Source organism: Halyomorpha halys, unplaced genomic scaffold (genome assembly GCF_000696795.3).
Source record: "Halyomorpha halys isolate HHAL.00 unplaced genomic scaffold, Hhal_1.1 Scaffold1856.1, whole genome shotgun sequence".
Classification (NCBI taxonomy): Eukaryota; Metazoa; Arthropoda; class Insecta; order Hemiptera; family Pentatomidae; genus Halyomorpha; species Halyomorpha halys.
The window spans coordinates 1-54,959 of NW_027113812.1; the positions used below are offsets into that span (position 1 = coordinate 1).

The 54,959-nt window shown below is 30.5% G+C and overlaps 1 protein-coding gene across 1 annotated transcript; it reads left to right on the plus strand.

The window, feature by feature from the left end:
• Window positions 1-2,973: 2,973 nt before the first annotated feature.
• On the plus strand, window positions 2,974-45,855 carry LOC106690746 (uncharacterized; the record flags this gene model as incomplete). The annotated part of the gene is given in 40 exon segments (XM_014436277.3): window positions 2,974-3,093; window positions 12,509-12,639; window positions 12,740-12,866; window positions 13,054-13,182; window positions 13,275-13,418; window positions 13,578-13,666; window positions 14,744-14,945; window positions 15,089-15,249; window positions 15,358-15,463; window positions 18,065-18,187; window positions 22,287-22,498; window positions 24,473-24,572; window positions 26,062-26,247; window positions 27,373-27,521; window positions 27,618-27,722; window positions 28,047-28,182; window positions 28,266-28,403; window positions 28,489-28,668; window positions 28,751-28,922; window positions 29,028-29,123; window positions 30,231-30,412; window positions 30,570-30,770; window positions 31,190-31,370; window positions 31,563-31,771; window positions 33,043-33,228; window positions 33,317-33,465; window positions 33,580-33,718; window positions 35,240-35,419; window positions 35,501-35,634; window positions 37,832-37,991; window positions 38,075-38,256; window positions 40,569-40,834; window positions 41,388-41,608; window positions 41,697-41,873; window positions 41,957-42,193; window positions 42,729-42,896; window positions 43,278-43,391; window positions 43,495-43,651; window positions 43,757-43,901; window positions 45,182-45,855. Coding segments are annotated over 40 exon segments (6,192 nt in total). The 3' UTR covers window positions 45,186-45,855.
• Window positions 45,856-54,959: the final 9,104 nt, after the last annotated feature.

Sequence of the window (54,959 nt, forward strand, 5' to 3'; positions counted from 1 at the left end):
ATTTAAGTTGAAATATACATTTTTAAAACATATTTAGCACAAGCTTCCACCAATCCTGGGCACACATAATTTTTGGGCTTGCGAGTCCTAGAGCTGTTACTAGCCGATGATGGATCAAGGTCCGATGACCGGTTTTTTAATTATCCTAAGAAGATACCAGCCTTCATCCATCATAGGCTAGCTAGAGCAGCCTATATAATCATCTAGTGTGCCCTATATATAGCTCCTTATTAGCTCTCTGCTTTTCTCGAGTGATGTATAGCTTCCGATGTCAGCCTGTTAACGAATAGTCTTTGTTATAACATTGTGTTTTCGTTCTATTCATATCCAATAAACAGGTTATTTATTTTCCAATGTTGGGTATTTCGAATCCAAGAAATCTATAAATTTGATATAAAAATTTGGTTTTTCTCTTTAATATAAGTTTAAAAAAAGATAGACTATTTTCTAGTTTTCATTCAAAGTTTGGCAATCCAGCTGCACACTTATGAGTGTTTAACGATCAGGGTTTCTGATTCCAATTCTTATTTTAAGATTTGAGATTCCATCCGTATAGCTTTTGAGATAATTTGGAGAAAAAAAAATATGGAGTTATGTAATATTGTAGCAAAATTTGAATTGTAGGGTAGATACAAAATTTCTCATAGTGTTCTCTTTTATGTGATACATGTAATCACTCAAAAGTCCATTTTGCTATAATTTAGGAAAAACAATTTAAATATATAATACAATAAAAAAATATTAAAATTTATTTGTTTGAAATTTAAACAAAGTAATGAGAATTTTTGCTATTGTTTTTTACGCAAATACAAGGCAGAAGTATTGCCTTGCTTTTCCTTCGGAAGTTTAATAAAAAAGATATTTACAACATGAAGACTAAACATTTTCTACAAATCTGTAAATTATAAATGAAATTATTTTAGAAGTTTTGAGGTTTATCTCCTTGTCCAAAAGGATTAATTCTAAAGGCATTGTCGATCTCTTTGCTTGGTGTGAGGTTGATGAAAATGTTATTTTAGTCAAACATTCTATAAATGTTATGTGTGTTCTCTCTACTAAAACAATAAACACTTTTTTTTTTTTTTTAAGAAAAAGAACGGGCTATAAACTGTCCATCAGGGAGTGTCGTTATTTACAGCTATTTTTGTTCTTGGGTTGATCCGATGTGTCTCGGTTCTCTTAGGGTCTATTTTCTTAGAGTGGTATCGAATTACAAATATTTCGGCGAGACCTTCTTAAATTACAAAAGGATCGGGACATGTTACAATTATATCCAGTGTTCAACAAAACAGTGCCGATTTTTTTTACAGATTTTATTGTATAATAAATTTATAACAAAATTATGTATTAGTATTTTTCTAAAGTTTAATATATTTAATACTATAACTAATCCTTACTGGTAGAGAGAAAAAATATATATAAACAAATTTTGACAATTTTAGGAATGATGAACGAAATAAAAATAGATTATATAATTTTAGCTATCAACTAAATATTCTGTTTTAAGTAAAAAAAAAAAATAATACTATAATGATAAAATCACATTCTGAAATTTTAACTTAACATTTACTATTATGAAAATATTTCAATTTCATTTTCGGATCAATACTAGAATGATAGTTGAAGCCTAATCAGTGTTCGAAGTTCGGTTTTATTAGCCATAATAAATGTGCTGAGATTTTCTACAATTAGAGAAGTTGGATATTTCTTCTCTCTCAAATTAATTGAATTCGTTGTAATTTATACCAACTTGTTTGAGTGGTTGATAGTGAAAATAAAAAAAAAAATGATTTTGTAATAATCCACTTTTATGGAAATTACTTTAAACGCTGATGACGTATCATATTTGAATATTAAAATGTTATGAATTCAGCTCTTAATAAAAATGAATAATGTTAACTACTATGAAAAAAAATATTTGGTTTAGAAATGTAAACAGTCATTGTGTAAATATTATTTAATGAAGGAAAACATAAGGTAAAAAGAGGAATTTTTTATTTACGTTTTAAATTTGTTTTGAAATTGAAATTCTTTTACTGATACTTCCCTGGTAATTGAGTTAACTTCTACAATGTTCAAAATATTATTTATTCTATCAAGTTAATTCATAAGCTGCAAGGCGTAGGAAGTATGAACGTGGTTATTAAGTGAGGTCCTAGTGTCGTAGGGGTAGAATATTAGATCCTGTTGGAGGGTGCCTGCAATGTCTCTCCTTAGAGGGGGCCCATAATAATAACTTGGACAAGGCAGTGTCGGGAGGGGGAGGTTCACTCAAATTAAATTATGATGAGAAAAGATATTACTAACAGTTATTCTCAAAATCCTCCTTATCACTTAAATAGAAATACAAAATAAAATCCCCCTTCATAAGCAGAAAAAACGGCTTTCATTTTGTGGTTTAACTCCTTCGGTTAATTCAGTAGTAAACAGGCAGTAAAAACTAAATGGCTCTAATTGTATATTGCCTTTTTATATTTAGGAAATAGAATTTTTTTTAAACCAGTTTAATGATACAGTGAAAATAAATAACTTTTACTTGAATTAGAAATTAGACTAACTTTTGTCGGTTAAATTAGCTGTTGCTAAAAATCCTTGCACCCAAACTGCAGTGCTTTAGGAGCTGAACAAAAACTTGGTCATGATGCGATTACCGTTTCGATAGTCTAACCAGTCCCCTCTTCCCATCCCAGTCCTGTTGGGTGTATTGCCCAAGCTGCCTTTGTAGATCTGCCAGGATCAAGGCGTTTCGTTTACTTGTCTTATATATTCAGTAATGGTGGTTGTATTGATTTTCAATTATGTGACACCTCTGAACACAATACTCTCCTATCGGCTTGGGCGTTATCAGATTCAAATTGTAGACTGTAGGGAATAAACTGTCTCCTATGTACAATTTATTATAATTATTGAATATTTATGCAATTAATATGCTCATAATGTTGTCGTTTATTTATTATAATGCTTATGTTACAGAGCTAGATGAATCCCGAGTGGGGTCTCCCCGAGAAGGATGGCCTCTACGACCCCGCGCTGGAGCGAGAGGCTTGTGGCGTCGGGTTCATTGTCGCCATTGACGGGCGTCGATCTCATAAGGTGAGAATTAAATTGACAATGTATGTTAATAAAATTAATTAGATTACTTAATAACTATGAATTTTTAATTTATAAAATTTAATAATACATAACGTTAGAAGTGATATAGTATGTTATTGTGGAGATAATGTTATTCAAATTGCCTATAGAATGTTTTCTCTCGCTTTTTTATTAGTTATCGTTTGTAGAAGTGGCGTAAAACTTCTTATATTGCCACCAATATACTTTGGAAAAGCCTTTTATAACTTTTATTGTACTGCAAATCTGCAGGTATAAGTAGATAGCTCTATACTACAAAAATTTCTATTAATAAAAAAAAAAAGTTTTGGAAATTGAGTTTAGATATAATTCTTTCTTACAATACATATACATTGAGTGTGGTGGAAGGTTAAATGATTGGAGCTCGACTCTCAAAATAAAACATACGATGTTAGGAGAAAATTTTAAATGTAGAACTAACAAACTCTTTAATCATTAAAAAATTACTACATGTTGACAATAAATTAAAATATTATAAATTGCAATAATTCGATTTAAAACATTTACTTTATAACGATTAGAACAGTCTCTGAAAAAATAGTTATGTTGAGCTGAATTTAAACCCTAGCCAGAACTAGGAGTCGCTTTGGGACCGCCCTTTGAGGTGGCCTTTTTGATCTCACCTTTAAAACATTTATTTATGTCGTGTTTTTGGTCGATATTTGTTACGTCCTTATGGAGATCATAAAATCCAGAATAATCCGAGCGAGTCTTACCTCCCTGCTCTGCCCTCGCTCAATTTCCTATGATAGAACTTCGTCTTGTATTACTTTCAAAACAAAACAAGACGGTAAGATTCGCCATATCTAGATGCACCGTTTCCAATTCCGTTATGTTGTACTACGAAGTCAAGTAGAAGTGCTCCTAACCAGCAGAATACTTAGAAACCAAAGTCGGAAGTTTTAGTGTGTTACTGGAAAAGTGAAAATATTGAACTACCTCCTTATTGCTGTTGACTCCTCAATTACATATTTAAGAATGATTTTTTTCTTTGTATGTTAATTAGTTTTGTTACTATGTTATTCATCAGTGTAGGTTTCCAAAGTAACAAAGATAACATTAAGTTCACGTCTTTAAAATGGTGGGCTGGAGATTGAATAGTAATATTTTTAGTCTGTTTCAAAAACTTCCTTTGTACGAGCCCTTATAGGGAGGCGGATAAATGCATAATCTAATTTGGTTTGAAAATACCTCTTGGTATGATAAACGTATCTTAGCCCTCTGAAGTTTTTTAAAATTTCTGGAAAAAAATATTATTTTTCTTAAACAGTATCTGGTAGGGAACTAGTTGGACAAGTGGGCCTCCTGGTTCTTTTTTCCAACTCCTGGCGGTTGCCACAGTTGTTGCCGCATACTAAGTTAGGAGTGTCAAGCCCGCACTGCCATCACGTGCCATTTTTGAACCGTATTTTTTATTCTTTTTGATTTCTTGCAAATATTGACATTGTGGATCTTACTATTTATATCTTTAATACAGTAGTTCATTAACCGATGTTTTTTCAAATAACCCTTGATTTATCAACATTTTGTAAATTTACCTTGGCAAATATCATTGAAACTATTAATCCTATAAAGATTTCATTACAATATACTTTGTAGTGTATATAACTAGCTTCTTTGTTCTCTTCTGTATGTGTGTACTAATAGATTTTTCTTTTGCGTAGATAACAAAAAAAAAGTATTGATTGTATTAAATTAATTCATGTGTATAATAAATTAAAAAACCAAAAGTTGCTTCCAGTAAATTAGGCAAAAAAAAAACAAACAAACAAAAAAAAAATATATTTAGGAAAAATTAGGTCTGATGCGTTTGAGCGTCTTTTGAGACTCTTAAATACGAATTTTCATATAAATAAAAATAAAACGTAAAATAACTTAGTATAATCAACAATCTGCATCACAGATTCCATTGTATATATGTAATTAAAAAATATATAATTTGTTTACTGAAATTTTAAAAATCTGTGGATTCCTGGGTAATTATAGCACTATTTATTAATATTCCATTTGGTATCTTCCTACCAGAACCACCTCTCTAGTGAAAATTCATATCACTACAACTCATTAACAGGTTCAATACTTTTTAAGGAAGTATTATTTTCTGAACGATTGTACTAGGAGGTAATTATTGGAGAAGTTTGTCGGGGGGTATCGGGGGGTGCGGTCAGCAAAGAACAACATAAATAAACAAAACAATATTTATTTATTTTATGCCTAACAATATTTATTTATTTTATGTTTTGTTTATTTATGTTGTTCTTTGCTGACCGCACCCCCCGACAAACTTCTCCAATCATTAATCTACGGTCAACTATCTACACCTCAGTACTAGGAGGTAATTTGTTCAAGATCTCGCTCAACCGCCAGATTTTCTCTCCAATTAGGAGTATCCACTTTATTGAGGTTGGGTGGGCCCCAGGAGGGCGCCCCAACCCACAGGCTTGACTTACGGCTACAGAAACTAAACAAATAATTATCAGCCACAGCCTCAAACTATTTTATAACTATTTAAATACATTATATAAAGAAAAGCAAGGTGTGCAAATACTTTCTTCGGTCACTGTTCGTTTCCATACTAATAAATGAATTCTACGTTATAGGTAAATATATTTATTTCATAATAAGAAATTTAAAAACTCCTTACCTACTATAAATAGAATTCTAATTATATTATTTCAATTTCTTGAGACAAGGTAATTATTTATTAAATAAATCAAAAATTTGTATCCATTTTTGTCTCAACACTTTTATTTTTCACCAGTCCAACGTTTCGGCCATTTTAGCCATCCTCAAGGACATCTTCAATGTAATTTCTTCCTCACATTAATTTAAAGTTATTTTTGCAGGCTATTCTGCCCAGGTCATTTTCTTTATTATATGTTAAAAGCCAATTTTTTAAAAATTTAAAATCATTAATATTTAATTTTTCTTTTATAAGATTGTGTATTGAATGTAGATAATCTTATATAAGAAAAATTAAATATTAATGATTTTAAATAATTGGCTTTTAACTTAAATTTTAAATTAATGTGAGGAAGAAATTATATTGAAGATGTTCTTGAGGATAGCTAAAATGGCCGAAACGTTGGACTGGTGAAAAATAAAAGTGTTGAGACAAAAATGGATACAAATTTTTGATTAATTTAATAAATAAAATTCTAATTTAATATTGAAAACTTTCCATTTTGCGCGTTTTTTTGTTTACCAAGTCTATCCAGACTAGTTTTAATGGGAACGTCTGGTCGAACAAGAGAAATTGTAAAATGAAACATGTGTTGAAAACAGGTTTGAAGCCCTCAGTGCAGGCTGAGTGATCTTTGGCCAAGTTAAAACTTCGGGTTATGACTGACTACTCTCTCCCTATCTCAGGTTGCAGTTAAAATTTGAAATTTGTATCAAAATTTAAAAATCATAAAAATTAATAATAATGATAGTTTTTTTACCAAATGATATGTTTCGCTTAATGTTATTTTATTATTTTTTTTTTATAAATATCTGAGGAATGAATGAGAGCTTTTAATAGTGAACCATAGATTGATAAGAACTTCCTGCGCAATGCTTTTATTGGTGAAAGATTTCACTAAATATGATAACGTATATATCAGACGCTGGCTTCAATCAATGCGGATTATTAAATAAATTTAGCTAATTTTATAAATCTAAAGAAAAACTCTATTGTTTCCTATCATTTATTGTGAGTGTTAAAGTGGAAATCAATGCCATTCCTAGACTAATTGAAAGATATACCGCTCCAGCTCCAAATCCTCTTGTCAATAAAAACAGGAAAGTCTCTTCAAGAACCAATTTCCTACTCTTAAAAACTATCTCTCGTTGAATAAACTTTAGTTAAACAAAATTAATAGTGGTCCCAAACACTACAACTACAAAAAGAAAATACAAATCAATAAAAAAAAAATACAAAACTCCTTAAAATGTAGGCCACTACAGAAGAAGGAAACAGTGCAGAACCAGAATAAATATTCATGCTAAAAACCATAAATGAAATTCAGAAATAGGGGTTATGAACAAAAAAAAATACATTAATTTCATCTCGTGGGAAAATGTTTATGGTGAGTACACAAATGCTCACCAACCTCCTTGTAACCTTGTCCTGATGTTAGGAAAGGTCAGTTCACTCTAAAGGCTTTTACAGACTATTCTCGGAATCAACAATACTGAGGAATTAAGTGAATTTTTGTCTTTATTAGATATGATGTAGATTAATTTTGTCTTATTTCGGTAACTATATATTTTTTTTTTAACTTGTAATAAATATATCGTTTTTGTCCTAAGGTGACTTCCTATGTTCCAATTATTTATTACTTCAAAATAAATTTGGTGCTTGTGTTCAGAAAAATTTAATTTTGTGTTTTTATTGTTCTTAGAATGGTATAACAAACAGCCAATTGGCGGATTATGACAGTGCTTTTGACAAATTATGACTTTTCTAATTGCTAATAACAAACTATTCCTATTACTTGAAATAGATTATATTTAAATTGAAAACATAGCTGTCAGGTTTATAGTTCGTGTTGATTTATATCTGAAAATATTCTGAATAAATGCATGATAATTTTCGTGCTGTGATTTCGTGACAGAACGTTAACTACACAGTATCGGATAGATATCCACTTTAAGAATGCAAGATAACTGTTAAAGAATCATTTGCTTAATGATACGGGCAAAGAACTGTGAGATGCTATGAAGACCGACCTACCTTGCACTGGAACAGATACATATAGTACTTTATCAGTGAAATCATTTTTCTCTTCTTTTAATTTCTTTCATGAGCATGAGCCTCTGTCAAAGCAACATGACTAAAAATCTCCATTTAATCAATGCCAGTTTGATTTGATTTAACAATAGACCTTTCATACATTTTAAAAGAGAATTGTCATCTCGCTCTAATTTATTTAATGGGCCAAGAAACTCAAGCCTCTGTATCTATTTCATATTCAATTCGTATATTTTTCATTCATTTATTCCAAATTTCTTTGTATTCATTTTATCTTTATCTTTTTATGTCGTTCCCTATGTAACCGATCTAGCCCGAATCAGAATAGATAGATAGATAAATAGATAAATAGACTAACTCCTTCCTTATAAACTCCCTAACCACTCAAACCCCCTAGTTTCTGACCTTGCGTCCTCTTCCATCCCTGACAATCCTCCGAGGTGCCTGAAAAGAAGATGCCCACGAGACCAGCTAATGTCATTAGAGTACTACCAATGGGTACTCTACACTCCTGTACACTCCATTTTAACTAAGATCATATTTACTAAATTTATTATGTAATATACTTAATATTACATTATATTTATACATAATAAATTATTATTATGTAAATTTCAATAAAGATATTTAAAAAAAAAATTATGTACCTATTCATTATATTCTTTCTTTTGTCATATAAATAACAAATATAGTTAATCCTTATTACAACATTCCATTCATTCCACCTAACTTGTTTTAAGCTAGTCAACTCTAATGCACTTAAAGGATCTCAGATTAATATTTATTTTCATACAAAGTTATCGAGATCATTAAACGATTACTAAAAATAACATATGCAAATTGCAATTTAATAATAGTTAAACCTTGAGGAAAATTAATTCCAATCAGTTTGCTCATTGTTACTCGTTAATGTATTCAGCTGCTTTTGCGATCCTTTGCAAGAGTAGAAATATCAGTTCAGTATCCACTATCTCTTTTTTTTTCAATTGATAATAAGTGCTGAGAAGACAAATATAGCACTCAATGAGGAACAATTGTGAAAATAGTTAATAGCTGAGGGATATCGAAGGCCGAGGCCAATTGCTTGCCAATCTTCTCATTGCTTCCACTTGCGTATTTCTGCAAACATTATCGAACTCTGTCCTCTTGACCTCCAGGGGCCATGAACCATATATTCTGGCCGATATGTCACTGTCCTTTAACCCGAGTGTTTCAACGTGCGTCGCTTAGTAGGGCCAAATTTATGAAACTTATTGTTCTTATATTTTGTGAGATGGTAAGTCGGGAATAAATATTTTTTTAAAAATTCACGAACAAGTTTTAAGTAATTATTTCTGTAATTCGTAGAATGGTTCGAATCTTTTGGCCAACAATCTGTACAGTACCACTGTGGTAATGGAATATTGTTGATTAAGAAAAATAAAAAAAATATATTCTAAGTAAAATTATTTTGAGTAACTTTATTAGAAACATTAACCTTATTGATGGAGTAACATTCTTTCAATAATACATTGTTTACTGAGTAGTAAAAAGTACTCATTACACAATAAAAAGTACTCATTATAGCCGAATGAACTATTTGAACAATCACTTTCAGCTTTCTTATGAAATATTTGGCTGCTCTAATACATCCAGAACTTACAGAGAAATTATTTCATGTTTTTTGAGAGGTTCATTCTACAAATATTTTCGAATAATTCTCGCCGGATGAAGAGAATCTGTCAGGGACCAAAACAGGGCCTATGGAATTGAAAATTCGACATTAGAACCAGAAATGCAAAAGTTTCAATTTTTTTAAACTATTCATTTGAAACAAAAACAATTTTTTTTTTAAACAAAAATTTTAAAAAAATATTTTTGAAAGGAAATACATTTGAGCGTTTAAGGATCAAAATTTTATTTCACTTATCTTGAGGTTATTGATCCATGTATAACTTAGTTTAACTAATAAGCAGGTAACTGGCATCAATGATATTCGATAAAATTGAATGACTTAATTGCTAATAAAATAAATAAACAGATAATGATAAAAGGCAGCATACAACATTAAAACAATAAATGAACAGAGTTTCACGCAGGGGAGTGTCGGGTTCCTGTTATTTCTGGTTCAAAACAAACGTGTTTTGATTCATATTTAGTTATATATTATTTAGTTAGTATGCAGCCGCTACACATTGGAAAACATGAATTGGAAGCAACGTGGGGTTGGGCGTTCATTGCAGGCCATCTATCATGTTGCAAGAAAATGAAGATCTGTAAGAATACCAGATCTTATAGTCTAAGGTCTTCATATACAGCAGTGCCTACCGCAAAAAAAAAAAAATGCCGAAGAAGTCCGAGCATAGTTTTGGGAAAAATCTCTGGTCTGAATTGACTGGCTGTCGTAGAAAAGACAGTAAGCACCAAAAATAATTTTATATGGAAGGCAATAAATGAATGTTCGAAAATCGCACCATCCATGATTTTATTTTTTAATAACAAACAAAAAAATCGTGACTTTTGAAGTTACTATCATATCGATTATCTTAATTCAGCAGTTTTTTACACATACATTCCTGTATTTTTGATTTATAAATATTTATGACTATTTCCAAAATTGTTTGAATTTCAAGGAATACTCCCTACACCTCTGGTAAGTTGAGGTATACAGTCCAAATTAATACCCCCCTCCCACTCAGTAAATTGTTGCAGCAACTATAGGGATAGCTGTTGCTCTATTTCTGTTTTTACCGTTGGTACTCTTCTATTTTCCATCAAGTACCATTATTTTTTGTTTTGGGGTCCTAACGGTAAACAATAACCCACCTTGAATGATGTGTTGTAATTTATTGTCTTTGGTTGCCCTAGCATAGATCTGGGTGATTCATTCTCCATCATTTTGGTGGTTCACGCCTCCGCTGAATGGGGTTGCCTCAACCTGTTTACCAAAACTCATTCAACCAAACCGATCGATATCTTACCGTTATATCATCCCGAAAAATAGGCAATGCAAACATTTCCTTATCTGTCTGTTTCATCATTCGATTTTTAAAAGTATTATCAGTTATCAATATGAGAAGTATACGCATATATATATCATTGAGATAATTATTAAGATAGAGTTATGTTTATTTTAATAACATGAATATTGAATTAAGTGGCTACCCATTCAATTATATAATATTTCAAATAAACATTTGCTCTATCTCTCTTTCTTATAAACAGACCTATTGCTCCAATTTAAAGAAGCAAGAGCTTAGAGCTTTATAACCGTTGCCGCTCTGCCTGTTGACTTATTGCTTAGGGTCATTCTCATTTACGATGCATCATTTTTTACTTCACATTAGTATATCATAAATGTAGTTATTAATTAATTCACATGAGGCCGCTGTTGCGGATATGGCGTGTAACGATTTTGTACCTCCTCGAGGTTCGAAAATTCTGGTAAAACGCCGCTCAGAGAGGTCATTATACTCAAAATTACTTATAAACTGTACTATTAGAGATCAATTTTCCAAAAAATGTTTAGGAATATGGCAAATTTTGGAGAATACACCCCTGATTTTACCCTGTACCTCCTGTAAATTTGGAAAATGACATTTTTTTTTTAATGAGACAGGAACCTTATTGCTTTTATTAAATCAACGCCAGCCGGAATAGCTCCTCCCTATTCCTAGTACGCTCACGGCAGACTCATGCCATCATTGACGACACCGCCTTCAGCAGACCCGGCAGCTTATCTTATAATGCCACACTGGCAATCCAAGATATCTATTTTCTGTATATATACTTTTCCTTCTGTTTGTATATATTTATTGATTTTAATAATTTTCTAGGAGGTCAGGAAAAAAAAAAAAAAAAAAAAAAAAATTGTTTTTATTAAACATTATTATTTTACATATACATAAAGTGAAAGGTAACATATAAAAAATTAATCAAGAGAGCATGCAATTAACGAAAATGACCTTATTGATAATGAAGGGTTATTTGGGTTGTTTCTTGATTCTGTGCCAATTATCCATACAATCAATGTAGGAAACTGTCTATGGTCCCCACACCTCCTAGGGTCTCTGAATAACATTTACCATGAGTTTGAGTCCAGAAAAATCTAAAAGGGCTAAATTATTCGATTGGTTTCCTGCACAATGTTGGACTTAATGATCATAGTAAAACCATGTGTTTCTCAAAATTAAGATTAATGCACTTGCACCACTCATACTTCAATACCCTCAACCAATGAATCTTTTTAAAATATTTTTTTTTAAAAATATTTCCAGCCATAAAGCTTAATGTCTAAAAATGTCTTAGATTGAAATATTAAAAATCATTCGAAAAATGACAGTTAGTCTTAGTGAATTAGTGAAATATTACCGTCGATGAGTTGTAAGCCTGAAAAGGAGTTTTTAAGCCAGTGTTAAATGTGTGTGGTTTGTTGGTGTGTCGTGGTGCAAGTATGAACCCCCTGTTCTTAATTCCATATATTTTACATTAAAAGATATTATAAGTACAATGGTAGCAATTTATTATGATAATCTAGTTTCAGTACCATACGCAATCGTAAAATGTTATCATTTACAGTGTTAGCCACTGTTTATTTGCTTTGGTAGCTGGTAGCTATCATAACATAAATATTTTTAGTTCTGAATTTGGTTTTTTATTTAGATCGTGCGAGATGCTGAAAAGTTGGCTAAGCGTATGAACCACAGAGGTGCTTGTGCTTGCGACAATGACACTGGCGATGGAGCAGGAGTCCTCACGGCTATTTCACATTCCTTTTATGCTCATGAACTCAGGTGAAAATCAATGATTATTTATTTTTTAATGGCAATTGAGTAAGTAATGAGCTATGATAGTCATTTATACTTATATTTAATGTTGTAACTGAACTCATAGGGAACAGCAAAGTGTTGAGCTTCCCCCACTTGGCCAATATGCAACTGGTATTGTTTTTATGGATAAAGTTCATCATGCTGAAAGTGAGGAGAAATTTGCCAAAGTTGCAGAAAATTACAAACTTAAGGCAAGTAAATTTTAAATAAATTATGAAATATCTTAAGCAGTCTCCCAGAACTATTCAGAAATTTAAAAAAAAACTTTATTTATCAATTTATTTGATGTTTGATGTGTATAAGCTAAATATGAGTAGATAAAATTTTCTTAGTTACATATTACTTCAGAAGTATAAGTGAGAATGTTGTCTTGTATAGATACTTTGTTGGAGGACAGTACCAACCTTTAGTGGTGGTATTGGAGAAGTTGCCAGGAACAGTGAGCCTTTTATGAGACAGGTGTTCATCACAGGTGAAACCGATGATGAAGATTCATTTAAAAGGAGTGTAAGTATCCACTAAACTGGAAATGACCAATAGTTGTTTAGTTTAAAAAAATATTTGTTTACTTAAACTATCTTTTTGATTTATTTATCCAGGTTTGGATGCTACGAAAGAAAGCTACACATACCATTCCTAAACCAGGAATCAGATTTTACATTTGTTCCTTGTCTAATTCAGTTATTGTGTACAAGGGGCAGTTCACTTCTGACCAGCTATGGGAATATTTTCTTGATTTAAAAGTAAGTGTTTTATTTGAGTCATCTACTTACAAGTACCTATTTTCTGATGAAAATATAATTAATATTTTGTCGTTATTATATTATTAATACGGTTTCTTTATTTAATAATTAATGTTTTTCTTTACTTTTTAACTAATTTTCTTTTCTTTTTGATTTCAGTCTCCTGACTTTGAGACGTATTTAGCTCTTGTTCATACGCGTTTCTCAACAAATACATTTCCAAGCTGGGAGAGAGCACATCCACTTAGGTAATGCTGCAATAAGAAAAATTATAATTGATTTTTGTTTGTATTAATTATAGCAACATATTTGCTATTTGTTTCTAGAATTTCCGATTGATCTGTAATGTATGAAAAAACTCTTACTTCTAATGTTGATGAATGAAAATGGTTGTCATTAGAGAAAGAAATTAGTTAAGATATTGTTTTATTTGGGATCAGTCAAGACGATATAACGAAATAAACATATCTAGGGAGAGTGAAAAAGTCAGAGAATATCTGAAATATAATGTGTTCTATACTATTGAACATTAGAAAATTTCTTACTACAATATTTTTACTGCTTACCAGTTCTTTTAATCTACTCTGAAAAACCAATATTTTGGTGGAAGAACCATATCTACTTCAAAACGTTCTTCTGCTTGTAAAATACATACCTACTCCAGCCATTTTCTGACTTATACTACTTTGTCTTCTATCCCTAAATGTAATGAAATAAAATAAAAATAGTGTGATAAAATCTTATATTATTATTATAATTATCAATATGTTGACTGCCAACTACAAAATAACTTTAGGATATTGTCTAGGACGTCAAGTAAGAGTTATCTCATAAACTAGGTGGAAAAGCCTGCTACTAGTTATCTCATATTGGTAGTCAATGTGTTTTATGCTCAAGTTTCATTTTTGTTTATAATCTTGAATGTGGTATTTTGTTATCTTAACTTTATTAAAATTTAGCATAGCACATACCCTTTAGAAACAAAAAAAAAGTTTAGATCTTTCATACATTGCTTTGATTTATGTTGCCAATTTTCTACTTCATATTTTTGTATAAGAGGTAGGATTTAAATTATTACCTCTTCAAGTTTTTAAATTATCGGTTCAATAGGTTGTTAGCTTACCATTGATAGTTTCAAAACTATTGGCAGCCCTGCTTGTTTGTTTTTAAATAACTTATTCCAGGTGTTGTTTTTCTTTCAGTTGCTATCAAATTTTACTCTCAGATTTCATCTTGAGCATAATAATTAAATTTGTTTAAAATATTTAGTAGTGAAGGAACACTAAGGTCAAAAAAATAATAGTTTTCTACTTATTTCCCCCTAGGTGCTTAGCCCACAATGGAGAAATCAACACTCTCAGAGGAAACGTTAACTTTATGAAGGCTAGGGAAGGTGTCATGAAGAGTCCTTACATTGACAATCTCAAAGAGCTATATCCTATCGTAGAACCAAATCTTTCAGATTCTGGAAGTCTTGACTGTGTCCTCGAATTCCTTGTTAATGCTGGAGGACGTACATTGCCAGAGGTTTGTCTTTTTCTATTGTTTAACAATTATTCCCAAAAATTAATAAATTTTATCATTATTACTGTATTATTATTGGCATTCTATTATTTTTCTGAAATACAAAAGTTATGCTGCAATATTATCATTAATATGTTATTTCATAGGCTGTGATGACGATGGTACCTGAAGCTTGGCAGAATGATGCAACAATGCCCAAAGACAAAAGAGATTTCTATCAATGGGCTGCATGTGTGATGGAACCATGGGATGGTCCTGCTCTGCTTACATTCACTGATGGCAGATATATTGGAGCTATCTTAGACAGGTATTATTTTAATTTTCATGATTGTACTAAACTATATATCTCTTTCACATTTTAATGTGTGGTGATAAAATATTAAACATTCAACTTTGTATTTATTAATGCTTTTAGGAATGGACTTCGCCCATCTAGGTTTTGGTTAACCAAGGACAACATACTGGTGATGGCATCTGAAGTTGGTGTTTATGATACTGACCCAGCAAATATCAAATTAAAAGTATGTTTATAAACATTAATATTGTCTGATTCCAGATGATTTGGATGATATAGTGTTTAGTCTGTAACATATGCATAATTAAAGAGCTCCCTCTAAAAAGGTTATAACTGCAAAATTCAGCAAAACCATTTTTCACCATAATAAGCTTTCTGCCTTGACTTAACTAGTATTGGACATTATGATAGTAATGCACCAGGTCTTAATAATTACAAACAGAGGCTCTGTGCCAAAACTGATAAAAAAGTTAATTTGGTCAAAGCTAAGACTTTTGTTTCTTGTCCTTGAAGAGTTTCGTGAAATATCAGTTATATTATTTTTAGAGTTAGCCCTTCAATTTACTTGTTAATAAATAAATAATATTGTGTCATACAACTTAAACTATGTAACAGAATTGGATATTATTTCAAATACAACACAAAATACATATTTTTTATCTTGTATTATTATAGGGTACAAAATTCTCCTTCCTAGGCACTAATAACTACTAGTGAGTCATAGCAACTAAAATCAGCCTCTGCCAGTTGCCTCTGTTCTGTATTGTTGCCTCCCACTTCCGTACACCCATCATTATCCTGACATTATGGACCACTTCATTTTTCCATCATACTTTTGTGCTTTCAGACCTCCTTGCCCTATATATTTCTTCTTAAGAAATCTTTGGGATATCTAGGTCAGACATTCTTGAAACATGCCCTACCCACCAGAGCCAATGGGTATGCATAACAAACCAGCAAGTATATGGTACCAACCATGTATTTGCTGGTTTGTTTATCTCCAGTTGCCCTCAACACAAAATCCTTCTTTTAAATATCAATAAAATTTATGGGTCTTTCATGATTTATATTCATATTTCTGAGGACTAGTCTGTCCAGTTTTATAGAGCAAGGGCTTAGTTATTCTGGGCAGGATGTTACCTCTCAATTAGTAATGCAACCTAGAAAAGCAGCAGTTTGCTAACAATGTTCTGTTTTTTGTTTCATTGTATTCACAATGCAGCCAAGGTATTTGAAATTTTCCACTTTTTAAAATCCATGTACTCCAAATTTAACTAGGTCTCCTGTTCAATCAGGCTGTCCTTAATCCTATATTTTGTTCTTGGATAAAATTTTTGGTGAGTTCAAATTTCTTTGCAGCACATTTTTAAGCAAAAAATACTTCCTCTACTTTCCTCTGGGATCTTCCAGTTATCTTCGAGGTCATCAGTATGTACAAGTATTTGATGGTTCTATTTAGGAGTGCGTCAGAAGGCTCTGTTTTGGAGTCTCAGACAGCTATTTCTTGTCCTAGATTAAATAATTCTTTTAAGTGTGTCTCCCTGCTGTGCTCCACCTTCAGATTTAAATTCTTGTAAATTGCAATTTTTTTTCCTTACTAGAACCAGAGTGCTTGGTTCAGAACGTTGTAGGTTCGTTTTCCACCTGGACCAGTTAATATTTATATCTTGGTGGTCCCAAAAAATGAATCTTGACACTCCCACCTTTGTTACTACGTGGTGGGAAACTTTAAGGTAGGAGCCATGGGGTTGGCAAAAAGGTCCACTACACCATTTTGCCCGACTAGTCCTCCCCCCACCAGTTACTAATACCAATACCAAATCGTATGATTTTTTAAAATCTACGAATTGATGGTGGGTTGTAAATTGATATTCTCAATCTTTTTTGATGATCTGTTGGAGGCTGAACAATTAATTAGTTGTAGATTTTCATGATTTTTATTTTTATTGACCTAAAATTTGCATGTGTAGAGAAGCATTGTTTGATATTAAATATTAGTTAGTACTTAATATTTCTGAGAAAGAAGGGATATTCCTCCTCTATAATTTAAAAATTTCAGTTGATCTCACTTTTTATGAATGGGGCATAAAATGGATTTATCCCATTCATGAGGGATCTTTTCTTCCTGCAAATTGCTTATTATTAAATTTTGTAATTGCTGCTGTCGACTTAATTAATTCATATGCAAAATTTTGTATTTTACCAAGAGCGTCTTCATATTGCGAATTTCTTGAAGAAGCCATGTCTCCAGTACCACACCACATCTGTTCTAAGCTTCATTAGAAAGGGGACAAAATTCTTACTACAAAAAATATTTTGCATTGTTACAAACAAAACATAATTTTTTTTCTAATTTGGATCTTCTATTGCAAATATTTTGGTAACATATCACTCAAGGTTATTTCAATTGAAAAAAGAAAAGTTGAAGAAGATAATGGGTGTGATTTATATTTGAAGTACTTTTCTTTCAAAATACTTGATAGTGGTTTGTAATTGAAATAATTGTCTTTCAAAATACTGAATATATTTTCTATTTGAAATACTTATTTTAAAAAGTATGTTCGGCCCATCTTTGCTATATAGTACTTTATGAAATTATATATCACATATAGTTATCCTTTAAGTGAAGTTATACTGTATTTGTTTCACTTTAATGTTTTCAAAATTTATTTAGATACAAATTTTTTGTTAGAATTAAGTTAAGAAAATATTCAGTAAGTAAAGACAATATTCATTACTAACTGGGAATGTAATAGATCATATAATCAGACAGTAACTTTATTAGGTGTGTTATCTATCAATTAGATATTTTACTGTTTTGTTTCAGAGCCGTTTGAAGCCAGGCAGAATGTTGTTGGTTGATACTAAAGAAAAGAAGATGATTCAAGATGTTGAAGTTAAAAAAAAAATTGCCAATTGTAGGGATCATTCTCAATGGTTGAAGGAACAGGTATAGACTTTCAACAAAGTTATAATATTTAATTTACAAATCTATGCCATTAATAGTGGTTTAAAAATTGGCATTTAGTTTTTATAAATTAAAAAAATGTCAATTTTTTTTAAATTGTGGGAGCATCTCTTGTGGTCAAGTCAAAATATTAATTTTGTAATTATTTAATTTTATTTTTGAATTCTTTAGCCATAGTTATTAGCGCTATGAAACCAATATGGTTTCTAGAGTTTTATTATTTATTACTTTTTTTATTACATTTATTCTAAGCTTTTTCAAATATGTTTTTACTTTTACAAAAATATTTAAACTTTTAAACTAAACATTTAAAAAAGCAGGCCAAGATTAAGATGGTTGAATAGTGTGGCTGGAAAATAGATAGCAACCACAGCCAGTAACATAAACAGCTTGTGATTAGCATTGGAGGAAGCTCGGACTTGCTTGCTATCTTAAAGGCTACAATAATAATGATAATATCAACTTACCAACTACGACTGTCATGATGTTGGGTAAGCAGCCTGAAGAGAAATCTGAAACCTGATAGGGTAATTAAAAAAAAAAAAGTCCTCCATAGACAATGAAGCAAGTGTTCTCCAGAGAGAACTGGCTGGTCAAGTTGGTAAAAGATTGGTTAAAATAGAATAAAATATATATAAGTATTAAATACATGAGGAAAAAGTTAAATATATTCTGGAAAAGTTTAGATATATGTAATAGAACTATAGAAAGCTAATATTCTGTTGTCAGTGTTTATTTCTTGCAATATTTATAATATTTAGTTTGACTCAGAACACATCTTTTTGTATCATGTTTTTAATTACATCTTGGAATGTTGACTATCAAAATACGAGATATCTTTTAGTGTGCATTTTTTTTTTTTATTGCATTATTATAAGTTGTCTCGTAGTTTGCAGTTCAATGTGTTAAATTCCTAGCACTTGAAATAATTCATAACTAAGTATAAATAATGGTTAAGAAAAAAACATTCTGTACGAAAGTTTTTGTTCTCCAGTTTACTTGGGATTTTCTTAAATTTTGATATTATTATTAGCAATATTATATTATTTATGTACAAAGTGATCTGTATTACTTTTATCACTTTCAGATTTATGAGATATGATTTATTACATTTTTTTAAGGTTTAAAATTGTCTAATTGTGCTTGTCTGTTTTCGTTCCTTATGTGTTTCTGCGTACGTGAATGGACTTCAATAATTATCTCTTCATAGATGGTGAGTTTTCTATTTTTGTGTTGAACACCAGTGCACCCAGTAGATTCTCAATCTGTAGGTTTTTAAATATGTGTATATTTAGATATGAGTGGTTTTCCTAATTTTCCGTTTTCTTATTTCTTATCTTTTTTCTTTCTTTTATTTTCCCTTTATGCTTGCACTTGATATTTACTGGTTTTAAATGTTTTAGATGTTTATTTATATATATTTGATTAATTTGTGTGTTTTTGTGTGTTATAATTGTTTTCTTCTTATTTGTAGAAACCTGTTTCCTTCTCAGTTATTGCACAATATCTGCTTCTTATGTAGCATAGTATTTATTTGTTTAAGGAAAAATTAGAAAATTAGTTCACTTTATAAATAAATAATGTCTTATTTATTTTAATGCCCTTATTGCCACTTTAGTTCCTCACTCCATATTTATTCGTCCAGCTTTCTCAGTTTTGAGTTTATGCATGCAAATTAAAATTTTTGTTTAGTATTAAAATAGTTTTTTGTTTGGACAATAGAATTTTTAATAAAAACTAAATCAGTGGACTAATGGGTGCTGAAGTAAATCACACATAAGTTATTTATTTATTTTTTTTTTTTATCTTGAATAATTACTATTTGTTGCTAAAATCCTAACTTTTTTTACAAAAGCTTAAAATTTTGTTTTAAAAGCCTTTTTATTATATTCATATTTTTCATTAACATTAAACATTTATATGCTGGACCAAAACATTTCTGCTACAGCGAGGTTTTTTAAGTTTTGACAATTTTTAAATATATTTTTTTGCAGAGTTATTAAATAATTAGTCAGATTTTTTATTCTTTCAATAGATTTTTTTATTTTGAATACTTCTAGGGTCATACACTTTTTAATCAGATTTCATGAACACCTTAGCTAAGAGTCTCTTATTAAAATTTTATAATAATAATATATATCTAATTATAATGGAATATACATATGTATGTCTTGGATCCTTATCTTATTAAAAGACGTATTCATTCATTCTCACCCTGATTTTTGTTTACTGTTGCCTAAGTTTTCTCTTAATATATTAATTTGCAAGTCCTCCTACATTTGCCTTAGTTATTTGCTGCTAATATTATCCTTTAGCAATCTTACTGTCCACCTTAATATTTTCATATCTGAATTTGACTGTACACTTGAAATTTTTCATTCCCATTGTTTCATTATTATGTGTGACATTTTTTACTAAAATTTTAATTCAGTCAAACATAGGATTGTATTCCAGAAAGCATAAGTCTTTTGTGAAATCTAGCTTATGATTTATGCAACTAATAAAGAATGGCATAATAATTAAATCCATGCAACATATTTCAAACAGTTATGATGTTACTCTCATTAGTGTTTTGATATACTTTGACTGATTCTTTGTTGTTTCACTCACTTGTTGTTCGTTTGCAAACAGTTCCAAGAATCTGCCATCTTTAAATCAGGTATATCAGTTTACCCATTTGGCTTTGTACAACGGGATCTATTAGACCCAAATCCATATCATAGCTGAGCCTAAATGCAGTTTGTAGAAATAGTTATTTTCCAATTAAGATCGGAATCATCACCAGGAAAATAGTTGCTTTTATGTTTAAATACTCTGAACTTTATCTGTTAAAGCATTTTTGGTTATGTTGGTTTGAGTAAATTTGTCCCGATGATTACGGAAAGGCTTATCGATGAATTTGACTCACTACTAATGTATATTAGATATTCTTCTTTGCTGTCTTTTTTTTCTTTTATTTCTTTCTTGAAAATTTAAAATTAAGAGTTATAATTAATTAGTTGAATGTATCGAATTGAAGGATAAGATTGTCCAGGTGGTAATCAGAGAGGAACTCAAAATAGTTAAGAACTATTTGTTGAAAGCCTACATTTCAACCCACATCGCAGGTCTCCATCAGGGCTTATGTCTGGAGTGCTGGCAGCCAACAACCTGATTTACAACTTTTTAAACAAATAGTTTTTGTTTACTGTTTTGAGTTCTGTTCTGACTGCCTCAAGAAACATCTTATTCTGTAAAATTTGTGTAATGTGGCTGTAAACAGTCTATTATTTTCACCAATAATTTCTAAATTCAAACTTATACAGGTAAAATATATTAAGTATTTTATTTTTGTGCTTGTGATGTTGTAAATTGCTTGTTTATATTTTATATATAAGTATACATACCTTGATTTTCTTATTTGGGTTGCTTTTCTGTATAAACGAGTATACATATATTTGTATAGAATCATTTGCATGCTGGTTTTCTTCAGTAATTTATTTGTAAAGTTGAATTTATTTAGGTTGTAATACTTGTATATGTATGTACCCCATAGTTTTAAGTCTTTTAATATTATCACTTATATTTGATAAATAGAATGGAAGGTTACTTAATTTTCAATCAGTCAGGTTCAGTTTTGTTTTGTTCTCTACGAAAAAATAATAATATATATACAACTGTTTTAAGTAGTAGTTTCAAGCAGTTATGAGATCCTATCACTAAAAAGTTTCTCTTATTCGAGGCATTCTTTTTCTTCATATATATGTTTATGATTTCAAAATTATTTTAAACTTCACTAATTGATATGAAATAATTTTATCCTGTTTGTAATATTGACATTAATTGTTTAATAATGACTTAAGTTTATAAACAATTTATTAAAATTGATTCTATGATAAAAATTCATTCAGCATATTACATGATCTTTTCAGTTATGCTAAATTTATATGATACATCCAAAAAAATTGTTTACTTGTTTAAATGAAGTTATTAAATTGAGCTATGGAACTCATAATTGCTGTGTGTATACTATAATCATTATTTTTGTTATTTTATTGAATCATATATTTTTTTATTATTTCCTCTTTGCTTGATTGTTTAGATTACTATGAGTGATTTGCGCCAGGCAGCTAAAGATATCAAAGTAACCCCTGATGAAGGCTTTCTTCCAAATGGATGTATCACAACCAACTGCTTCTCTGAAATTTCTGACCAAGACATCAGTAATATCTGGGGAGGGGATAGGAGGCTTTCTCTGTTTAGTTACACGATTGAAACAATCACAATGCTCATTCTTCCTATGTTAAAAACAAAGTAAGTTATCATGGTTTATTTTAAATATTGCTTGTTATTCTATGCCTGGATTTTTTGTTTGATTATTATTACATTATGATTAAGTTTTTGTTTGTCATTCAGTTTACAAGGGCTTGGAACATTCCTTAAGTTCATTTTGTATTTAATTTTAAAGTTATAAGTTTTCCTCATTTTTTTGTTATATTTTACCATTATTTATGATCATTGCTAGATTTTTCTTTGTTAGGCTCATTCATAATATTGTTTAACTAATGTTTTAGTTACTGCTCTCCCTTTTAAGCCAAGTTAATTTGGTTCAATTTATTTTCTGGTTGCTTTTTTTTTTTTTTTTTTCAGTATTAATGATTTGATATAACATATTTTATTATGAAAGGAATATGGTCCGGGTGCGGTAAAAAAAAAACTCAAATAGTAGAAATATACTATTTTAATGAGCCAACGTGGGGCGAAACGTTGGCTCATTAAAATAGTATATTTCTACTATTTGAGTTTTTTTTTTACCGCACCCGGACCATATTCCTTTCATCTTTACACACGGTCAACCAATAATCTTCCAATATTTTATTATGTCTGTATTTTTAATTTCTTTTATTTTGTTAACTATTGAAATGAATATTTTTGCCAACATAATAATGTTCATATTATTTTGTATGACCCAAATTGGGGTCTTGATATCATTTCTTTCTTAGTTGGAAATGGATGTAAATGTTGTTTTATCTAGAATTTTTAAAAATTTGTATTAATCATTTACTCTCTGCTAGTAGTTCATTAGGTTTAGAAACTGAAATTCCATCAGAGAATAGGAACGTTCTTTCTTGAACAAGGTGTTAAACAATAACAAGTTTTGTTTAAAAATTTATCATCATATTATCTATTAAGTTGTATTTGAAAATATTTTATAATTTTGAAAATCATGTTTCATCCCAATATTTGATCAATTAAGTGAAGTAACCAGAAATATTTATATAACAGAATACCTGCAGTTTTAGATAATGGTTTTTTAATAAAGTGTTATTATCCAGTATCTATCATCACTTCATTTATTTAGTTTGTTTGGTAATAAAATTATTTCGAAATTTATTTATTTGTTTATGATTTGTGAAAATAGGAGTAATAGGAGTTAATTGAGTTTTGCTTCTGATACTTCTCTAGCTTTTCGAAACAAATAAAGTGTTTTTGTCTTGGTTAATTTTTAAAATTGAATTAAAAGAACAAATTTCACAATTAACTAGTTTTTCTAATTATTAAAAAAAAATATGTTTTTAGGTGTAATTAATTTTGACCTTCTTAATCCTCTAGTTATTTAATTGCTTAGCAATATAAGAGGGAGAGCAGATGGTTTCAAGAAGGATTTCAATTACAAAATCCAGCCCTCTTTTGATTTGAATGCATGCATTAGTCTTTTGTTTATATTTGTATGATTTCTTACTGTTTATTTGTATATGTATTTCTTTATATGTAAATGTTGTTTACGATCTTGTGTACAGTTTGTTCATTTCATTTCTGTTGTATCAACTCATCATTTAATTTTAGACACCCCCAAAAATATGTGAAATATCTTCGGGAATAAGTGCAAAACCCGAGCCAGCGGGACCACAGTTGGGCTTGGGACCGCTGTGCTACCGTGGCAGGCTAAGTAATTATATATAATATTAACAGTAATTAAATTCTTCTTTCTTATTTTATATTTCATTTTAATACTTTCTTTTTTAAAATTCTTTCTTCTTTGGTAACTTAAATTTTAAATTATTTTATTATTCCAAAGTAAGCTCCAGTTAATTTTTTTTTAAGATCTAAATTTATTTATAAAGTTTAGTTCCTTATGTAATGAAGCTAATAACTTATCAAGAAACAAGATTAGAGCAGTTTTTAACATATCTTTAGAATTTAACTAACACACTTGTGATTGTTTTTATTATCTAATTTTCTTAAATTTAATTTTCAACATTAATTAATGTTTGTATTCATACTTAGCAAAGAAGCCCTTGGTTCGATGGGAAATGATGCCCCATTTGCTTGTCTCTCTCAGTTTGAACCTCTTTTATATGATTATTTCAAGCAGTTATTTGCACAGGTATTTTTTCTATTTATTTTCTTATAGTTTTTTATACTTTTATACCTCTTTTTCAATTACATTAAAGTTGTTACTTAAATACTACTATTTAGTCTAAATTTGCTTCCGCTAATTTTCATTTTTATATTCCATCTTATATGTATTATATTATTTTGGATAATGATTTGGATGAAGTTTCCTCTGTTTCTAATTCAAACTTCCATTATTCATGTTGTTACGTAAGATGTATGTTTAAATAAAACCCTATTTACAATATGAATGTCATCACCAGCTGTTCCAGTTACAATCTACCCCTTTGTTTCTAATGGATAATGCTTGATCCAACTTAGAAGTGTGAATTCTAAGAGACACAGTCTGGATGGAAAGAGAAGGTATAGAATCTAATATTAAATTTATTAGATGACCATATTGCAAAGAAAATGATAGCTTCGAAAAAAAGGAAATACCTCCATGAAAAAGAGATCAGTGGTTAAAAAAGAAAGGTTTATGAGATCAATATTTAGAGCTTCTCTTGAAAAGTTGAAGTTGAATTCACTGTGAAAAAGCTTCCAATCATTAGCCAATCTGTTTGAAAATAAGTACAATGTAGAATAAAAAAAAACATTAACTTAAAAAATGTTTACTCAAAATACCTTTAGATATTTTATATGATGATTTAATTGAAGAATTTTATCCATTTACCTAAGAAAGAGATAAGTTAGTATTCAATATTTGCTCCATAAAATTATAGTAAAACTATTCACAATATAGCTGTACAGCTAACATGTAATCAGTTCATTAAGTGAACATCAATCAAATATGGTGCAATGTTTTGGAAAAACTAAAGTAAGGAGTTTATGCATAGTTAAACAATGAGAAAATTTTGAACAACAGGTATATTAAAAAATGTAACTTGCTTTATTGGAAGGAAAAAATATAGCATTGACAATATATTATTATATACAATATATTTTCCTTAAGTATTATACATTTTCTTGATGTTGGTCAATTATTTATTCCATATTCACACTATTTGTACTTGTGCCATTTTATGTCTTGCACTTGATGTGTACATTGAAATGGTTTAAAAATACAGTGAATGTTAAAAGATTAAGTTATATAAGATAATATTATTGATTAGGTGTTATAATAAAGTGAATAACACACAACTATTATGGTTGTAAATTATTTTTTTTTTAAAGTATTTGAAAGTCATAATTTAACTCTAGTCTTAATGGTAGCCTTACTTATCTGACTTTTTAAACTGACAATTATAGCGAGTAGGTTGGTTGATGTAAACATGTCACAATCTCACAAGAGATCATAACGCTAAAAAAAAGACAATCCTTCTCCACCTGTCCCATTGAGACCCCCAGGTAGCGATGGTCCCATATCACTTTTGAAATATTAGCTTAAAACGGGAAGAGAAGACTTTAAGATAGTTTAATCGAGCAGTATTTAAAAAGCATCTGAAATTGGAAAACAACATTTTAATTTCTTTCTTTTTCAGGTTACAAACCCACCAATAGATCCATTCAGGGAAAAAGTGGTGATGTCACTATTATGCCCAATCGGCCCCGAAGCTAATATTCTCGTGCCAGGTGCCGTACAGTGCCATAGACTGTTTATTCCTCACCCAATAATATCTCTTCCAGATCTTGAGGTCTTGAAGAAGAACACACATAGAGGATGGAGGGTATGTATTCTTGCTTTAAGTTGGATTTGTTTCATTATTCTTGAAATTCTTAACATTTTTATCAGAATAATTCTAATTTTTAAGGATTCATCATTTAAGAGGACATTATCAATTGCATTTCCTAGTCAATTTTTACCTTTTCCATTTCCATTGAAACTTTTCAAATAAAATATAAAATGCTGGAAGATTTAGATGGCAGATCATGTTGAGTCGTTAACTTAGCGCTGTTGTGTCTGAAGTGGTGCTGGTTCGAATCTGACCAAACTTTTATTTTGTGGCAAACCCTTTGAATAAATCTCAACTTTCCCACTCTGGCTGGAATAGTTTGATATCCCCTGTCTTTCCTGCCCTAAGAACATGAGGATATTAAATTCCATATAAAAAAAAATGATTATTTTAAAAATAATTATTTTAATTTCAATTACCACTTATGAAATAATTTTGAAAAATTGTTCTAATATTTTTTCTCTTATTAGTTAATCAATATTAAATATTTGGAATTTGAATTAGTCATAAGATTAAAAATAACTATTTTATTTATTTATTTTTTTAATATTTATTATAATTATTACTTATATGTTTTGAAGTTGTTAGTTCTGAATTTATTTTCAAAATTTTGTTTGAGCAAAGCATTTTGGATCATTTATTACTTTGGCAGAATTAATAGGAATCATTTATTAGTTTTCAAGGACTCTTTTCCGAATTGGCTATTGGATTTTCCATCAGAAATTTGTATTTTGACTTGCTGTCCCTGATGAAGTTTTCTTTGATATTGGTACAGTTTCATCCTTTTTCAAGGATTCTTATTCTAATTTTTTATTAAACTTTTGGTCAATTATGCGTATTTTGAGTTATGGTTAACATTTTTCTATCAGATTTTTTTTGTTCCTTTTTCCTAATATTTGTTTTTCTTTTTTCACTGGACCAAACAAATTTTAAATATAATTTCTTGAAAAGTAAATTCTTTGATTTTATAGATTTGTATGAGCTGGATTACAATTTTAGTATATTAAAACTTTTAAATATTCTCATTCAACTTTTGTAGGCTATGTTAAGTATAAAATGTTGTGTAGTAGTTTTTGTTTTGAATTTGGAGCTTTACCCTATGGTGTCATGGTTTTGCAGACAAAGGTAGTGGATATTACTTTTGACAAAGATGAAGGACCATCTGGTTTACAGAATACTCTCAACCGGGTTTGTGAAGAGGCCAATAATGCAGCCATCGAAGGTTATCAACTCATCTGTTTGTCTGATAGGACTGCAGGAGCTCAAAGGTATCAAAATTTTTCTTATCTTTGTACTCTAATATTTCGTTCATATTTTTGTGACAATGAAGTTATTTTATTAATTCATTGTTAATTGGTTTTCAGAGTACCCGTGAGCGCACTTTTAGCGCTTGGTGCTACACATCACCACCTCATTGAGACCAGGCAGAGAATGAAGGTGGGGCTTATTTTGGAAACTGGAGAAGCCAGGTTTGTTGCTGATTGTTTTATGTTCTTTATCAATCTTTAGAGTATAATGTGAACTGTAAATGATGAATTATCTATTGGAGAATTTATCCAGATACTGCCTAATGGGAGTATGTAACCGTAAAAGAACTGCAAGCTGTAAAAGTCAAAAGAAACAAAAAATGGCTGTAAGAAACACTGTATGTTTTATTTTCATATTAAGAGATAATTGAAAGCTGGAAAGAAAGGAAAATCTTTTTTTTTTTTACCTTTTATTTTATAAAATAAAATTAAAAAGTGAAATAACTATTCATATGCAACTGAATTGATATTTTATCTATGTTGCAGAGAAGTCCACCATATGTGCGTATTACTTGGATATGGGGCTGATGCTATTTGTCCTTACTTGGTCTTTGAAATGGTGAGGAGTCTGAGAGAGGAGGGTATTTTTGATCCTTCATTTACAGATAAAATACTATATACTGTAAGTTCTAAAAATATTTTCAAATAGTGTTTATTTATAATACCTCATTTTGTATTTTTCAAATGAGTTTGAAAAAATTCCAGAACTACTCAGAGGCTATGGAGAGGGGTATTGCTAAAGTAATGGCCAAAATGGGCATATCTACTCTACAATCTTATAAAGGTGCCCAAATCTTTGAAGCAGTTGGCCTTTCTGATGAAATCATTGAGAAATGTTTTAAAGTATATAAAATGTTAAAGGTTTTTCCTTGGTTTTTTCTTAAGGTTTATGTAAGTTTTTTTGAAACTTTTTTTGTCTACTTTACAGGGCACTCCTTCAAGGATTGGTGGGATTACTTTTGAAGTTTTAGCCAATGAGACTTATGAGAGGCACTACCTTGCCTACACAGATAAAGACAATCTTGTATTGAGAAATCCAGGTGTTTACCATTGGAGGATGGGAGGGGAGAAACACATAAATGACCCTCTAAGTATAGCAAATCTACAGGTATTTTTTACTTTTAAATTCATCCAAACCTACAGTGATATTTGACATGACTTAATTTTTACTAATTAATATGACAATTTAGGAAGCTGCTGTAAGCAACAATAAAAATGCTTATGAGAGATTTAAGGAGTCAACCCTAGAGAGCATAAGAAATTGCACTTTAAGAGGTCAACTAGAAATAGTTTATGGTGATAGTCCAATTGACATTTCAGAGGTAGAACCGGCTGCAGAGATTGTCAAGAGATTTGCTACGGGTAAATATCATATTTGCTAAAAATGTGAACAAGAGATTTGCTTATGTAATTTAGCAATAATAATTTACTAAAAATGTATAGTTTATCCACATTAAATTTTTTTAGGGGCTATGAGCTTCGGTAGTATATCCTTGGAAGCCCACACAACATTAGCTATCGCCATGAACAAAGTGGGGGCTAAGTCAAATACAGGAGAAGGAGGTAAATGAAATATTGTTAAATTTTTATTAATTATGCAAGATCTATCCTTCTTACTTAAGTTGGGAATAAAAAAGATGTGCATTTAAAAAAATAATTTGGTTAATACATCTTATAAATATGTAGGGCATATATAAATGTGTAAATAGTTATCTGTCTGTTATTCTTTTTTGTATGTTTTACAAAAGAAAAGGCTATATTTTGATACAAAAAAGTATTACACACAGTTAACAATTTGCATGTCCTACACATTTAAGATATATTAACCAATTTTTTTTTTTAAGCTAACATATTTTTTATATATCATAATCAGGTATTATAAATGGTCTTATACTCCAATCTTTTTTTCAAAGTTATTAATTTTTTTATTTTATCCATCATAAAATCAAATCAATAGGCACATAACACAATTGTAGGTCTGTTGTTAAATAGCTACAGCTTGCTGAAGATGTGGAAAAAGTAACATTATTTTTTGCAATAGGTTCCTTCTTGTAGTTTGATTTGAAGATCAGATCAGGATTTTCTTTTTTGCCATTATAAACTTTTTTACTTTCAATCTTTACATCACTGTTGGTTTTTTCAACATTACTTGATCCTATACCATTTCTCTGTTTTGTGATTTGGCTTTCTCTGCCATCATAAACCCTCCCTAATCCTTTCTGGTAGCTTCTATTTATGTGTATGGTGATATTTTAATAATACACTAAATTAAATAAAGATAATAATGAGTAATAAATAGATTACTTTTGTAAAATAATTATTGTTCCCTCCTCTTGAACATTCTACTACATTTTAATGTTCCATTTCTGCTATTTTAAAAGTCAGAGCTTGTTTGCTTTTGAACATCATTATGAAATGCGTTGCATTTCTTGGGTTGCAAATTTATTTAATTATAGTGGAAGATTATTGATTGACCGCGTGTATAGATGAATGGAATATGGTCCAGGTGCGGTAAAAAAAACTCAAATAGTATAATTATCTACTATTTGAGTTTTTTTTTACCGCACCCGGACCATATTCCATTCATCGTATTTAATAATATTTTTTTTTCCAATACTAGTTCATAATGCTTATAATACTCATGATGCTTACTGTTATATAATTTTTTAGGTGAAAATGCTGACCGTTATTTGAATCAGGATCCTGAAAAAAATATGAGGTCTGCTATTAAACAAGTTGCTTCTGGAAGATTTGGTGTCACAAGCTCATATTTGGCACATGCGGACGATCTGCAGATAAAAATGGCCCAGGGTGCAAAGCCTGGTGAGGGTGGTGAACTGCCAGGATATAAGGTAATTAATTTAGTTATGTGTAGTATACGTCACCCATCTTTGTTAAAACAACAGTAATAATTTTATATTTATAACTTCCATACTTTTTCTAAATGCTTTGGAGTCAAATAACTATGATTTTTATTCTTAATTAATTATACAAGATGAATCGTTTTAGGTGACCAAAGATATAGCCAAAACAAGGCACTCCGTCCCTGGAGTTGGCCTGATATCACCCCCACCTCACCATGACATTTACTCAATAGAAGACTTGGCGGAATTAATTTATGACTTGAAGTGTGCCAATCCAAATGCTAAGATCTCTGTTAAATTGGTCTCTGAAGTTGGTGTTGGGGTTGTTGCTGCAGGTGTTGCCAAGGTAGATTTTTAACATGTTAACTTCCATTATTTTAAAAACATATTTAGGTTTGCAGTGTAAAATAAAACAAGTTTCATTCATTGTTTGAGCATTAGGATTAGGATCCTATTTTTTCATTAATAAAAAAAAATACTTCTAATTTTAATAAAGTATTTGTTATTGTATTAATTTTGAAAGAAAGTATTTAGAGAAAAAAGAAATCTTCAAGTTTATTTTCATTTTACAAATCATTCTTATTTATGAAAGGATTTTTAATAGAATAACTTTAATTGTATAAAATAAAATAACACTTCATTGTATTAAAAAAAAACAAAAAAACATTTGCATATTATTCTGAATACTAAGATATTAAATAGTATCATGAGATTAATTTATACAATTTTGAAAAGCAGATATTGCAGTTTTAACAATTTCTGTAGGGTAAAGCTGAGCACATTACTATATCTGGCCATGACGGCGGTACTGGAGCTAGTTCCTGGACTGGCATCAAAAATGCAGGTCTGCCATGGGAATTGGGGATTGCAGAAACCCACCAAGTCCTTGTATTGAATAACCTCAGGTCCAGAATCGTATTGCAAGCAGATGGACAAATCAGAACTGGTAAGTGTCAAATAACTTACAGATAAATGTTTTTTTTTTTATTTATTTTCAAATACTGTTTTGCTAGTTTTTTAGTATTTTAAAGTTAGTTTTATAATTTAATTACTTAAATTAATTCTTTTATCATAAATATAAAAATTACTAATAAATAAACTTAACGTTTACTTACAGTCCTCATATTTTTTTTTTTAGGTTTTGATGTAGTGGTTGCAGCTCTCCTAGGAGCTGATGAGTTTGGGTTTAGTACGGCTCCACTTATTGTGATGGGATGTACAATGATGAGGAAATGCCATCTTAACACATGCCCTGTTGGTATTGCCACTCAGGATCCAGTCTTAAGAAAAAAATTCACCGGAAAGCCAGAGCATGTTATTAATTATCTTTTCATGCTGGCTGAAGAGGTATGTATTTTTAATCACTTAAATTATTTTTTATTTAACTTGACTATATATTCAAATTTTGCTCCTTTTAGTAATACTAATTAGTAATAATACACCTAAACTTAAAACCATGGTAATTGCTCAATGAGGAACTATTTTTGTATTTGATTCCATTTCATTTTCTAATTGCTGTGCTGTTATCACTTTGGCCATCCCTCATAGAAAGAAATAAGAAAGTTAATAGAAAGTAAAATTGTTGAACAAACAGTAATAAAAATGTCAGACAAAGAGCTTTTCTTTACTGTACACCTTAAAAAAAAAATTAGGTATTTGTATTGCTATGCAAATTTTTTTAGACCTTTCACATTGATACCTCTTCAAAATTAAACTAGCATTGCCAAGTTGGAAAGCTGATTAAATGAAGCATAGTTTATAAAATCCCCAAGGTAGTATCTCGAAAATTCATAATGTGAAATCCTATTGAATTTATGTTAATATTATTAATTTTTCTTGTATTAATGGCTTTAGTTCCTATGATCACCTAACAAACCAAGTTTCTGCAAATTTTTTTTTATTATATATTATAACAAAAAACGATCAGTTAGATTGGAGAAATTTGAAGAAATAGGTAGTTTTCTGAGAATGCCCTTCAAAAATTAATATCTTGACAATCAATCGAAATAGAAAGGTTAGATTGGTAAACAATTCCGCATCCTATATATGTGAAGGTAGTGTTGAGTTTTAGCTTTGTGATTATCTATCTATACTAATTCATTTTCTGTCATTGCAATGTATCTGTTAATAAGCTGGGATTTTTCAATTTAAAAATATAGCTTTTAGTTATGGACAGTTACTTTCAACAAGAGTGTAAAAAAGGCAAGACTAAAGATAGTTAAATCGAGCAATATTTAAAAAGTGCCTGAAATCGGAAAATGGCGTGCATAACCTCTATTTATGAGGAAATGAAGCCAATGTTTAAGCCCGTTTAATGTTTTTTTGTATGCATTAATATCTAGGTAATACTGAATCCATTTGAAACTCCATTGTTCTTACAAGACATATAATTGCAATGGTATTGAGTTACATATTATCTCTGGAATATATTAATAGAATTAAAAACCAGTGAATTGAATGAGTATAGTGACCTAATTTGTATAAATCTAATAATGAAATAAAAAATTTGTTTCCATCTGGTTTGTTTGAAAAAAATTTAAAATTTAAAGGCTCTAAAAAATGTATACCTTCACTTGGAATATTTTCTTTTGGTGTGATAGATTGTATTTCTGTTTTAGATAAGAAGTATCATGGCTCAGTTGGGAATTAAAAAATTCCAAGACTTGATTGGCCGAACTGATCTGTTAAAACCTTCTGAACATACCAAAAATCATAAAGCAAAACTACTTTCATTTGCTCCACTTTTGAAAAATGCCTTGCATCTCCGCCCTGGTGTTAATATTATCGGAGGTTCCGTGTCTCAGGTAAGATTATATATGTTCTATATCTTGTCTGATCAATTGAAAAGAATTACTTAATGACTTTTATTTTCTTAACTTTTTCTATTTCAAGGACCTACAACTGGAGAAGAGAATTGACCAACCAATAATAGAGCAGTGTATGCCTGTAATCAATGGAGAAAAACAACGTATTGATTTGGAGCTTACAATTAATAATGAATGCCGTGCATTTTGTGCCACCTTGAGTTACCACATTTCAATGTAATTTTTGTATTCATTTGTATTTTATCATTTTTACTTTATTTTTATGTCATTCTTTCTTTATTTTCATTCTTTTAGACTATAGATATTCTTATAAATTTTTATTATTTCCAGAAAACATGGAGATGCTGGATTGCCTCCTAACAGCATCAACATCAGTCTAAAAGGATCAGCTGGACAGAGCTTTTGTGCATTCTTGACTAAAGGAGTGCATGTGACACTGGAAGGAGATGCCAATGACTATGTTGGAAAGGTATCCTAGCTATTTAATTGGTATTTGTTATTGAATTACATAACCAGTAGAGAATGCTGAAGTTTTTCAGTATTTCATCAGGTTTTTGAATGCATAATGAAAATAACTATTTCTCAGTTTGTTTTTTTTTTTTTATTGTTTTGAGCTCTTTTGAATTCTATATTAAAGTGGGTTGTCCTCTAGATTTGTGGAAGTATAACACAGAACTAAATTGTCCAAACAAAATTTTATGAAAGTAAAATTGCTTAAAAAATGATTTTTTGAAATATTAAATTCCAAATCTACATAAATTTTCTATTTGCAAATATCATTAGTTCATTGTATATAAATATTAACTCATAGTAGTACAAAACTTCCCTACCTTTGGTAGTGAGGAAGCGTAATTCATAAAAATAAAATACTTCATATATTTAACGATCGGTTTCAATCCTTGTTTAGGTTCTTTCCAAATTGACTTAATATTTACTTAAAATTAAAATAAAAACAACTTCATGATTTAACCTAACTTTATTTGGCATCTACAATAAAAAAAAAATTTTTCCTGCTTTATGAAGAGCTCATAGTGAACTTAATCCTTTCCTTTTTAAAGGTCATAGATACTCACTGAAAATGCACTTCCACTTCTTTGACTCTGACTTTGAGAGTGTTTCACAAGTGATTATTTTGCATAAATGTTTCTAAAGTACAATTCTTGAGAATTGAACTCTTATTAGATATCTGATACCAGCCCATCTCTAATTCAAACAACAAATTGATCAGTACAATTAACAATATTAAAAATAAATAAGACACAAAAAATGTCAAGGAAGTATTGTAGTGGATATTCTACATAACTCTACCTATGAGCTTAGCCTTACTTTAGAGCATTAGCAAATACTTTACTTGTACATTTTTATTTATAAATTTAGTGGTTTGGGGTACCATCATTTTGTTTGTATACCCTTCATATGATATACAAGAAATGTATATGGTATGATATACTACCTAATGCAAATCATTGATCACTATAATATTTAAGTTTTGAGTTAAAAATAATGAAGAAAGGCTAATCTTCATAAGTGTAGATGAGCCCTAGTTGACAACTAACTTTGATGGGAAAGTGAAATTCATGGAAATCATCTTTACCACTATTTATTTTTTTAAGGAATTAATATTCTTTGCCAGCAAGTCTAGGAAAATTCTTATTATTACTTAGCCTAATAATTTTACAATATTTACTTATCTGTATTGCACCGTTAAAAAAATATTTACAAACTTTTAAGAAATAATAAAAATAAGTAAAATTATCTGCTCTGTTTCATTATTTAGTCATGCCACCATGTCTTTGGAACCAGATTTTATTAGTTTTAATTTTTTACCAAATTTCTTACATTGATTTAAATAACCCATTCAGTATATATTTTTTTTAGTTTTTATAAAATTAATTAACACCAGTTTCCTCGTTTTCAGTTAAATATGTAGCTAAAAATATTTTATTCAATTTAATTCTCTTATTATATTCTATAAATGTGTGTTTTAAAGGGACTTTGTGGAGGTGAAATAGTCATTTACCCACCCAAAACTTCAGACTTCGATTCTGGACAAAATGTGATAGTTGGTAATGTTTGCCTGTATGGTGCAACATCAGGAAAGGCATTCTTTAGGGGCATAGCTGCAGAACGATTTTCAGTCCGAAACTCTGGAGCAGTAACAGTAGTTGAGGTAATTATTATTAATAGATTTTTCTAATGTTTCTTTCTGGTGTCTGAATTCATTATTATTGTTTTTTTTGCTGATTGCCAGGGTGTTGGTGACCATGGCTGTGAGTACATGACTGGTGGTTGTGCGGTTATTTTGGGACTGACTGGAAGGAATTTTGCTGCTGGTATGTCTGGTGGCATTGCCTATGTCCTTGATATAGATGGCTCTTTCAGAGGGTATGCACTTTTTAATGGATTTTTTATTAGATAAAATAGAAGTATTACTTTTTTTTTAAAGTTCAACTTCAATATTATTAAAAAAAACAAGATGCTTCTTTGAAGACAAAAAATTATAAGTCATTAACAACTTAGGTCTGTTCGAGATTTAGCTCCTTATCATAAGCCTACATTTAATAAACTAAATATGGGGGGATATTAACTATATAGAGAGAGGAGGGATACTAACTAAAGTAAACAATTTCCAAGGGTATGTACCCTATTCAATAGAGTTTCCTCTATTAATTAATTTGAAATGTCTATCTGCAAAACTCACATTCTTCACTTCAGCAAATTTTGTAGTAAAAATTAAAAACTGCTAATTTCATTAAAACGAGGTTTTAAGTTTCCAATTTTTTTTTTTTTAATGCAATGTTGTGCTTACATTGCATTTTCAGAAAAATAAAACATACATGTCTAGAAGCATTGTTTTATTTAAATCAGACATTTTCCAAGTTTACTACAAAATATGCTAGAATGGGACATACAAATTTTTTATTCCTCACAGCCTTCTTGTTCAGAATAATTGTAGGCCAACCAATGGACATCCAAACTGTTAATAATTGGAGTTTCTTTCTAGGAAGTTGATTATATTTTTATATATTTTAAAATGCGGAGATGAAGAAAACTTCCTATTAGAATTTATCGTTATTCTATATTTTGTACTTGTACAACGTTTCGGGATTTACCCCATACTCATGTACTGTGTATCCTCGTATTTGTCAATTTTATCAATTGTTATTGTGAAATTTGGTCATTTATATACATATAGTTTAAAAAAAAAATACATCAATATTATTTAAATAATGTCCTTCACTAGTGTAAATTTAAAAAAAAAAAAAACTAAAGTTGTTAATGACTTATTAGCTTAATGATAATTATGATGAGTTATGTAAAACATAGTTTTACTGTTCCATCTAGAATTTTTTAAAACAATTATTTTTTGTTTATTATTCAAGTTGCTAAATAGAAATAATTTTTTTTTCATCATATTATTTTACAAAAATATGTTTCTACCAGTAATGATTCCTTGAATCAGCATTTTAATGTGTTGGTTTAATTTTAACTGTAGATTTCCTTGAAAATGTACCTTATTTTCCTAAAACACATATGAATCAATTATATGTTTAAATAATGTGTTTTTATTAATATAAAAACTTTTATATTAAATAAATAAAAAATTGTATCCTTATTAGTCTCAACACTTTTTATTTCAACATTTAGGCCATTTCAGCCATCCTCAAGGACATCTTCAATTATAAATTCTTCCTCACATTAAAATTTAAAATTTGTTTTGCAGGCTATTCTGCCCAGGTCATTTATTATAAGTTAAAAACCTATTTTTTAAATTGTTTTATTTAAAATCATAAATATCTAAATCTTCTTATTTTAAAATTATCCACCAAATCACTACCATATACACAAACCATTTATAACCTCCCACTAAACCAATAAGGATACAATTTTTGATTTATTTAATAAATAATTACCTGTCTCAAGAAATTGAAATAATATATTTAAAATAAAAATTTTTTTTTACAAAATAATTTTAAATGTTAATTTTGGAACTGTTTAAATTTATAATCCATACCTAAGCTTCAAAATTTAGAATCTCGACATAATTCAGTATTAGTAATCTGTTAAAGTGACAAATCTCTCTGTGAATCTAGTATTAGAAATTTATTCTTACCATTTTATTTATTTATTTTTATTTATTTAATGTAATTTACAACTGTACAAAATAATACACTAGGTAAATATGTTGTATGTTTCATATACACTTGAAAATCTTGGGAAGGAACCACCCATTGGTGGTACTTCAAACATTAATTTAAATTAGAAGGTCCCGTGGCCATCTTCTTTTCAGATGCCTCGGAGGATTATCAGGGATTGTTAAGGATGAAAGATTAAGAATTAATGGATTAGGATGGTTAAGGAGTTTGGAATGAAAAGATGCATTGTACCATTTTTAAAAATAAAATTAGGAACACTTCAATAAGACAATACATAGTACATGGTACAATAAAATAATACATGTACAAATAAACATTTATGTGAATATATTAAGTTAAAATATCAGATATAAAAATAAAATAACATATATTTATGGATTAAATTAAAATGGCTGTTTAATTAAATTATGGTTTGGGGTTTATAGCAAATGTAATCAAGAAATGGTTGAACTCCTTCCCTTGGAAAAGCAGGAAGACCTTGATTATGTGGAATCGTTACTGAAAGAGTTCAAAGAAAAAACTTCCTCACTGATAGCTGAAGATTTGTTGAAAGCTTGGCCTGTACCAGCAAAGGATTTCATCAAGGTTCAGGATTTTCTCTCAAATATGTCTGTAGATATATTTACCTTATTTTCCCTTTAAATTTCCTCTATGATAATTTGTAATAGGTATTCCCGTACGAGTATCAGAGAGCTTTGGCCCAGCTAGCTGAAGAAGCAAGTACTAAGAAGATGGAAGGAGATAACCCAGCAATCACAAACCATGTACAACAAGTTGCAGATATAGAGGAAATAGTAACAGACATACCTAAAGAGAAAAAGAGATTAGAAAAGACATTAGATAAAGTCAGGTATGATTTTTTAATATAGATTAAAATCTACATAACCAATTTATATTTCCTCAAAATTTTTAATCATTTTATTGAAAATAATTTTAGCTATACATATCAGAAAAGCTCTCCTCTATGTAAAAGATTTTCAAATTTCAAAATTCATAAAAATTAAATTAGTAAATAATATTGAATAATAAATACAATAAAACATAATTGCATATTTTAATGAAATTTTTACTTGAGAATATATATAAAACATGCTTTAATTCTTTTGATTTGTTAGTTTCAATTTATGTATTCTCGATTGGAATGCTTTTTGTAGAACAGTGATGCATTGTTTACCAGTGAATGATTGAAAAGAATGTTGTCATTGACTAATTTGTTGTAATGATGCAGTTAGGAGCGACGATGATAAAGCTAGGCACTCATTAAAATATTGAAGGGAAGGTAGTGCTATAGAGTAATTTAAGGTTATCTCTAACTTGTATTGTCACGTAGGCTTTCTTATTTTACGTTATGATGTTAGGCATTGCGAGGCTTTTGTGAGTAATTTATTTAATACAATATTATATTTCTATTGATATATTTTTATTTAAATATTCATTACTTTATTAGTTAATTAATTCAAAAGATATTTTAATGAAATTGTGTATCTATTTTAATCTCAGTTATTAATTCTGGTATTTGGCTGGAACTGAAAATTAGAAAAAGCAAGTTCTGCTTGTTTTTGAATAATATTTTGTAACCATTAGTTTCAACCATTCCTCAAGTATTTTTATTCCATGTTTCTGTGATGTTTAATGATAATTGCTGATTGTGCTCGTTATTTTGTTCTCATTTTTAATATTATCTATTTCTATTACTGCATTCGCTAGTTTATTTGTTAGTCTTGTATGTTATGTTTCTATCTCCTAATATTTTTTATTTGGGTTTGTTTAATGTTAACCGCTGTATATATTATGTCAGGACCGCCAGTAGCTAAGCAGCGGACGGACTTGATATTCCTGTTTTATCTTTATCCATAATATTAATGTATGAATTAAGATCTTATGAAAACAAAACTAATTACCTTATAACAAGAGGTAATTGTTTTGTATAAAATACTACTCAATATTTTTACAAAATTACTTAATAATGATTGTAAGAGTATAATTTAATAATAATTGGTTAAGTAAAGAATGTGTTCGTAATTATGAACTATAGTTGAGCTTGAACTATTTTTCAGAATCACTAATTCACAACCCTTCTTGCCTTATTTTCTGTGGATATTTCAATGTTTAAATTAAATTCAATGTTCTTTCTGACCTATACTCAATAGGCATCTCTTTTTATGTCGATAAGCTTGTTTCTCAGTATGTAATTAAATTTGTTTTCAAGCATAATGGGTTGAAATGTTAATCCTATTTTGATGAAATTTCCGAGGATTGTGTGTATTAATATCTAGTTTGTCCTATTTTAATTTTATCAAGTTCTGTCTTTTACTTTCACTTTCGCACCCATAAATGCATTTTTCTTGACAGACATGGCCCAAATTTGAAGGTAAGTTGGGGATTAGTATGGAAATGGTTCCATCTTAATTTTATTCGATACTTTTGCCTAACTATTTGCTAAAGTATTTTTCTTGACAGGCATGTTTCAAACATGATTCCTCCCATTCATTATTTTCAAAAGACAAATCAAATTTATTAAAACATAAAAAAAAAAAATTATTCTTAAACCTTGAAATTTTGACAGTTATGTACCTACTTGCAATTGGTAGATTTAATGACATTCACTTTTATCGAATGTGAATGTGTCAGGAATTTTAAGAACCATTGATATTGATTTTATTTGTCAAATCTAGAGAATGTTTTGACAAAAAGAGGTCAGATGAAAGCATTTTGAAAATTCAAGGAGGTTTGTGTAGGCCTTTTTTTGTAAATTTTCAGTGACAGTGATGTCAGAAAAGTTGAAAATTTTTACTAGGGAAATTGCAAAACTACTGGAAATATGTCTCATAAATTTGATAAAAAAAAAAGAAATAGAATAAATTTTGAACATTATAGGATGAAGTGCCAAACTGAATTGTTGAATTTATTGAATTTCTCTCTCATAACTTCTAAGCTCTATAAGTCATGTGATGATGTTCAAAGAGTTTTTTATATTTAAAAATAAAGTAAATTTGAATAAGTAAGTATAGCACTAAAGCTTTATGAAGTATTATAGAAAATAGCTATGATTTTAAACAAATTTACTGTTTGGCTTTTTTTTTTTTTAATAAATAATTAATACCGTTTCCATTGCTTTATGGAAGAAGGATAATAATAATATTATCCATCAAATGTTCACAGGGGCTTCGTCAAGTATTCTCGAGAGACTGGCTTGTATAGAGCTGCTGAAAAGAGACTGAAGGACTGGGATGAAATTTATAACTTCTCCCACGTAAGGAAAGGCCTCAGGGTCCAGGCTGCAAGGTGCATGGAGTGTGGGGTGCCATTCTGTCAGAGTAGTCATGGCTGCCCACTTGGTAATATTATTCCTAAGTGGAATGATCTCGTCTTCAACAATAACTGGAAAGAGGCGCTCAATCAGCTTCTTCAGACAAACAATTTCCCAGGTAAGTGTTTCTCTTAGAACATAAATTTTGTTATGAATGCCTTTTAAACAATTTTTGTGAGGTTAAATGTTCTTAAATTTTGTTAACTTTAGTGAATAATCTGAACTCAATTAGGTCTATTTTTTTTTCTCCACTCCAAAATAAACAAAAAAGTAAATGTAAAAACAAGCAATTTGTAACATAGAAATAATAACATTTTTGTCTTATTAAGGAAATTTAAATATTTTTTCAATAAAGTTATTCAAATAGAAAAAACAAAAAAAAACCTTCGCTCCTCTCCCGCTATGAAAATGGAGCCAATGGTATTAAAAGAAGCTAAACATCTGATGATGCAATACTCAGCCCAATCCCTTGTTACAATTTTACCTAATTATTTTATTATTTAAATCATACATTCAAAATACCACTGTATTTTGAACGTATTATTCACTGCTAATAGGTTCCCAATTTGAGTAGTTCGCTAGCTATTGAAGTTACAGGTATATTTATAAATATGTCTATAAAAGAATGTTCTTTCTATTATAATAAAACATTTATGTGTCTGTTATTTTAGAGTTCACTGGAAGAGTGTGCCCTGCACCTTGTGAGGGTGCCTGTGTTCTTGGTATTAGTGAGCCACCTGTCACCATCAAGAACATTGAGTGTGCCATTATAGACCATGCTTTTGAGCAGGGTTGGATCACAGCCCAGCCTCCTCTGTTCAGGACTGAGAAGAAGGTTGCTATCGTTGGCTCTGGGCCTTCTGGGCTTGCTGCTGCTCACCAGCTCAACAAGGTATTACTTATAAAAATATTTTTAAACTTACCTTTATTTTTTGTTTCCAATTAGTGATTTATCAATGACTTAAAAATTTTCATTTCAGGCTGGGCATGCTGTTACTGTTTTTGAACGAAACGACCGTGCTGGAGGTCTCTTGCAGTATGGCATACCAACCATGAAGCTGTCTAAAGAAGTTGTCCAGAGGAGAGTAAAACTTCTTCAAGAGGAAGGAGTTTATTTCAAGACTAATGTTAATGTTGGAAAAGATATTACTGCTAAGGTCATCTTGTCCCTAATTATTTGTTAACTAATATCAATTTTAAGAAAAAGTTTTAATTTATTTTTTTAATATTCCTTCTTTAGGAACTTCACGAAGAATATGATGCCGTAGTATTATGTACCGGAGCCACCTGGCCTAGAGACCTTCCAATTCCTGGTAGGCAACTTTCTGGTATCTACTTTGCCATGTCATTCCTTGAGTCATGGCAAAAAAAACAAATGGGCAACTCCATTACTCCCATCTCGGCCAAAGATAAAGATGTGATTGTCATTGGTGGGGGAGATACAGGCTGTGACTGCATTGCAACTTCTCTTAGACAGGTTTGTCATTTATTGTTCTTATTTGAAATATAACCATCCACTTTAAAGTATACATGAATACTCATCTGTGGACTTACCCTCCAATTTTATTTACAAAATATTTACTAGTTTTTTCTGTCTTGAGAATTAGCTGGTCTTCTTACTTCAGTTTTTTATTTTATTTAGAGTGTTAAAAGGTTTTTAAAATAAATAACAAAATTTTGATTGGAAATTGAACAAAAATGACTGGTGTAAAGAATGAAAGTTTTTGAAAAGTTGGTTCCTGAGGATGGATAGACAGTCTGAAGCGTTGACAGAGCTATTTTGTGAAATTAATAAAATGAAAAAATAAATGAAGAAGGCTAGTTGATTCGCAGGATAGAAGAAAGCAGAAAATTACATAATTGTTTTTGAATAACAAACTGCTAAATAAAAATATTTGCATTATATACTTAACAAACATTAAACTAATAAAGTGTGTTGTGAACTAGCTTCTATGAAGGTATGAAGTTATGTCAGCAATTGTAGCTTTTTATTATATAAATATTGCTTTCAGGGGGCTGCTTCAATTACTACATTTGAAATACTTCCTGAGCCACCCGAAAAGAGAGGAAAGGACAATCCTTGGCCCCAGTTCCCTAGGGTCTTTAAGGTTGATTATGGTCATGAAGAAGTTAAAGTGAAGTTCGGCAACGATCCAAGGATATTTTCAACTCTCAGCAAGGTACAGCTCTGCAGTTGTTTTTTTCTAATATCACAATGTCTGAAGTTACTATCTTTCTGAAATACAATTTTTAGTGTTATTTTTTTCTCAATAACATTATTTCAGATTTTTCTTTCATTCTTAAAATAGGCTTTTGTAAGGCTGATCAGTATTTTTTGCTTATTTTATCATATTGAAGTTTTTAGACAATTTAATTTGTTGTGTCTTATTATATAGTTCCATCGAATCATTTCTATCTTGAGACATATAGACATACAAAATGAAACACAAGCACAAACAACCACACAATTAGTGTGAGTTGTATTTTGTACCTCAGCATCTTTAATAAACATATTAATAACATCATTACTCAGAAATAATAATTGTATTTTTTTTGTGTAGGAGTTCATTGATGATGGAAATGGTAACGTAGCTGGAATCAGAACAGTGAAGGTAAACTGGACCAAGGATGAAACAGGGCGATGGAAGATGGAAGAAGTTCCTGGTTCAGAAGTGGTACGCCTTCTTTTCCTAATTTTTTGTTTTAAAGATCTTAAGCCTTAGAAATTGATGATAAGGATTGATATAAACTGCTTTATAATTTACAATTTTACTTCAGATAATCAAAGGTCAATTAATTCTGCTTGCTATGGGGTTCCTTGGTCCTGAGAAGTATATTGCTAATGAGTTAGACCTTGATTTAGACCCAAGGTCTAACTATGAAACACCTTCTGGAAAGTATTCTACATCAGTACCTAAAGTATTTGCTGCTGGAGGTAAATCTCTCTAATTTGTTATGATATATTTAGAGATGTATATTATTTATACAGTATCTGATGGATAGGTAATTTTACATATAATAATTAAACAAATTTTATCAGACTGCAGAAGAGGCCAGTCTCTGGTTGTGTGGGCAATCAGTGAGGGGCGGTTAGCAGCTAGGGAAGTAGATGCTTTCTTGATAGGGAAGACAACACTTCCTGGACCTGGCGGGGTCGTCACCACCCTCAGTAGCAGCCAGAAAGGGTAACAATATGATTTATTACTTTCTGTTAGTATAAATTATTTTATCACTAATAGTAGCTTAGAAAAAATGCTATTTGTTGTGAAAGTATGGATTAAGCCACAAGAATGTTATGATTTCTAAGATTTTTATTATTATTTTTCACTTTGTTTCATGAACCTGTTTTATTCTGATCGGGAAAAAAATGTATTTAATTATAAATTTATTTAAATTCTTACATTCTCTCATTTTGATGGTTTATTGGATAATATCAATGTTCTTGAACCTTTTGAAGATATAGGATTAATTTCTAGATAGTATATTTAAGGATTTTTCCAAAGTGTTTATGTCTGGAACAGGAAATGTCGAACATTTTTAGTGTATTTGGATGAACATGAAGGAAACAAGTAGTTACTTGGCTTTAAAAAGCAAATTTAAGATTGTGAGAAATTATCTATATATACCTTTTTTCTTTAACTATGATCATTGTGGAAATGATGTTGGTATGCTTTGTCTAAAACACATTAATCTATTAATTATTAATGGTCTCTTATTATTACAGATAATATACATTATTTTTATTGTGTTAAATCAGTCGTAGGTCAACTCTGGGGGTTCTGGAGCTTTCCTGGGGTACAACACTCATCCTCTAAAAAATAGATACCCTTAATCGAGGGGAAAACCTGGTAGTTGAGTGTTATCTTAAATGAATCACCTTATTGCACAACCATTGTTTTAGAAGCAGTATTTCCTTACAAAAGAAGTTCTTCCTTTTGTAAGGAAGTACTTTGTTGTGCTGAACCACTGATCCTTCATTGCAGTACATATTAGGTGTGTCCCTCACAACTTTTTTAAGATCATACAAGATTTATTTTTATACCACTGAGATATTGTGTATGAACTGTACTGTTGAAATATTTTTCACAATTTTAGTAAAGAATAATGCATTTTTTTCATTAAAAATACTAAATGTAGTATTTTACTTCAGAAAAATACTAATTATCAATAAAATATTACTGTATTTGTGAAGAAACTACCTATTTGTTGCACTTTAATGACAGTTCTGAGCTAGTAGGTCCTGAGGCCATTTGATTGTTGCTTGGGAGGATTTTCAGGGATTGATTGAAAAGCAAATTTTGAAACTAGAGGGAAATCTATTCAGTTTATAATCTTCTATATACAGTTTTCCTCCTTGACCTTCCAAATATGGTATTTAAATCTTTACAAGTCATGTAACTACAATTATGGTCTGTTTTATTACAATTTCTATTGATCCTATTGATATTTTATTTTATGTTTATAGCTGAGTGACACCAGCGAGGATAGATTGAAGTTTAGATTGCGGCCTACCATTCTACTACACCTGTCTTCTACATGATTTGTTTTGAAGGAAGGTGTTTAGATAATTTGTAACATAGACTGTTCATAGTTTTTATGTAAATATATATTTTGTCTATGAAACTTTTTATTATTACAGTTTCGATTTTCAAAGTTCTTTTGTGTCATAATGTGGGAATTATTATTATTCAAATTTGGAGAAGGAAATGTAAATAATTGATTAAAGTCACTGCTTGGGGCGTTATTTATTATTTGTAAACATCAGATGATTATTTGATGAGAAAGAAAGTTGTATAACTGTGCATGTTTATTAATAAAAAAATGACATATTAGTGATGTATATTCTTGATTGCTTAATTTTATTTTAGGCTTTATTCTGATCATGAGTAAGCAACATTAATTTAATGTTGTTATTTGATCATATTATATATATATATAAAATTTTTAACCATATTATAATATGGTTTCTTGGTAAATTCATAAAGTATTATTTTTTTCTTGCTTGATGTATCCATGTACCTTACTGTAAATTATAATTATGTCATCCTTTTGGTGACATTTTCATCCATGTCTTTGCTGCTATTTATAGAAAAAGAAAATGTGTGATCAAGCTTTGTTTTAATAAAATATTTATCAGTAGCAGTTCCTTATTTAATTCCTTTCATTCTAAAAAATATTCCATGTTTATTAATTAAACTAGTATTTTAGTATATATTATGTAGTGATTGGAGAAGATGCCAACATTTTGGCCTGAGTTTCAGGTCTTCATCGACTCAGGTTGAAACGTCGGCATAAATAAATATTTTTTTGTTTATTTATGTTGTTCTTTACTGACTGCACCCCCGACCATCTTCTCCAATCAGTAATCTACGGTCAACTATCTACACCTCATTATTATATAGTGCTGTTACCTTCTATACCTACAGAAATCTTGAGTATTTAATTGAAAAATCTTTCTTTGTTTAAAATGAAATTGGTATATATTGAACAAATATTATAATTGAGCTTGCTAAATATTAAACCTGTTAAATATTCCTGCTTAATTAATAGATCAAGGTGCAATTAAAGTTAGAAATTCCTTACTTTGCATAAATCTGCAAGTACTTAACACTTGAATTTAAAATGCAAAGTGTTCAGAAACACTCACAAATCATCAATTTTTTTAAGGCAAAATTTATCTGATCTATCGTAGTATCATATCTTATTTATTTTATATGAATAAGTTTTGTTATATAAGTTTCCTAAGTTTGTTTTGTAGAAACCACTAGAAATTGTCATGTAATGTTTGAAGAATGTTAATTACATTTATATTATGGACTAGAGTGCTACCAGTTCTCTACATGTCTTTAACACTCCAAATTAACTGAGATCAAATTTACTAAATGTATTATAATGTACAGTTGTAAATAGCAATAAATAAGTTTAAAAAAAAAATTGTATGGACTATAGTTAGGTTGTTGGCAAGTGATAATTTAAATGAATAGATAAAGTAAAGCATATTAAACTAGGAAAGAAAATAATAGAGTTAACTTCAGTTGAAAAAAAAAATGTCTCCTTTATTGAATAAAACAAAATACAACCTATATAAACTAAGAAATTAGTATTTGAGGTGTATAGGAAATAAACATTGAATCTATTTAATCTAAAAGAAAGTATATTATGCAAATCATTAATGTTAGCATGATCATACAATGTAAGTTAAACAGAGTTATTAATTAATTTAATTGTGATAAGTTTGAAGAGGCAAATCCTAGAGATCGGTGCTAAACTGTCGTCATCTGAGCTAGTTAAAGAGAAAACTATTTTCTATCCGCCTTATCCAAAATGAGTGAAGAATTCCCATGGAAGTGATTTCTGCTTCCTGGTGCAGTTCATAATATTGCTTCTGGACACATGGCATGGAAGTCCAAGAAAATAAAATCATATTATAAAAACTGTATTATCAATTCTTTTTTCATATTATATATATATTTCTGGAATTAAGGGTCACAAGTAATAATGTTCTATGTCAGTTTTTTAAAATATTAGCTGAACTTTTAGCCATACTGATAAGTATAGTTTCTTTGGAAAGAAAGATAGAGACATATTTTGATTATGTATATATTATCTATTACTACTCTGTTTCCAATTAATTTAATTAATTATTTGTTATAATTTTCTGAAAATATGAATTGAAGGTAACTGATAACATTCCTATCTACGTTCAAACCAACTAATCGATAGAATTGTGTTGATTAGGACACTTCAAAAGATTTGAAGAGCTTGAAATCAGTTCCTCATGGCATGTTTGATAGTATGGGTTAAACAGTCAGGAAATAAAACCAATTTTCGAAAATTGTAAGGAAAGTATAGAAGCACAATGATGAGTTTTGTGAGGAGAAGTTAGTGGGGAACAAATTGGTGTCATTTTATCCAATGATTGAGATTCAAATTTTGGAATTAGACCAAAAGTTTATAGGATGCATGAAGGCAATTTTTAAAACCTAAACAGTTACCCCCTTCCTTACTAATTAATGCCTCTGATATCAGCCTAAAAATAAAGCTAAGAGATTTTCAGATAATGGTTCCTAAATGGTAACTGAATGAATTCTATAAGTAAGATTATCATTCCAAAATAAAATATCAAAGATATGACCTCTGTAAAATGGACTTGTTGGTCTCTTTTGGTTAAGTTGCTATTTGTAAAATTCAGCTAATTATCCTGATGTAGGTACAGCTTGTATAATTTATTTGGTTATTCAGGTTTAGTATCAAAAGCAGGTCTTTTCTAAACTGAAAATAAACAAAACATAATGAGATCAATAATGAGTTAAGATTTACAGAACTGGTTTAAATTAAAAATGAAGGATCTGAAGACTTTTCTTAGTTAATTTTTATTTACAAAATGAAAATACAGAAAATTGATTCAAGTAGTCTGATTTAGTCTTTATGTCTTTGCTGAGTTAAGAATTAGGGATGTGGTAGGAGTTTCAGTGTTGTAAGAACAATTTCCCTTTCAGTGTCCTGATCACTACTAATGAGGGAAGAGAGTAGTGACAAACAATAAACTCTCTCTAACAATTTTGATGGATTTTCCCTACTTATGGGAGTTCTGAGAAGTGTTCCCTAAAACCAGTCCTTTCACTAAACATTTTTGGAAAACTTACCTCACTAAATAGCGTATGTAAGCTAGTTTGAGTATTATAAATTACTTGAATAAAGTGCCACTACAATTTTCTTAATTTGAGGTAAGTTGTGAAATCTCCAAACTTTTGGTGATGTTCAGACTATCGGATGGTGGGGAGAATGACATCCTCTCTCACCCCTTCCCCAGTAATAATTTCTTTGGTTTCAACCCTTACAAATTATCATCTAAGCAGTTCTGCATCAAAGGAGTTTGCCACTAACTCTGCAGGTTTCCACGAAAAATCCGTGGCTCTACTGAAATATTCGTTTGTGTTTTACTACTACCCAATAGTTTTCAGCCAGTAAAATAGTAAGTTAGTAAAAAGTTTGCTAATAGCTGAGCCTTATTACTCGACTGTTAAACTGAAGGAATATTTTAAAGTTAGGTCAGGTGAAGTACTTATTAAGTAAACTGTTACTTAAATATCGTCATTATAAAGTATTTAGGTTCACCAATCATGTGCGTTGAATAGACTTTGATAGTATCATATTTATACGAATAAGCTTAATAGAATTTACATTTCGAATATTTTAGAGATAATAAGGAATATGTATAATATGAGAATTTTTGCACGGCTAAACCAGTTTTTATTTTATTAAATATATAGTTTATTAACTAACTACTTTAATCCCATCTTATGTTCACGTTTTAACCTAAACTGCCTTATTTCATTCTCTTGGATAATCAGGTACATTTATTGTTGTTATAATTATTGTATATACCAGTAAATAAATAAAGTTCCTTTTGTTTTGTCTTAGTATCTGCAAATTAATAACTATGTTTTAGTTACTGATGGGGCAGTATCCTGCATCCGTCCGGGTGCCTTCTCCAGTAAGCGATTCTAGTTTCCAACCTTCCTGGTCTCAGCCTCCTTCTTCAACTTCTCCCAGTGGCTAGCAAATTCTTCGCCGCAGGTTGTCAAGCCCTTCCCAACTTAAAGTGTGTCGAGCCCACCACCTCTTTGCACACGGAGATGAACTCCCTGAAGAAGGGATAATTCTCCTCTTCCATCAGACGGGAGATGCACGATTCGGTGAGGTCAAAGATCTCTCTTTTATTTCTAATCTTTTGTATCTCTCAGCAGTCTGTTCTTCATATGTTCTGCTGTTTCGGGAACTCTACTAGAAGAGTACAAGAGATCTATGTTCTTTCCGAAGGTCTGCAGCTTCCACGGAACCCTCCGAATCCTGTTTGTAAGACCCATTAATCCGAGAGGACCCATTTATCAATTGAATCCTTACGCAGTATCTTATACTATAGATGCTGGGTCTCACCAATCCTCTTTCGAAGTCCGGTAGCGCTTCCAACCCCTGTCTCTTCACTTCATGTTTAACGAAATACACCAAGATAAGGTCTAGGAACATCACTCCCACCAACAGCCCCATGCGACACCGTTTAGTTGGCATTCGTGACCCTCAGCAGAGTCAATCTCTCTATGGTTGATAGTCTCCTCTTCTGATCTTAGATGAGGTTCCAGCTCCACTCAAGGAATCCATACCTCAGGATACTAAAGACGAGACATTTATAGATGGTCATTGTGGCGAGGTACCTGAGGCCCCAAAATGTACTCCCTATCCTGCTTAATCCAATGAGTGACAGGGTCACCCTATCTCTCAAATATCCCAGTGTCATCAAAACTTCTTCTAATCTTCACACCAAGATACGTTACCTTCTCACCTGGTCTAACCCTCTCTCCTTTGATGTCTAGGTAAGGTACAAGATAAAAATCAACAAAATATTTATGCTTGCTGAGGTGTAAGATAGACAATGGAGTCATGAGTAGTTTGTTGTTACTACACTCAACATTGACGACAAACTCAAAGGAAATTTCTTTGAAAAATTTGTTTCGGTGTAAAAACGAGTAACTAGAGCAACTAATTATGGAGTTTTCTTCTTGATATTTCCATCCCGCTTGCGTATGGAATGTGAAAAGAATGCCAGATTAATGCGACAAGTTCTTAGGAATGCATAGATTTTCATTCCTCCCACACCACACTCCTTTTATAATTTAGCAATCATGACTGAAGTAGTTTTGAAAGAAATTAAAAAACTTTGAGCCATCAAATAATATGTTAAAATCGATTATACTGTCGATTGTACAAGTTCAAAGTCACAATGGTTAACTTGGAGACACATAGATTAATGAGAAACGGAGAGTTTGAGGTATGAGAAAAAAAGTTACAAATTTGAGATAGAGACAACATAACATATCTCTAAGGGTGAGGAAAGGGAGGCTAAAATCGCTTTATTAAAACGCCTAATCATTAGTTACTAGTTATTCATTAAATTCTTTAATATTTTATGTTTGTCCATTTATTATATTTGTTAACAATGATTGAACAATGGTTGAGAGAAGGAAGTGGCGATGTCAGAACACATGAGTGACCCAGGCATCGCGTGCACATGTGCCCTACAGATGGCAGCCTGATTTGTGCCGCCCCTCAGCCGAGTTATTGGCCGCTGTCGACTTCAAACAAGCCACAGTCTTAGCTTATCCTAATTAATTTACTGCTTCCACGCTCTTATAACTTATAATGACATTGGGATATAGAACTAATTGTTAAGATTAATGTTGTATTTTCAAGGGTATGTATGACTGGTGAACTTTATAGCATCGATAAATAAATGTCTGCAAATATAATTAATGAATTGGGACTCTTGAAGTTTCTTGGTCTTGTGCTCTTTTACATGAAGGGTAAAAACTTTAAATCACTCGTTAATTTAGATCGGAGTCACGCTTAGTCACTAAAAGAATGTCATGTCATAGAGAGGAGCTAACATAAATTTATTATGCGGGCTATAATTTTTTTTTTATAAATATGTAATAATTTATGAACACGAATCCGGTTGAATTTACATCCAAAACTTCAGCCACAGAATGTGAAAATCAATATTTTTCAAGATTATTATTGATGTGAATTCTTGGGTGCGACCTAAGAATTTTTTAAAATTTAAAATGTCGTTCTGTCATTATGGACATATTACAAAAATCTACCGGAGCATAAATGTTTAACCTACTTAACGACTACTTGAATAATAATAAATCACCTTGTAAATAAACGAACCAAGATCTGAGTCATTATAATTAATAGGAACAACCAATTATTTGACAAATGAAAAAAAAAAGAGACAGCAAGTGCTACGATTCGTATTGGATTGAGTTTATTGGGAATTGCAAAATATTACATAATTCTGTCGTGGGGGCTGTGTATACATTAGTATAGTTAGTGAGGTACTCTACATCAAAAGGTACCGACTATGCATGTTCAGTAGGAAAGGTTAGCTGGATAGGTGAATTGACAGAATGATAGACGAGTTTTACTGGTATTCTCCAAGCATCCTCGTATGATGGAAAATCCACTCCGTAAGATATTCGCTTACGGTCGTGGCGGGGGTTGCAAGACCTTCAAGTATTCTCTTTAAGTCCTGAAGAAAGGAGAGGGTACAGGAAGGAGAAGAGGTCCAGAAAAGACCGAAGCATATAAGCACCCTGGGGCGCCCCAAGCATATACTATGGGTACCGCAAGCGAATGCTATTTTCTCAAAATATTTCAAAAAGCAAAAGAAAAGAAAAACAAATTAAAATTAAAACACCAAATATACAGTGTATTACAATAGTTACTTAGCTCTGTTTTTTCTTCTTTTACCATACATTCAACTGCTCCAAGGATAATTACACTCTAATTTTTTTTCTTCGTAAGGGGTTTCGCGATTTTTTTAAACCCACGAAGGGTGGCACAAAAAATTGTTTGTCTAAGAAGGTTGTCACGGGAAAAAAGTTTGGGAACCCCTGGCGAAGTCGTATCTATCAAGATTTCTTCTAAGAAATAAATGTCCTACATCATGATCATGAAAATTGGATGGCCAAGGATGATGTCTATTTAGGATGGATGAGACGTATGAACTTATGTGGGTGTTGATGAGTCCAGCTTCATAACAAAGTGGATACAGTACATTTGAAATAAAAGATTCTCTAGTGATCCTCAGGTTAAGAAATTGCAAAGCGATTGTACAAGACAGAGGTAATTTAATGGCGATTGTACAAGACAGAGGTAATTGGATGGCGATTGTACAAGACAGGTAATTGGATGGCGATTGTACACGACAGAGGTAATTGGATGGCGATTGTACAAGACAGAGGTAATTGGATGGCGATTGTACAAGACAGAGGTAATTGGATGGCGATTGTACAAGACAGAGGTAATTGTCATAAGCTGGTGGAGGAGACCAGGACTTAACACTTGTTTTTCCTCAGAACAAGGGTTAGTTTTAATTGCTTTGTTATATTAAATTAGAATATTGCAAGCCTAAACCGTCATCACTAATTAATTGTCTTTTAAAAAAATCAATTATCGGACATTATTATGTTATATGCTAGAATATTGCGAATTATAAAAACATATCAGTTAAACTATTATCAAATTTTCAGATCGATATGCAGAATAGAGATACAATGGCATTCATGGTTCTGCAAAAGGAATCTTGGTAATAAAGTTATTTTCTATATTTAAATAGGACAATGGGAAGGAGAATTAGGTAAATTCTATAGCCAACTTTAGATTTGGCAAGGGAATATTCACATTTCTATTCAGGCCACGATTCCTTATTTATTTGGACTGTTCCTGAGCAATCTTGACGTTATTAGAGAGGTGTGGTGGGGGAGGGGAGGATTGAGGACGGGGCACGATGGTCCCACCCCCACAATCACAAGGCTGATGCGGTCATTGCGTGCCATTCCCATTATATCTACGCTAATATATTTCTCTTGTAACAATAACAAGATTGCACGAACTCCCTGGCTACCCTCTTACTGTCTCGGATCTCCTCAGATATCATTTTTCCCGCCTCGTCTTATCCTTTCTATTCAGGTATCGGATCTCAGCTTGTATGTCTCTGGAATATAAATTAATATAGTATCGAAAAAAAATTATTAATTGCATTTATAAAGATGCAGAAGAAATAGCTCATACAGTAAGTTATTATACTGGAATAAATGAGAACCGCCCTTTTTATACACGCCATTAGAATTCATGAATAAACAAAAGAGGATTACGCGGGAGTATGGGGAAAAGTAAAATATTATGTATGAAAATATAAAATAGTATCCGATATTAAAATACATGAACAGTTTATACTCTGCACGATGGGCAATGAAAATGTATAAAATGGACAATAGAGGACCTAACCACTGAGAATTGGGACGAGGGTCCCGGAATTCTTGGTTCAAAATAGAGGTGTGTCCGTCAGGAGAGAACGTGTCGAAAATACCTTATCTTTGGAGTGAACTTGCCCTGACTGAGCATATCAAAGTGCATAGGTCACTGACCAAACTATTGACTCAATATGTCTCTCTACTACCACTCTTCTCAAAAAGAGACGTCTCTCTTGTCACATGTGTTTACCTTTGGCAGTTTGTTATTATCTCTCGTTTTATTCAAGTGTTTGTCATTTTTTTACGATATGGAAAACTTTTTAGCCTTAATCTAATTCTAATTATGCTACGAAATCGTGTCTCATGACTGTTTTGTAATGCTTACGCCACTTCATAAATAACAAATCAATTTAAAAACAATAATGCTAAACATATTTACATAAAAATATTTTTAAAATAATTAATCATTCTCTAGAAACTTATTTATTAACTATATTCCTGTAAAAGGTTTTTTATAATTTTTAAGGGAAATTATGGTTTGCTTGACTTCAATTATTTGCAGTCTGTATTTATATAATTTAATTTTGTAAACTCATAATGCCCTAATTGGTAAATTTATAATAATAGGTCCTTCACTGGATGCTGTCCGGGAAGCACGAGGCATTTTGTATTTTCTATAATTACCTGATGGTAGTTTTCGCTTTTTTTTTTTTTTTTTTTTTTTCCGATATTTGATAATTGGTTTGAATTTGACAATAGCTTTACGGTCAATATATTTTTCAATTTCTTAGTGTTGCATGCCATGGTCAACTTAAAGAATTTCATCCTATGATGGATATGACTTATAAACCAGTTACAAATATTACCTTATTACCATATTACCTTGCAACATACCTACACTCAGGGATCAAACCTGAGAAAGATGAATATGAAATGCAGGCAATAATTAACACGCTACTGGTGATATTTAGGACAGGCAGGCACGGTCTACATTACACCTGCTAACTTTCTCACGATCCTTCTGCCATGGTGAGTCTTTCACTGAATTATAGTGAATGGAAATGCTAAATAAACAATGTCTGTTGTTTTTTTTAAAGGTGAGGGGTTGATTAAACCAAAGTATAGAAATTCAGAGTATTTAAAAATATTAAGTTCCCTAGGGCTTTTCTCTTTCACAATTTTGTCTTTAGATACACTGATTCGTCTTTTCCAACACCATCTTGTATAAAGTGTTCTACAAATCCGATTGAGAAAGATGAGACATGTTTATTCAGGGAATAATTAGTTGCAGCCAGTGGCGTAGCTAAACCATTTGGGATCCGGAGCAGAATTTGTTTTGAGCCCTATATAAAAGTAAAAACCCGGAAAATTTTAACTTGAAAACAATAACGTCCTCGTCTGATACAAAAATGTATTCAATATATA